Below are 70,999 nucleotides of genomic sequence, written 5' to 3'. Positions count from 1 at the left end.
ATTAGAACCCAGGTCCTCTGACTCCCATGCCTGGGCTCTTTCCACTAGCCGACGCTGCTTCTCTCCTCGCTCCCAGAGCTCATGTGTACCAGCCAGTAAAATCCCAGTTTACTGTGGCCCCTACTGTTCCTTTTGGTTATCTCAGTTTTGTGTTTGTCCTGCTCTCTTTGCCCCCCAAATGAGAAGAGAAACGGAATCCTAACTAGCTTCTAAGTATCGACTCTACGGTAGGGGCTCATCTGGTTCAATTGTCGTCACCGAAATGCAATTCGACTTTTCTGTTATGGATAATTATAATTATACTGCTCTTGCCAGCCTGGATACCACAGTTCCCTGAGCCCTATCACTGCTGGGTTTGAACAGCTCCAAGAAGGAAGGAGTTGACCTTTCCGGAGCTAGATATCCTGAATTCTTTGTGGCTGGCCTTTGTAGTGTCTGTGTGCGCCTAGTGTTGCCAGTATCCCTGGCAGTATGTATCTCCCACAGATTCCTCTCCTGGTCTTCGACCCCCGATGGGGACTCTCTGCACGGTCTGGATGAACAAATAAGTACCGAAAAACCCCGCACTTGATGGGTTGATGGTCTAGTTGGGCAAGACATAAAAATACTGATCAGTGACTGCATCCGAGAAAGTCAATCGCCAACCCCAGGGCCTCTCACATAGCACTTTATTTTATTGGCAAAATCCCCTTCCAAAAGCGGACCCTGTTGTTGGACTCTTGTGTCGTGACTTTTTTTTTTCCCCCTTGCTGAACTTGATATTTTAGCGTTGGACTCTGGGAAACCTTGTGTAACCTTTATTCTTACTACTCCCAGGGAGTTTCAGACTTCAGTTGCTGAAGTTTTCCAGAACTTGAATCTTGATTCTGATCTCCCAGACCCTCATAAACGGCAACAAGCATTTTTTTTACAACGACTGTCACACTACACTTGCTTCCCAACACATTGATTCTCCAAGGTCTTTTAGATGCCGGAACCTTGATCATTTGAACCAGTCTCCCTTCTGCTTGGTCTGCCCTGCCAACCAAATATCCCTTCCTGTCCACCCCCCGCAAGCAGTAACACAGACCTCACTGGAATTCTCCCTTGTGCCAAACACTGCACTAAGCGCTGGGACAGGTACAAGATAATTAGGTTGGACGCAGTCCCTGACCCATAAAGGGTTCACGGAATGAGATGTGGGCCAGATTCAAGGTTGTTTTTGAGAAGAACCTAATCTCCTGCTCCCTATTCTGACTGTTCTTCTTGCCTTTCCCACGCCACGACCACCTTGGAAAATCTCCCTCCCCCTGCATTATTTCCAGCTTGCCAAAGAATAAAGCACTTAAAAGTACGGTATTATTTTTTAATGGTATTCGTTAAGGGCTTACTTTGTGCCAGGCACTGTACTATAAGCTCTGGGGTAGATGCGAGCTAATCAGGTTGGGCACGGTCCAAGTCCCACATGGGGCTCTCAGGCTCAAGCCCCATTTTACGGATGAGGTAACCGAGGCCCAGAGAAGTTAAGTGACTTGCCCAAGGTCACACAGCAGACAAGTGGCGGAGCCGGGATTATTTGTATCTGTATCTGTTTGTCTATTTCGATTGGGTCATCTGGGCAGGGACCATGACCGACTACTGTGTTTTGGTGACGTTCAAATGTTTAATAAGAAAAGATTATTTATTAAAATTATTTTGTTCCTTGGATCATTTCAGAGTGTCCCATTTTCTTATTGTTGTCAGTTGATTCTCCCTCCCTCTTCCAGTTTACTTGGTCTTCTGTTTGTTTCAGAAACAGGACTGGCATTGCGTTGAAATAGGCGGAAACACATTAGCCAGCTTCCTGGTTCTTCACGGTCCCTTGAGTGGCTGACACACAAATGATGGTAGAATATGTGCTAGAAAGGTGGACCGGTGAGTTTACGGGGTGCTTGAGCAGTGAAAGGGGATGCACCTGGGGGTGGGGAGGAGTTAGATGACTGATGGTGCCTCTCCCTCCTCAAGGACCGCAATAGACGGGCCCGCTGACTTTATCACTGTGGTCAATAGGTCAGTGGTATGTATTGAGCACTTACTGTGCACGGAGCACTGTACTAAGCGCTTGGGAGAGTACGCTACAACAGAATTAGCAGACACGTTCCCTGCCCGTAATGAGCTCAAAGTCTAGGGGGGAGACAGGCATTCTTATGAATAAATAAGTAATTTATAACATATCGTTCAAAGATGTTTACATAAGCGCTGTGGGGTTGGGGGCGGGGTGAATATCGAATGTCCGAAGGTCACGGATCGAAGTGCATGGACAATGGAGGAGGGAGAACGAGCCGGGGAAAAGAGGGCTTAATCGGGGTAGGCTTCTTGGAGAAGATGTGACCTTAATGATGCTTTGAAGGTGGAGAGAGTGGTGGTCTGGTGTGTACGGAGCGGGAGGGAGTGCCAGGCTTGGGGGAAGACATGGGAAAGGGGTCAGAGGCAAGATTGACAAGATCGGGGCACAGTGAGTAAGCTGGCGCCAGAGGGCGGAGCGTGTGGGCTGGGCTGTAGTGGGAGATCAGTAGCGTGGCTTAGTGGGTAGAGCGTGGGCCTGGGAGTCAGAAGGACCTGGGTTCTAATCCTGGCTCTGCCACATGTCTCCCGCATGACCTTGGGCAAGTCATTTTACTTCTCTGTGCCTGTCACCTCATCTGTAAAATGGAGACTGAGAGTTTGAGCTCCATGTGGGACAGGGACCGTGTCCAAGCTGATTAACTTGTATCTACCTCAGCACTCAGTGCTTGGCATCGAGTAAGCTCTTGACGAGTACCATAATAATAAAAAAAAATAGGCCGATTGAGTGCTTTAAAGCAAATGGTATGGAATTTCTGTTTGATGCGAAGGTGGATGGGCAGTCACTGGAGGTTCCTGAAGGGGGGGAGACATGGACTGAATGTTTTTCTCGATAAACGGTACTTGCAGCACAGTGAAGGATGGACGGAGTGGGGAGAGACAGGAAGCCGGGAGATCAGCGAGGAGGCCAATGCAGTAGTCGAGGTGGGTAGGATAAGTGCTTGGATCAGCACGGTAGCAGTTTGGAGGGAGAGGAAAGGGCAGATTTTAGCAATGTTGTGAAGGTAGAACCGACAGGATTTGGTGACAGATTGAATCTGTAGGAGCTGGTGGCCTGGCCCGTGAATAAGAAAATTCCAGGTTGGGGGAAGTCGAGGGGGTGGAATGGGCAGGAAAATGGATCTGGAAAATTGCTGACGAGCTTCGACCGTAACCGCCCTTAAAATCAGTCAATTATATCCCTCAAGAGTATTTAAATAACAGAGGCCGAATCCTGGGTTCTGGTGGCTTAATTAACTTCTAGGTAAAAGTTGCCAGAATTGTGTCCGTTACACAGCCCTGTGTCTTCAAAGCACATAAGGAACCCAATAATCTGTGATCAGTCCCACCCAGTCACTCACAGACATGGTACATGCTGTGTACATGTTTGGATGGTTTGAGCTTTGGTAACATTAAGGGATGTCAAACCAAGTAGAGAGGGTTAGTTAAAAACGTGAAGATCCGCGAAAAACTGCCAAAACACAATCTCAAAGGGCTTTTTTTCTCCCTCCGGGTATTCTGGCTCATTTTTACCTCAGTTGCGTGTTTTCTCCAGAGTGACCTTCATCAAGGCATGAGTCCATTATGTCAATGCCCAGACTAATTCCTCAGCACCTAGAGGACCCAGGCCCAAACGCTGACTGACAGAAAGAGCCCCTTCCCAGCTTTTAAACCCTTCTGTGATGCTCTCAAATGTCAGCTTAGTCCGCTCAGCCTCTGTATTCTTCTGCTGGTCCAGATGCCAACAGATGGAACTTAGAGTCTAGAAAATGCTCCCAGACTGCCATTTCTGAGAAATGTATGGACATTTCAAACATTTTCCCTTATTGTCTCAGCCCCGGGGTCATCGGACTTCTATTGTGTAACCACGTGAATATATACTTCCTCCCGCCCTCCCCGTCCCAGTGCGTCTCTCTCATCCTTTTCGTTTCCTTTATGGCCTCCCAGGGACTTTCCTTGGTACTTGAGGAAATGATAGCATTCTTCATTTCCCTTCGTGGGGGTTTCTTCACCTATTGTTTCTGCAAGAGCATCCTTGCAAATTAGCTCTAGGTGGAGCTGATGACTGAGAAATATTCCTTTCACTTCGAGAGAGGGGCTGCCACCCTTGTTTTCTAACCGCTCTGCGGGTAAATTCCCTTCGGTTTCCATCAGGTGAGCAAGCACCGTATTCTCCAGGGTTTCCAATTTACCCACTGGTAGCTCAGCCCAGAACAAAGCTCACACTGGCAACTTCTGCCCTGGAGATCGCGTAGTAATGGTTGAATAAATCACCGTTCCTCCCAGGACATCGGTAGGGGGAAAAGATCGATCGACACTATTTAGTGAGTGCTTACTGGGTGCAGAGCACCGTATTTGGGAGCGTACAGTGCAACAGAGTCGGTAGACACGTTCCTTGCCCACGGGGAGCTTGCAGGTCGGGGGCGATAGGGAGCCAGGCGTTAAAATAAATTGTGGATATGAAGCTTTCCTATTTCCCGGTGGCTCTGCTCATTCATCTCCGTACCTCCTCCAGTTCCGTCGGGACTTTCCTAAGACGTGGCAGCTAGATCTCAACAAAGCTGTCTTCGTTTCCACCGCGGCTGCTTCCTCAGAAGCCAGGGAGAGGCATAAGCCCTGGTGGAAGTAGAAGTCCACTTTTGGGAAGGGTAAATCCAGATTCGAGAACCACTGTCAGGGGCCCTGGGAGAAGTGGAAGAAGGAGGAGGGGCATCAGTTAATGTGTACAGGCAAATGGATTCTGCGAACTCTCTGCAAGATGACTTTTCCACATACAACCCAAGTTATTATCAATAATAATAATAGTGTTTGTGGTATTAAGTGCTCACTATGTTCTAAGCACTGTAGCAAGCGTTGGGGTAGATACGAGATAATCAGGTGGTACACAGTTCCTGTCCCACATAGCACGTACAGTCTTAACCCCCATTTCACAGATGGGGTAACTGAGGCCCCAGAGCAGTGCAGTGACTCGTCCAAGGCCACACAGCAGACAAGCGGTGGAGCTGGGATTAGAACCCAGGTCCTTCTGACTTCCAGGCCCGTGCTCTTTCCAAGCTGGGGTTGGGAATCCCTCCCGTGCGTCAGGCTCTCGCTTTCAGCCCATGATATCCTGCAATTCAGGGGACAGCTTCTGAGGCAAGGCCATACGCCGGCAACGTCTTCCCCTGTGGCAGAAAGAAGGAGGGGAGAAGAGACGCCTGCCATTCGCACTCCTGCCGTTGGCCAGGCCAAACCTTTCTGGAAGGCTGCCTCTTCCAAGAGCCTGAAATGAATATCCCCAGTGGGCTCGGGTGCCCTTTTCAAGAAACACTGCCCGAGATAAATAATGTTGGTATTGGTTAAGCGCGGAGCACTGTTCTAAGCGCTGGGGTAGATACAGGGTAATCAGGTTGTCCCACGTGAGGCTCACAGTTAGTCCCCATTTTACAGATGAGGGAACTGAGGCACAGAGAAGTTAAGTGACTTTTCCACAGTCACACAGCTGACAAGTGGCAGAGCCGGGATTCGAACCCATGATGGAGTAGGGAAGAAAAAAGAGGCCCCAAGGAGAATCATCCCACCTGAAAACACCAGCGGCAACGAAGTTTCAACTGTGTCTTAAGAGCATGGACCCGGAGAACACTGTGGCTTCCCCGCTTTTCACTTCCCCCTTCCTATCTCAGTCATCTCCGTGGCAGGGATAGAGCGACCTTTTGTCCAGTCTGGTTTTCGGCTGGCCCGGCCCCTGACCGGGAATGCTTGATGCCCAGTATTTTAATTTTAAATCCCCATCTTCCACTGCCTTAGCTGCTGACGCTGAGTCCTGTGGCAGGAAAGTAATGTCTATGTGTACAGGGACCTGGAAGGGGAATTCAGTAGCTCTGGAATGAAGGTGGCGGTCAAAGGTACTCCAGGAGAAATGCCCCATGTTTTGTGGGTTTCCACAACGGGTTCCAGATGACATTATTAACGACACATTGAGCAATCAGCATGGCACATATTAACCTGTTGTGCTTTTTTTAAATTATTATTTTCAGGTCAGGAAAGAGGCAGCCTGGACGCAACATCCCTTTTTTTGAATTCTCTAAATAGGCAGACAAACGCCAGGAACAATTATAAAAGTGACTATTCACTGACAGTGCCGTGCGGAATATGGATGAATTGGTTGTAGTTTGGGATCGATGACCTTTACCTTTCCTTAATCATTTCTTTTTTTAAAAAAATACAGATTTCCCTGTATGTGGAAATTTGACTTTGTCCCAGAGCAAAAAAGATAAGCTTGGGGACCTGGGAGAAAACTTTAGGTCCTCAACTTAATAAAATTTAAGAGCCTCTGGAATAAGTGGAATTTTACCCCCCGGGAGAATTAGGCTCACTGAACCTATTGAGGACTTGTCTCGTCTTACGCCGTCGAGTCGTCTCCGACCCATAGCGACGCCATGGACGCATCTCTCCCAAAGCACCCCGCTCTCCATCTGCAGTCGTTCTGGTAGTGGATCCGTAGAGTTTTCTTGAGGACTAGTTGCCCCTTAAGAGGGTAGTGGTTAGGTTAGTTATCACAGAATGGAGTGCCAACCCCCCCAAACCCTTGTTCCACCTGTCAAAACTTTGGTTCTCTACATGGACATCTGTCAGTTTGCCTAAAAGTCAAGCTGTCCAGATTCTGACCAAACAAAACAACTACGGGAAAGATCAATAAATATCCCTTATGTTTTGAATAAGGGATTTCCCCTTTGAAAGTAGAAAGGATTCCTCTATCTTAGGTCTCTTGCTTAGAGGTCACCGTTATTTGCATAATAGAATCTGAAAACTTTTCTCTTACATAAAAAAAAAAAAACACAACAAGTCAGGTTAACTGCGATGGGAGGGGACAGTGGTAGAATTAAAGGGTGAGCTACCAGAAGCTGTAGCTAGAGAAAAGAGAAGCATTGTCTAGTCAGACCCCCACCTTTCTTGGAAACAAATGGCTTTGCAAGACTCAGGTAAACACTGAGCTGGAATACCAGAGTACCATATCACACTGACAAACTTAATCGCTGTTGCTATCCCTCCCAGAGCAAGGCACTGTCGGCTATTGTCGGGTAAGCGGTTTTTTTATTTTATTTTTTTATCCTCCTTCCCATGACCCCATCCCTGCCCCTGTGGTGTGGGGGAGAATCATGGCATGAGTTCTTGTCATTCACTTCCCCCAAACTCTGAAACCTTAATCTGTCTTGCCTGACATTTTATTAACTTGCACCCTTCCACTGACCCGCCCCCCACCCCTTCTATTTTTCCCTCTGCTCCTGCACCACCCATTCCCATCTCCCCACCCCTTTCCTTACAAAACTGGTCTCATTCCCTCTGCTTTCTCCCCTGCAACTGCTTTGTGATAGAGAAGCCCTGGAATAGGAAAATAGACGGTCTTTCCCTGCTGGAGAAATCTTACGTTTTAATAATATTGTTGTTATTATTATTATTCTGGTGAGAGGCATTGTGTCTTAGTGGATAGAGCACGGATCTGGGCGTCAGAAGGACCTGGGTTCTAATCCCGGCTCAGGCCACTCGTCAGCTGTGTGACTTTGGTTAAGTCACTTCACTTCTCTGGGCCTCAGTTTTCTCATCTGTAAAATGGGGATGAAGACTGTGAGCCCCACGTGGGGCAATCTGATTACCTTGCACCTTCCCCCGCGCTTAGAACAGTGCTTGGCACATAGGAAGCGCTTAACAAATACCATCATCATCATCATCATCATCATCATTATTATTATTATTATTATTGTTCTCTGGGCCACAGTTACCTCATCTGTAAAATAGGGATTAAAAGTGTGAGCCCCATGGGGGACCCGGACTGCGTCCAACCTGATTCACTTTTATCTACCCCAGCCTTAGAAGAGTTCTTGGCTCATAGTAAGTGCTTAACAGGTACTATAATTATTAAGTCTTATGTTTTACTTTCTCATTGGTTTCAGCCCTGTGTGTGCATATGTGGGTGAAAGAAAGACACTGAATGGAGTGGTGAACAATGCTTGCTTAAATTGAGATTTGAAACTGGGTGGCAAAATTGCTGACACCCCACCCCGCCCCCGAAAGCCACCCCCCCCCACCCCCGGCCCTCATCCTTCCCCACCGAGTAGCATGACTTCAGGGGTCAAATTCTGGAACTTGTGGTTCCCCAGGAAAATACCTTGAACTCTCAGTAGGCTTGACGGTCAAGGAAGTATTCTGGGACAACGAGCTCCGGGAATACTGAGCTTGACGGAACTGGCTGAGCATCGGAGCCTGCTCGTAGTCTGGGCTACATCCTGGGGGACTGATGGACGGCAGCATAGAAAACATCTCGCGCACCTACTCTGCTCGGGTACGCAACAGAGGGGTGAACTGCTTAGACCATGACTCGACTGGATTACCGCCATCCCTGGGCACCCCTATCTGATCTTCCTTCACTCAGTTGAAGGGGTTAATTCACAATACGCTTGGTTCCCGCCGACGGGATCTGAAACTATACGAACCCCCGCCCCCTGGGGTAATACAAGCTAATCAGATCGGTCACGGACACTGTCCGTGGCCCACATGGGGCTCACGGTCTTCATCCCCATTTTACGGATGAGGCAACTGAGGCTCAGAGACGTTAAGTGACTTGCCCAAGGTCACACAGCAGGCGAGTGGCAGAGCCGGGAGTAGAACCCAGTCCTCCTGACTTCCAGTCCCATGATCTATCCACCGGGCCACACCGCTTCCTCCCCGCCAGTCATCTTGCCTTGATGTGATGCCGGGCACAGGAGGGCCAGGAGAGAGAGTGTGGACGGTTCTGTGCAGATCATCCCCACTCCTGCAAAATCAACCCAAGGGCATGGTCCACTGGCAGTGGGATAGATCTTTTTCCTCTTAACCATCGGTAGCGGAGTGTGGCTCCTTACGAGCGGTAATCGCAGTATTTGTTAGGCACTTATTACGGGTCAAACGCGGAACCGAGCGCTGGGATAGACGGAGGACAGTCGGGCCCGATCACTGTACTGACAAGTGCTCGGCGTGGGAGCGCACAAGGGCTCTTCAGCGTAACTCTCAAACTCTCGAATACAATCTCACCGCCAACTGCGCTGTCGAAAAACCGAAGGACGGCTCTCTCTCTCTCTCTCTCTCTCTCTCGCTCTCTCTCCCTCCGTCTCTGAAAGTGCATACGTACGTATACGTCTGACTGTTTTGCCCGGGCAAGGAGACCAAACTGGGCCTTTTTGCCGCCGCGCTGCCTTGCAACACATCACGGCTGCGAACCCCCTGGGGATCACACCGTAAGTGCTCAATAGACATCACTGGTCACGTGACTCATGGAGTTTCAAGTCTACTGTGGGAAAGAGGCATTAAAACTACCGACAGGCCCCCTTAAGAGGGTATAATGGAAGTAACAGGGTATAATAATAGGAGCAGACGTGTTACCAGGTGGGTGGGTGTGAATAGCCAAGCGCTGTGATGACCAGAAAGGCTGAAGTGGCAGTATGGGGAGAGAAGAGATTAATCAATGAATTCAGAAGGGCTCTGATGAGGTGGAGATGGGTGGTCTGTGGATACGAAGGGGGAGGGAGTTCCGGGCAGGGAGAACACGTGAGCAAGAGGTCAGCGGTGGGAGAGACGAGAATAAGACTCATCTCCAGTCACCTGGGTGGGATTTCTGACCCCCCCAAAATTTCCAAAAACTTTCCTACCCCAGTGAGCCCTCATGAGCCTCCGCCTCCCCGCTCTTTCCCCTTTACTGTGTTTCGGTATGAACAGGCAAGTGGCCGGGACTGATTCGTCGGCCCCTGCTGGTGGCCTGGTGAAGTATCGCCAGTTCGACCTGTTTCCCGTCGGCCTCCCCTACCTCGCGCCTCCACTTTTCCTTCCGCGCCTCCGGTCGCCGGGACCTCTCTTTCGGCCGAAGCATTCGGGGACGGCCAGAAGAAGAGGTGGAGGATCCCAAAGGGCTCCCGACGAGGTGGGGTAGTAGGGAAGTAGCGTGGCTTGGGAGTCAGCTGTGCGACTGTGGCCAAGTCACTTCATTTCTCTGGGCCTCAGTGACCTCATCTGGAAAAGGGGGATGAAGACTGGGAGCCTCACGTGGGACGACCCGATGACCCTGTATCTCCCCCCGCGCTTAGAACGGTGCTCTGCACATAGTAAGCGCTTAACAAATGCCAACATTATTATTATTATTATTATTATTAAGTAGGGGCAGCAAAATGGCCTAGCGTGTGGGCCTGGGAGTCAGAAGGACCTGGGCTCTAATCCCAGTGTCACCGCCTGTCTGCCGTGTGACTTTGGGCAAGTCACTTCACTTCTCTGGGCCTCAGTTACCTCGTCTGGAAAAGAGGGATTCAGGCTGTGAGCCCCATGGGGGACGTGGACCGTGTCCAATCCGATTAGCTTGTGTCCACCCCAGCGCTTAGTACAGAGCTTCACACGTGGTAAGCGCTTGGCAGCTAGCATTATTATTATTGATTGAGTGCTTCCTCTGTGCAGAGCACTGGGCTGAGCCCGGGCTTGGGAGTCAGAGGTCATGGGTTCGAATCCTGGCTCTGCCACGTGTCAGCTGTGTGACTGTGGCCAAGTCACTTCACTTCTCTGGGCCTCAGTGACCTCATATGGAAAAGGGGCATGAAGACTGGGAGCCTCACGTGGGACGACCCGATGACCCTGTATCTACCCCCGCGCTTAGAACGGTGCTCTGCACATAGTAAGCGCTTGACAGATACCACCTAAGCACTTGGGAGCGTACACTGTAACAGAGTTAGTAGACACCTTCCTTGCCCACAGTGAGCTCACGGTCTAGAGGGGGAGACAGACGTTAATATAAATAGATTACGGATATGGACGGGAGTGATGTGGGGCTGAGGGAGGGGCGCGGATCCAAACGCAAGGGCCGCGCAGAAGGGAGTGGGAGAAGAGGAAATGAGTAACTAGTTGGGGAAGGCCCCTTGGAGGAGACGTGCCTGCAATAAGACGGTGAAGGTGGGAAGAGCGATCGCCCGTCGGGTGTGAAGAGGGAGGGCGTCCCAGGCCAGAGGCAGGAAGTGGCAAAAGGTTGGTGGCGAGATAGACGAGGTTGAGGTGCAGTGAGTAGGGTTGGCATTAGAGCAGCGGAGTCTGCGGCCCGGGTTGTAGTAGGAAGGCAGCGAGGTAAGGGGGAGGCAAGGTGATTGAGTGCTTTGAAGCCGATGGTAAGGAGTTACTCTTCGATGAGGAGGTGAATGGGCAACCACTGGAGGTTCTTGAGGGGTGGGGAAAGGTGGACTGAACGTTTCTGTAGAAAAATGATCCAGGCAGCAGAGTAAAGTGTAGATTAGAATGGGGAGAGACAGGAGGCAGGGAGGTCAGCAAGGAGGCCGAGGCAGTAATCAAGGCGGGATGGGATTAGTGCTTGGATTAATGAGGTAGCCGTTTGGATGGAGCGGAAAGTGCAGACTTGAACAGATTGGTACACACGAAACCTTAAGCAAGTGACTTTCTGAAACCAAACCTTCCAAGCTGAAAAGCTGCTTGACCTAGTGCATGGAGCACGGGCTGGGAGTCAAAAGGGCCTGGGTTCTAATCCCAGCTCCGCCAGTCGTCTGCCGTGGCACCTCGATCAAGTAAGTCACCTCACTTCTCTGGGCCTCAGTCTCCTCGTCCGTACCGAGGGGATTAAGACCGTGAGCCCCAGCTGGGACATGGACCGTGTCCAACCTGATCGGCTTGCCTCTACCCCAGCGCTTAGTACGGTGCCAGGCAAGTAGTAAGTGCTTAACAAATACCATTTAAAAAAATCACGAGGGATTCTTAAGGAAAGTAAAACTGAAACTATAATTTGGCCATCAGTCATCAGCTCTTCAGGAAGCTGTTGTCAGGGTTTTCTACATTTTGGATTCCAGTGAAGCTTGACCGAGATGGGCCGTCTGTGGAGGAAACAATCTTTCCCCCCACATGTCTGAGAGGGTTCGATCCTGGAACGTGGGACTCAGAGGTCCGTAGCTGCTCATCCCACATCACAGTTAGGCACACACAAGTGAAGTGAAGTAAAACTGCTGTGGAGGCATAAACCTAATGCACTTAGGACTTGGATGATACCTTATACTTTCAAGACTTGCTGGGGTATGAGGTGAGTAACAAGGGGTTTTGATTCTACCGTACTGCGATGAGATTATGTAAGAGGCCGGGGGAGTGAGGGTCTGAGGGGGCTTGTGGGGATGTCTTCTCAGGGATTCTTTGTAAAACAGGAGAGATCCTGAACTCTCCGGAATGTTCCATTTGGCTCTGTCAAGATGGACTATACGATCTCTGTGATTCTGGGATTTCTGTCATGAAACTTAAAAATGTTCTTTGCCTTTAAGATTATTAATTTTCTCAGTCATGAGACATCCGAGTTTGTGACAGGATGATTAGGAATTTTTTTGACACTGCCTGCTTAGTATTCTCAAAAATGTAACAGCAAGAAGCCTTTTTTTTTTTTTTGGTTTCAGTAACGTGGAATCTGTTTTTAATATCGTTTTCTTTGGTATGGTGCAGTGAAGTTCCATGCGTTTTTTTTTTAATGTATTTTACTGACCGGAAGTTCCATGGCCTAGAGGAAAGAGCATGGGATTGGGAAGCAGGAGATTTGGATTCTGATTTCAGCTCCTCCAGTTGCCCACTGTGCAACTGTAGGCAAGTCACTTAGCTTCTCTGTGCCTCCGTTTCCTCTTCTGTAAAATAGGGATGAAATACCTGTTCTCCCTCCTCCTTAGACTGTAAACCCCAGGGTTTAGTGCTATGCTTGGCACATAGTAAGTACTTATTATCCTTTTGAATTTGCCACTAGATTAAGAGAATCTTCAAAGAATATGTATGACTAGCCTCGAAAACACTTTGACAAATGGACTCACATCTACAACATAGTCCTTTGTTGTTAAAAAGGGAAAAGAGAGACATTTGAATGAAAATAATTGGAGAGAGTTGACCCGGTGGTGACGCGGTGATGTTTGTGGCATTAGAATGTCTCGTTGAAGTATACTCTAGGTATTTTTGATGGGAATAGATTTGTTAGTTGTCCTCGTGATGTCACGCATTTCGGTTTCCTAGCTTTCACAGTTCTCTGAGTGGTCTCTCTTTTCCACTCGCAGCCAACTCCGGGACCATCTTCCTGGGTACAGAAAAAACTTTGTACTCTCCCTCCCCCAACCAGATGACTGCCTGAGAAAATGCCCTAACTACCATTTTCAGGTTCCAGCTACTTTTCTGCACCCACATCCTGTATCGGTGTCTAAAAGAACCTAGAGTCCTCCCTCTGCTGCTTTTGTCAGGGGACATGTATGTACATGACAGCGCGTTTGGGGACAGTCGCACCTGCAGGCTACCGATTCCCTCTAAATAGACATTCTTCCTTAATTTTTTAGCAAAATGCCCACGTCCCTCTTCCTCACCCCTACCAAACCCCCTTTTCATTCTAAAAGTAGTTGTGATCCAAGTGTTCACAAAAAACAAGGTGTCTCTGGCCTGTTTTTGTTGACTCTCTTCAATTTCCAAGTTATGCTTCAAGTAGAAGAAATGAACGTGGATTGGGAATCAAATTCTCTTCCGGGTTTTTGCTTTCTCTCCCCAATTTTCCTATTTATAGTTTCCAAATATTCAGAGAGTGAAGAGGATGCCTCTGCTGATGGTGAGATTGAATTCGTGTTCCTGAGATCAATCAATCCATCGTTTTTATTGAGTGATTTCCATGTGCAGAGCACTGTACTGAGCGCTTGGGAGAGTACGATATAACTTGGGAGAGTTGGTAGACACGTTCCCTGCCCACAGCGAGCTTATAGTCTAGAAGGGGAATCTCTTGCAAATACTGCTGTGCCTCTTTCCTGGATCCTTGCCATTGGCCGAGCACTGATCAGACACCAGTGGTCGAGAGGGGTTGGATCCGGTTGCTTTTTCCAGAGTGGTGATGGTTTGTGCTGAGCTACTCTCTAGCCCAGTCCCCGCTGTATCCACATCAGTATATATTGCCGGAACAGATGCAGTCTGAGGTCACAGAAGAGATGATCTCTTCCATCTTAACAGCAGCAGACACCACTGTGCCCTCCCCTCCCCACCCCCCTACCCACCCACTTGATAAGCCATCATTCAGCAGGATCCTCAGGCTGGCTCGTAAGGGTCGATCGCTCTGTCAGTCAATCGTATTTACTGTGTGCAGAGCACTGTACTTAGCGCTCTGGAGAGGCCGATATAACAATAAACGGACACATTCCCTGACCACAATGGGCTTACTGTCTAGAGGACTGCTCCATTTTTTTCTGTCAATAAGGGGAAAGTAAAGATTATTCAAAGAACAGCAGTAATGGGCAAGAAAAATATCTATTTACAATTGTCCCGGGCCAGAAAAACAGTAGGGCAAGGGCAATCGGTTCAAGGAGTAGCACGGAGTCACCAGTGAGTCATTCTACCTCTGGGCAGATTTAGAAGGCCCGAGCCCAGCAATCGTCTGTCTGGGAAACCACCCACGCAGCAGCCACTGTACCGATCGATCCAAAACAGGGGGCAAGCAAAACCCATTCCTATGAGTCAAATTTAATCAGGCTTGCTAGTGTTGTTTTGGGGTGTGTGTCTGGGGGCGGCGGGGGGGGGGGAGGGTGTGCGCGTGCATTTGCACATTCAGGATGTTAACATCATTTGAGGGGTAAGGGTAAAGGTGGAGTGTAGAGGGGTGGATGGGCAAGCTGAGGAAGGAAAAGAAGGGGGAGACGCGGGGGTGAAGATAGGGTAAAGAAGGGGGAAGGGGATGGGGCAAAACTGTGGGAGAATGGGAGTTAAAGAAGAGAAGGAGGAAGTGGAGGAGAGAAAAAAAGAGAAGAGAGTTCTTACTCTCTGCTGTCTTCTCTTCCTCTGCCATCCGTGGTTTAGTGGAAAGAGCACGGGCTTGGGAGTCTAATCCCGGCTCCGCCACTTATCAGCTTTGGGCAAGTCACTTCACTTCTCTGTGCCTCAGTTTCCTCATCTGTAAAATGGGGATTATGACTGTGCGCCCCACGTGGGACCCCCTGATTACCTTGTACCTACCCCAGCGCTTAGAACAGTGCTTGACACTTAGTAAGCGCTTAACAAATACCACTATTATTATTATTATTGTTACCTGAGCCTCTGGCACTGGCTGGGGATGAACCAGCTGAGTCAGAGGCACTGCCTGTTGGACAGAAGTGAATATGATTGGTGACTTCATGTTGGAAACCCCATGGGGCTGGGATGGGGTTCGTGCATCTAAGGGGCAGTGGCTCCATGGGATTACACAGCTACTTCAGAGCCCTGACTCCCACCTTGCTTCTGAAGCACCCCGCAGGTCTGAGAGGCAGATGGCAGAGCCAGAGAAGTGGGTTTATGGGTTGTTCACAGTGGACTCTGGGAGCAACCCTGGAACTCAGTCAGGGTACTAATAATAATAATAATATTAAAAATCAAATTAGGGTATATGGTAAGGAAACTCCACAGGTGCTGGGGCTGGGCTAGGAGTCACAACCCTACAGCAGGGAACGAATAATGGAGTCAATCTCTTGGTTCGCTTTCCAACCCCTTTCCAGGTCTGCCCACCCTGCCCCAAAGGCTCTGGGGCAAAGTGTCTTCAGTGCCAACCCTATGGGAGTTGATGGCCCCTCTTTGCCTCCATGGAATTAGGCTTCCTGATGACATTTGTCATCTCTAATCAGTGTACAGTCTCTCAACCTCACCACCTTTGAAACCTCACTCGGGAAATCTGAAATCCCACTCTCCAACCACAACCTTCTCATCTACCTTCTCTCCCGCACACACCCCTTCCCCAGAAACGGATCCGGTCAAGAGACCTCCGATCTCTTGAGCCCCTCCATTTATCCCAGGCCAGCATGCCCCATTTCATCTCTCCGCCCACCCTCCCCTCTCTTGATGCATAAATCCATGCCCTTGAGTCATCCCTCTTCACTGAATTCAACTCCCTTCCTCTTCTAAGAAGCTTAGTGCAGTGGTCTGTGCAGAGTAAGCCCTCAATAAATACCATCGCTTAACAGATCAGTTGATTAAAGGACCTCCGTGCAATGTGGCCTAGTGGAAAGAGCGTGGGGCTGGGAGTCAGGAGACCTGGGTTCTAAGCCGGACTCTGCTACTGGCCTGCTATGTGATCTTGGGCAAATACTTTAACCTTACTGGCCCTTAGTTTCCTCATCTGCAAAGTGAGAATGATACCTGCTGTCCCTCTCTCTTAGACCGTGAGCCTCTCACAGTGGGGCAAGGACTCTGTCTGATCTGATTGTTTTGCATCTATGCCGGTGATTAGCACAAAGTACTGCTTATTACATATCGTTATTATTGTTATCATTCAGGGGGATAAGGAGAATTAATACTTTCTTAGAAAATGCTAAGGGATTCCGACTCTACTGCAATATTTGCAAACTCATTAGAAAGCCTCCCTATCAAATTTTCTGAGAAATTAGAGATCCACATCCTACGTGATCCTAGATCTGGGTAGGACCATTGAGAATGAGAAACAGCAGGCAGAGGCCTTCTGAATGAAAGGGCGATAGGTGAGTCTTGTAAGTGAGATGTTTTCTAAGATATCGTGTGGGACTCCCTAGAGGAACACCCCTGAAGATCTTTGGATGATCCATACATCCACGCATTCAGAAACTCAAATTATTGTCGTGTCAGTCTGGTACATGGTTTGTAGGTTTTCTGGTACTTGTTGAGCGCCTACTACGTTTCAAACACCATTCTAAGCGCTGGGGTAGGTACAAGTCAATCACGTCGGACAAAGTCCCTGTCCTGCCCGGGGCTCACAGTCTAAAATATAAGGGAGAACAGGTGTTGAATCATCCCTATTTTACAGTTGAGGAAACTGAGACACAGAGAAGTTAAGTGATGCATGCCCAAGGTCACACAGCAAGCAATTGGCAGAGCTGGGATTAGAACCCATATCCTCTTCCTCCCAAGCCTGTGCTCTTTCCACTAGGCCACGTTGTTTCTCGTGTATCCCTCCTGCATAAGTAGATCCAGGCATCTATAAGGGTCAGTGTTCGTAAGAGGTCAGAGAAATATAGCATTTAATAGGACTTTTGTATGCCATTCTTCAGATCACAAACATGCCAAAATGTGGCAATAGGACTCGGGGTCATTTATCGTTTAAAATTAAGGAAGTCACATTTCTAAGAAAAGCAGCTTTGACTTCTGTCAAAGTAAGCTTCTGAGAGATTCTAAATTTAGATAGTTAATTTCCCTTCATGTTTGTTTCCACTTCTAAGGCTTCAGGAATTCCCCTTCCCCACCTCCCACCATGTTATCAAGTTTTTCCTCAGGCATGCACCTTTTTTGTTGTCGTTGAAATGAACCCACCTATAGTTTGACCTACAATTTTGAGAGTATCTTTTTTTTTCTTTCCATTTGTCCCCTTTAGGAGAGGTGGCTCCTTTTCTGGTCTGTGGGCCCTGTATACCTCAGAGTGGTGGTGTTCTGGGAATGGAGAGGAAGGTCAAATCGAGTAGGGCTGGTCTACACAGTCAGCTTGTCGGTGGTGCTGACTGTGGTTATGTTGATTGTCAAAAGAACGGTAAATCTTGGAACTGGGTAGTACCTTCCTTCCAAAGTGAAATTATGGCAAAAGGAGGCTGCTTTGGAAAGGAAACCTCAGATGCCCTGGTGAAATTTTAATAAGCTAACTACACAGTCAAAGGCTTGGGAGAGCAACATTTCAGGAGTTTTCACTGCCCTCTGTAAAATAGGGAGATGTCTGCTTTTTTTAAAAAAAAAAAGAAAGAAAAATCCCACTCCAGGAGGAGAACGCTGGAGGGGAAAGGAGATAAGGAAGGAAAGGTCAAGGAGCAGTCTTTGAGGGTCTGGGGCGAAGAGTGGTTTAGAATTCCAAGTTGGGAAGGGGCGGGGGGGACAGGGGACGGCACCCAGAGTGAGCCCTAATAGAATTCAGCAGTTCACAACCTGGTTACAAGTTTGGGGAGGAAATTTGACTGTTGATCCATTTCCCCATCACTGATTTTGGGGGTGGGAAGACAGACCACTTTTGCGTTTTGATTTATTTCACTGCTCATCGAGGCATGCTGGACTGTTGGCTCCTGATGGTGTCATTTCCTTTCGATTAATTTTTTTGCCCCTGAGCATTTAGCGTTTCACTTCGCACTAATCGTAGCTGTCAACTTGTCGACTTTTAGCCGAACTAATCACTTCAACAGCCAACACGGAAGCTACGCAGTCGCTCCGCCAGTAGCGCAAGCAGTGCCGACCAGAAGAATTCCGAGGAGAGAAGCAGAACGCTTAGCAACAAAACAAAAATATAAGATAACATCATATAAAACCCCTGTTGAAGGAGAGTAGGAAAGTAGAAGGAGTGTGACTTTGAAAAAGTTCATAACAGAAGGTGGAGAAGTGGAGAAGCGGATCTGCCGGTAAAAGCAACAGAGCCCTTTCTTTGGGAAATGAAATGTCAGTCAGTCGGTCGTATTTTTGAGTGCTTACTCTATGTAGCGCATTGTACTAAGTGCTTTGGAGAGTATAATACAATGTATTTGGTAGACACAATTCCTGCGACGGAGGGGCTTACAGTCCAGTGGTGGGGGATGCTATTAAAATGCATTACAGATAAGGAAAATAGAGTAGAAGGTATGAAATTACACAGAGAAGCAGCACAGTGGAAAGACCGTGGGCCTGGAGTCAGAGGACCTGGGTTCAACTTCCAGCTCTACCAATTACCTGCTGTGTGATCTTGGGCAAGTTACTCAACTTCTCTGTGCCTCAATTTTCTCATCTGTAAAATGATGACTCAATATCTGTTCTCCCTCCTCCTTAGATTGTGAGCCGCATGTGGGACAGGGACTGTGTCCGACCTGATGAACTTGTCTCTGCCCCAGTGTTTAGAACAGAGTAACAACTAAACAAATATCATCATTATTATACATACAAAAGTGCTGAGGGGCTGGGATGGGGTGACAATCGAAGTCCTTAAGGGGTACAGAGCAAGTGTTTAGTCTACATAGAGGGGAGGACAAAGAGGTGGTGGGGAGATGAGGGGGTTAGTCAGGAAGGGCAATAGTGTCAACAATATAATCCTTTTTCCTAGTGAATCGCAGGAGGTCAGGGTTCCGAAGTATTCATGACGGAAGGAGGAATCTTAGAATGCTGACTAGGAAAACAAAGCTTCTGGTTCAATGCTCATGAGATATTTGCTTACTATAACCTGACACGTGTTCTCCTGAGGATTCTAGAGAACCTTAGTTCTCTTAATTTTCTCTAGAATCCTCCCTTAGAATTACAGAAGAATTTATCTAGCTCAAAAGTGATTTATACAGTTGTCCGTATTTAATAATAATAATGATGATATTTGTTAAATAATAATGTCGGTATTTGTTAAGCGCTCACTATGGGCCAAGCGCTGTTCTAAGCACTGCGGGAGATATAAGGTGATCAGGTTGTCCCACGTGGGGCTCACAGTCTTCATCCCCATTTGACAGATGAAGTAACTGAGGCACAGAGAAGTGAAGTGACCTGCCCTAAATCACGCAGCGGACAAGTGGCAGATCCGGGATTAGAACTCACGACCTCTGACTCCCCAACCCGGGCTCTTTCCACTAAGCCACGCTGCTCGCTTACAAGCACCGTTCTAAGTGCTGGGGTAGATACAAGTTAATCAGGTTCGACAGAGTCCCTATCCCACATGGGGCTCACACTCTTAATCCCCACTTTACAGATGAGGTAACTGAGACCCAGAGAAGTTAAGTGATTTGCCCAGGGTCACACAGCAGACGTGTAGCGGAGTCAGGATTAGAACTCAGGTCCTTCTGACTCCCAGGCCCACGCTCTATCCACTCAGCCACACTCGGTCTGTTATTTGTAGAAGATACCACTCACTGCGAAGTTCATGTCTGAGTTTGTGGCTGAAAAGGCTAAGGTGGGATCCACTGTCCCAGCCCCATTGGACATACGGAAAGGTTGTTCCCGGTCATGTTGTTGTGCTTAACGTTTGTAGCACCCGGGGCTATTTCTCTAAGCTTTTTCTTTGGTATTTGTCAAGTGCTCACTATGTGCCAGGCACTGTACTAAGCACTGGAGCAGCTAATTAGGTTGGACACAGTCCCTGTCCCGCATGGGACTCACAGTCTTAATTCCCATTTTACGGATGTGGTAACCGAGGTACAAGGGAGTTAAGCGACTTGCCCAAGGTCACGCCGCAGGGAAGAGGCAGAGCCGGGAGTAGAACCCCTGTTCTTCTGACTCCCAAGCCCATGCTCTATTCCACTAGGCCACGCTGCTTCTCAGTTTCGCTCAATAGTAATGTACCGTGTCGGTCTCTCCTCAGCAGTTGACTTAGCAATTTCAGGTGGGATGCAGCATTATCTGAGGCTTTGTTTTATCGTGTCCTTAAAACATTTCCTCTGCCCTCCTCGCTTTTGCTTTTCCAATTTCAGCTCTTCATACAGCAGCTGTGTGGGTGTCCTGCCGTTGCTCATTCTCCTCACCCGTCCCAGTCAATCAATCAATCAGTGGTATCTATAGAGTGCTTTACAGACCGTAGGGCCCTGTAGTAAGTGCCTGGGAGAGGGCGGTACGGAAGGTGACTAAGGTGTCCACGAGGGGCTTACGGTCTAGAAGAGGAGACAGACATTAATATAAATAAATTTTGGGTATGTGCTTAAGGGCTGTGAAGGTGGAGGGAATATCAAGTGCTTAAAAGGTACATAGAGATGAAGAAGGGAGTAGGGGAAATGAGGACGTATTTGGGGAAGGGCTCTTGGAGGAGATGTGATCTTAATAGGGCTTTGAGAGTGAGGAGAATGCTGTTCTGTCCTATATGAAAGGGGAGGGAGTTCCAGAACAAAGGGAGGATGAGGGCAGGGGGTTGGCAACGAGATAGATGAGATCAAGCTACAATGAGTCAGTCGGTGAAATTCGAAGAGCGTAGACCGTGGGCTGGGTTGTGGTAGGAAATCAGTGAGGTAAGGTAGGAGGGGGCAAGGTGATAACTTTGAAGCTGCTGGTAAAGAGTTTCTGTGGAGGTGGATGGGCAACCACTAGCGGCTCTTGAGAAGAGGATAAACGTGGACTGAATGGGCCGTTAGAAAATGATCCAGGCAGCAGGATGAAATATGGACTGAAGTCGGGAAAGACAGGAGGCAGGGAGGTCAGTGAGGAGGCTGATGTGGTTTCTCCTCCCTCTGTGCAGCGTAGCTATGTTCAGGTGAGCAAAATCAATGTTACTCTAATGACTAATGTTATCTCTAGACTGTAAGCTCCTCTTTAAACTATAAGCTCGTTGTGGGCAGGGGCTACATCTGTTTATTTTTATATTCTCCCCATTGCTCAGTACAGTGTTCTGCACATCATAAGTGCTCAACTAATACAACCGAATGAATATCTTTCAGACTTAGTAGTAATATTAGGATGTAGTAAAGCACTGTACTAAGCGTTAGGAAAGAGCACACAGGTGAGCATTAGACAGGGTCCCTAGCCCTGAGGGGATACCCAATCCCCTGAATAAGGCGGGACGGGGCTGGAGGCAGACACGTAAGGAGAAAATAGTAAAAATACAAAACGGACATAAGATGAGGACAGGGATAAATACAAGTAGGATGCAAGCTGTAGGGTCCTGTGGCTAGAAGTTTCAGGCTTCTCGCGACTCAGAGTCCAACAGCGTTTGTCACAGTGTGACCGCCACAGCTGTGGCCTCCTCAACGTTCTCTCGTCTGCGCAGGCAGTCTGCTGCCTCCGCCAGCGCTCCTTTTGTCCCTCCCGCCAAGACGGAGCAGGGCAGGTGGGGAAGAAGGCCCCAAGGTGAGGTGAAGATGGGGCAGCATGGGTTCTATCTGGTGGATTGGAGGCCTCGCTCATCATCATCATCAATCCTCAATGGTATTTATTTAGCGCTTCCTACGCACAGAGCACCGTACTAAGCGCTTGGGAGAGTAAAATACAACAGAGTTGGTAACCATGTGCCCTGCCCACAATGAGCTTCAAGTTTAGAGGGGGAGACGGACATTAATATAAATAATTTATAGATATGCACAACCGTGCTGTGGGATTGAGGGTGGGGTGAATGTCAAAGATACAAGTGCATAGATTGTGCAGAAGAGAGAGGGAACTGGCAAAAAGAGGGCTTTATTGGAGAAGGCCTCCTGGAGGAGATGTGACCTTAATGAGGCTTTGAAGATGGGGAGAGTAGTGGCCCGGAGTATACGGAGGGGGCCGGAGTTCCAGGCTTGAGGGAGGACCTAGGGAAGGGGTTGGCGGCGAGATAGGTGAGAGAGGAGCACGGTGAGTAAGCGGGCGTTGGAGGAGCGAAGCGTGTGGGCTGAGCTGTAGTAGGAAATCAGTGACTAAAGTAGAGAGGGGACTGTTGCATTTTTGAGGTTACTTTTTTCCATTGGCAGTCGCAGATCCTTCGCCTTTGCGGACCAGTTAAAGGGGAAAAACAGAAAGATAAAAAGGCTTGGACCTTTCCTACAAGTCTAAAGTCCAGGCCAGATTCCAGAGGCTTGGTCAGGCCTGCGGTTCATATTTTAATTTCTTCCCACAAAATCCTACTGCTGTAACAAACCCACGGCGTGAATCTTAGGAGTTTGCAAGACCCCTCTTCTAGCCAGACTTTTACCATTTCATTTTATTTTCATCTAAGTGTTTAATTCTCTCCTTTAAAATTGTTATTTTTCTTTTTTCAACTTAATTCTTTTCTAATTATTGACATGGCCTCATTTCAGTTTTTAATAATGCCGGGATCTGTAGCGCCTACTCTGTGCCAAGCACTAGGTGCTGGGGCAGATAGAAAATGATCCGGTTAGAGACCGTCCCTGTCCCCCATGGAGCTCAGCATTTTTAGAACTGATCCCGATAATCTTTTGTCTTTGGCAGTGATTCTCAAACTAGGAGTCGTGGTGGAGGTCAGAACAGGGTTGGGCTACCTCTACCCGGAAGGTTAAGCGGAGTGTCAGTACGTTAAGGCCGCTGGGCAGAGCTTCCAGGCGTGGGGAGTGTAATGGGCCAGCCAGTGGTGGGGATGGAAGGACAGTGACCGCAAATTCACTTTTCTCTTCCTGCCACTCCTGCTGCTTCACTCTGCCTCGGACTAGGTGATTTAACACAAAGATCCACATGGACATCTTGCTGGGATTTCGGGCCAGTCAGTAATACCGATGACGGCAACGGCTCCAGTCCTGGTTTCATCATCTCTTGCTAACACTGCTGTTTCGGGTCTGCTCCGTGGAGAGGACAAATATATCAGACTCTAGGAGAGAGAGGGAGGGTGGGGTTGGGGTGGGGTTGTACGTGTGAGTTGTGGGGAAAGAGGGGGCGTTTATCCACTCCCTGGTAAGGGATGGGGAGAAAGGCCTCATTCAGTTAACTAGACAAGTTCACAGTTGAAAATCCAGAACTTGAGAAGTAAAGAAAATTCCGCAACCTCAATATTAATAATTCTGAATAATTTGTACCTGGAGTTTCTGATCCTCTTGCACATGTTGGCTTAAAGGAGTTTTCCTTTTTTTTTTTCCTCACAAGCCTTTCCACATTTCCAGAACCTTCTTACTTTCTTCAGAAAGACCCCACTCCCTACAGTCTGTTTTACCAATGTGACCTGAATTGACGTGAAAGATGTAATGCTTCAGACTCTTGGATTGCCTTACAAGCTTCATCCCTAGATCCTAGCTAGACTGCAATGCAGTCCCAGAGATTTTGGGAAAATCCCAAAAGTTATGCATTTTTCTGATTTTATTTTAATTTGGGTGAGCCAAAATCAGTCAATGTGAGGTAATGTGAGGGAGAGAAGAAAATCTCGATCTAAATAGCCTCTGATATTTGAGGCAAAAGCATTCATTTTTGTCAGTTTGATTTTTGAGAAGCCTACGCACCTGGCAGCTACCCCCGCCCCTCCCCCCTCCCCCCCCCCGGCACAGATGATGTAATTCCTGGTTGCTCCATAATAATAATAATGATAATGATGATAATAATGATGGTATTTGTTAAGTGCTTACTATGTGCCAAGCACTATTCTAAGCGTTGGGGTAGATACAAGGTAATCAGGTTGTCCCCCATGGGGCTCAGGCAGTCTTAATCTCCATTTTACAGATGAGGTAACTGAGGCACAGAGAAGTTAAGTGACTTGCCCCAAGTCACACAGCTGACAAATGACAGAGCTGGGATTAGTACCCACAACTTCTGACTCCCTAGCCCGGGCTCTTTCCACTAAGCCACGCTGCTTCTCTATGTTTTCAGTCCCCAGTGTTCCCACCCAAGCTAAACCTAATCAGATCCAAAGAGAGTTCTGCTGTTGCTAGATTCATTTTTCTTTTCTTCTAAGAAGCTTCGGAATGGTGTGACATTGCGTTCCATTTTAATTGGACCATGTGTACAGCATGGTACCAGATACAAAGAAAAGAGCCACAAAATCTTACTAGGGCTTTAATATATATATATATTTTTAATAATGCATGATCCTCCTCACCCCTGTGTTCACTGGGGAAATTCTTCTTGATACACCCCCAAGCTCTAAGATCTGGTGAGATGCTGCCCGATTTCATCCCTGAACCAAACTTAGCGTCTGGCCTCAGTGTGTAGGATATTTATTGGTAAGAGATTATCAAATAATACAGATGTGGTACCGAAATTGTTTCTGTCCTCTAAATTGGCTGATGTGGGGCTGGGGCTCTCTCATCACACACAGTTTAATCTTCTGGATAGCATACACTGATTGTTCTGTTTGTTCCGAGTGTTCTTGGTCTGAATGATCTAAGCCGAAAGAATACCAGGCCGACTCTCATTTAAATCTGCTGCCGAATGTTGCGGGTTGGTGCAGGCAAAAAGGAGGCTGATTGGTTTTTGGTTTTTGGAAGTCTTTCTGCTTTTTGGCCCTGAGGATAGAGAATAGATTTAGGCCTCCTCAAAAGACTTTGCGATCTGGGAAAGGGTGGAGGCAGGAACAGCGGCAAGCCTCATGGAAAGTCCCTGTTGGACAGCTGAGGGAAGAAGAAGAAGAAGAAGAGGAAGCCACCCCAGAGTGGTGAGATAAAGAGGCCTAGCCCTGCTGACGCCCAGGGCAGTGCATGCACTGAGGCGGAACGCAAAACTCAAGCAAGCTCAAACTCTGTCACTCCGAAATCCAGTTTGGGTCCTATTGCTCTGTGTGTGTGTACGTGCACGCGCGTGCATGCAATGTGCACGCTTAGGCCTGTACATGTCCTGCCTGGGTTGGACTGGCTCTGAAAGCATCACTGGGAATTCCCAGCATGACCAGGCTGGGAGAGCAGACAAAGAAGGGAGTGAAGAGGAGCAGAAGGACCTCTCTTTCTGTTCTCCACTCTGCTAATCTGACGATGAAACTGATCCTGCATTGCTTCAAGCTAGCAAGGCAACAATCAGAGTCGCTGGGATCCCCTTCCTCTCCATCCAAGCTGCTACCATGCTGGTCCAAGCACTTGTCACATCCCTTCTCAACTACTGCATCAGCCTCCTGCTGAGCTCCGGGCCTCCTGCCTCTCCCCTCCCCAGTTCATGCTTCAACTTGCTGGCCAGAAGATCTTTCTAAAAAACAAATGATCTGCACACCCCTCCCCATTCCTCCAAAACCTCCTGCGGTTGCCCATCCACTTCCAGGAAACAGAGTATTCCCACTGGCTTTGAGGCACTCGATCAGCTCTCCCCTCCTACCTGACCTCCAACGATATCCTACTACGACCGAGCCCGCAAGCTCTGCTCCTTCAACACCAACCTACTCGCTATACCTTGATCTTGCCTCTCTCGTCACTGACCCCTTGCTCCCTCCCCTGGCCTGGAACTCCCTCCCCGTTCTTATCCGACAGATCACTCCCCATTTTCAGAGCCCTACTAACATCATATCTCCTCCAAGAAGCTTTCCCTGACTAACCAGTCATCTCTCGGATCGATCGATCAGTAATATTTATTGAGAACTTACTATGAGCAGATACTACATTAAGTGCTAGGGAGAGTAAAATCCCAGAGTTGGTAGACACGATCCCTGTCCACAAGGAGCTTCCTGTTTTCCCTCCCTTCTGCATTCACCTATGCACTTGGGTCTGTAGTCGCACCCACAACCCTCGTGCACGTATCTTTATACTCTGCCTCCTCCCCTAGCTGTAATTTATATTAATGTCTGCCGGCCCCTCTAGTCTGGAAGCTTAGTACAGAGCTCTTGCATAGAGTAAGCACTCAATCGATATTAGTGATTGATTGCTCGATCCTGCCCTGTGCCCTTCATGCGATGTAATGCTGTGGGGGGGACCTTGCCTGGCCTAGATTTAATGTATTTGAAATTTCTCTCTCAAATTAAGGGGAAGTGGGCAACCCAAGAAGGGAGGAAAATATAGTGTTCTTGTGAAAGTAAAAAACAGATGTTCTCTTCCTCTCATCTCATTTTCATTCTGTGTCTCTTTTACTTTCTCTTTCTCTTTATCTTTTTCTCGCTCTCCTTTCAGTACGGCCTTGCCAGCTATAAAAAAAAAGGCATAAGAAGTGGGAAACCATAATTGATGTATAGCTCCAAAAGACTGCAAAGAACATCACCTTTTCGGGGCTTGGCAATCCTAAACTGACTGGCTCCTGTGAAGTCAATGATAGCCACATGTCCTAACTTGTAGAGTCGAGTTGAATCGCTCTATGCAGAGTCTCGCTGTCTTTTCAAGCTGATGACTGAGAAGGAAGGAAGCATCGATGAATGCCTAATAGTGTTAGACTATTTTGGGTGGGGAATGTTCTAACTCCTATAGGTGTTCTAACACCTATTTTGGGTGGGGAACTAACTCTGTTCTACTCTCCCTAGTGCTTAGGGCAATGCTCTGCACACACTAAGCAGTCAATAAATTCCAATGATTGTTTGACTGATTGTTTCTAGGGCACCTTTATCCTGGCCAATTTTTGTGGATCTCAGTGGTGTTATACATTACACTTGGAAAATGACCTGGTGCCAAGATAAAGACAACAGAACGCTCCATTCCTCAAAACAATAGCTTTGCCTACAGATGGATTTTGAACTCTGTGGCAACTCTAAGTGCGACTGGCAAAAATAGGGCATTCTATTCTAATTAGTGATGGAATTTCTTTGTTTCATTATCCTGGGTATGTAGCGGCCATAGATGTGGACTGGATTTCTCAACAGTGTGGAATAATATAGTTCAAAGGAACGTGTGTGTGAATTCCCTGAATTTGTCCTTGGGATTTTCTTTGACTTCCTAGGGGGCATTTCTTGCTCATCAGCAATGGTGTCTACAAGCATAAATTACTTTTTATAGCATCCGTTGAGGGTTTACTGTGTGCAGGGCTCCGGAGAAAATCACCAGATCCCTGGCCAACAGGGGAGGGAGGCGGTAGCGATAGACACTCCAGGGAATAAATAACATAAATAAAGCAAAAGCAATAAATGAACAATGACAACCATAACAGTGAGGGTTGCATACACTGCTGTTACAGGAGCAGTTTTCAGGTTCCTTCACGCGCCCGACAGCATCATCTCTAGTCCAGCAATAGCACCCTTTTCCCAGTTGGAGCAGTTCCCTCCAGCAATGGTGGACGGGGTGAGCGGGAGTGCACACCAAAACCCAGAAGAGGAGGGGACCCGGGCTGCCTGGTTGCCATTCCATCTTCTGCCCATCCCACTCCACAGTGACAGGACTGGGCCTATCTGGATAACTATATATATAGTAAATATAGTATTTATTGAGACACTGTACTAAATACTGGGATAGATAAAAGTTACTCGGGTTGGACACAGTCCGTGTTCCATCTGGGGCTCAGTCTTAATCCCCATTTTACTGATGAGGTAAATGAGGCACAGAGAAATGAAGTAAGTTGCCCAAGGTCACACAGCAGACAAGCGGCGGAGCCGGGATTAGAACCCAGGTCCTTCTGACTTTCAGGCCTGTGCTCTATCCACTAGGCAACACTGCTTCTTCTGTACATAGGCAAGTTTCTCTACCACTCCCCATCCCAGATACTTTAAGACTGGGAAAATCGATGGGTTTTTTTCATAACTTTATAATTTTTGTAATTTCATCACCTCCTTTCCTGCCGATCTGGGACACAACCATCGGCGAGGGTAGGCTCCCTTCTTCAGCCTTGTGTGGGGGAATTGATATTGAAATTCTGCTGAAATGTAGTGAATGATCTTCCCATTAGTAAGCGGTGACCAGAATTGATGTTGATATTTCTCTTTCAGTTTCATTAGTTTGGCTACGGGATGGGGGTCTTCTGGTTAAGAGGTTCAGGCGCTCTCTCTTGGTTCCGGGCTAGGATTGGGAGTTCGCCACCTCTTGTGACTTCCCGGATGATCTTGAGCAAGTTTCTTTATCTTCTCTCTGTCTCAGTTTTCCCAGCTTGACCATGAAGATGTAAAATACCATATGCAGTTACTGGTTTTAGGATCTGAGGACAGCATGGCTATTTCCTGGACTTCCAGCCATTAACTGTTTCGGCAGCCGGACCCTTCCCCTCCCACCTCCCACCCCCGACCCCAGCTAGGACCAGTGTTTCTGATGCTGCGGTAGCCAGACCCCTTCCTCCCCTCACCCCCACTCCCCTACAGGAGCGGTGGGACAATAATCTGGGACACACTCAGCTTTCGGTGTCACCAGCCACCGGGACCAGCCTCCCTGATGCTGCAGCAGCCAGACCCATCCATCCTCTCAGGAGCGGAGGGAGACGGAGCCAAAGCGCACGTGGCCCGCTGCCCCTCCCGCTGGGCTCCGGCTCAGAGTGTCCTCAGCCTCCAGGACCAGCATCCCCCATGCCACAGCAGCCAGACTCCTGTCCCCCAGAGAAGTGGAGGGTGAAGAAGTTCCCGTGACAACATATAGAACTTTGGGAAGGTGGCAGCCGTTTGGGTCTGGACTGTTTACTTGAGAGGTAAGTGATGATTCAGGGTGTCCTCTCAGTTCCACGACAGCGTGGTGAATTTCCACTTCTGGGCAAAAAAAAGTTTGACGAGGTATCCCACCCTGGTGTATGCGCCTCCCCTCCCTTTCTGTCAGTCGGGTAAGTACTGCTGCCGGCCCCAATCTCCAACTGCTCTCCGCTCCCCAACCACTCAGTGGCTCTTGGAAACTTCTATTCCGAGGTGTCTCCGGTTCCCAGACCCCCCGTGCCCGTCTCCATGGTCTCCTCCTCCTCTACCTCTGACTCCAAGTCAGTGCCACGGCCATAATTAAACCCACCCCACGTGGCTTTTTTATATTTAAACTTGCCCGCCGCCTGCCCCTTCCCAGTACCACCGAAGCCTCGGGGATGGGGACGGATTAGGACAGGGGTGGGATGGTGGAAGGGCCACAGTAGTCCCTTCCCAGACCTCCCCTCCTCCTCCCGCCCCGTCCCATCCCATCCTCCGTGCTCGGAGAAGGGCCGGGTGGTAGTACCCTGGCGAGGTTCGGCTGTCGGCCCCGCGCCAGCCCGGCTGGGGACCGAGGGGAGAACGGAGTGGGACGGTGGAGAAGGGGAGGGGGGCCAGGATCGGGGAGGCAGAAGGGGGAAACGTGTCTGGGAGCTGCAGGGAATAAGAAGTTTCTAAGAGTGGCAGAGGAGGTGGCTTTTAATAACAATTATAGTGTCTATCAAGCGCTTAACTACGTGCCAGGCACTGTACTAAGCGCTGGGGTGGATACAAGGAGATCGGGGTGGACACAGTTCCCTGTCCCACGTGGGGCTCCTGGTCCCAATCCCCATTTTGCAGATGAGGTAACTGAGGCACAGAGAAGTGAAGTGACTTGCCCAAGGTCACACAGCAGACGAGTGGCGGAGCCGGGATTAGGACCCACGTCTTTCTGACTCCCAGGCCCGTGCTCTTATCCACTAGGCCACGCTGCTCCTCACTACGCCACGCTGCTTCTCAACCAGGCCTTTACCTAGTCGACGAGAGGGTTGGGAATGTGTAAAACAGGATGGGACCCCCCCGAGTCAAACTTGCTTTGCCCAGAAATTAAATTTACCACCCTGTTGCACTGTTAGACCCTCCTCGTCCTTCCTCTAGGCGCCTCCTGCTGAAGTTATCCCCTTCTTACCCCTCCTCCGGCGGGTGCGGGTGACCTCATCCGCCCGGTTACGTCTCTCGGCCCTGGGGAGACATGATGTCCCACCACATGGCCCACTCTCCCTTAGCCGCCCCTCTCGGGGGTTGAGTGCGTGCATCGCGTCCTGCCACATCCACTTCCGCCCTACCCTCCACTCGTCGCATCCCTGACTTCTAGGTCGGAAGCTCATTGTGCGCAGGGAACGTGGCGACCGACTCTGTTGTATCGTACTCTCCCTAGCGCCTAGCACGGTGCTCTGCACGTGGTGAACTCTTAAGAAATACTATTGATTGCGTCTCCTAGCTCCCCGGTCCCCCATTAACATCTGGCCATGCTGCCGCTCTGTCTACTGCATTCATTCGTACCTCCGGCACTCCCCTCCCACTCTACAACTCCATTTCGCTGCGGCCTCTGGAACTCACTCTCCACCGTGGGCAAACTCCCCTTTTTGGGGGGGTCCCGTTCCGGTTCCGCTCCCTCCCGTCTCCTTGCCAACACCGAGATCTGGCTCTCTGCTGATGACGCTGTAACCCCTGCCTTTCTTTTCCAAGGTCGCTTCGCCATCTCCACTTCGCCGTGCCCTTTGAGCATCTGATATTCACCCCGGCCCCAACTCCGCAGCATTTCCGTACGCATCTTTAAGTTATATATTACAAATTTTTCATTTATATTAATGTCTGGCTCCCGCTCTAAACCGTCAGCTTGTCATGGGCGGGAAAAGTGTCTGCTAATTCTGTTGTGTTGTACTCGCTCAAGCGCTTACTACAGTGCCCTACACATAGTAAGTGCTCAGTAAATACTGCTGATTGATTGCTTCTGCCACTTACTACAGTGACTAACTGCTAACATCTACACCCGTCCTGTAGATGCCTTTCTGGGTGAATTTGATAACTTTCTCTCCTATCTGCTCATCTTCCCATCTCCTCTATTGATTCTCGGGGATTTCAACATCCATGTTGATGATCACTGAGGCAGAGTCAGGGTGACATCCTACATAACGGGAGGGACACCAAACTTTTCCTTGCCTAAAGATGGTCAAATTTCTGAAGCCAACCTTCCTTCTTACTGTACTTTGCTCTTGGCTCTCCCGTCTTCGACCAGCTACTTATGTGTTTTCCCCCTGCCTGGAACTCCTTCCTGTCTGACCTCATCCCTCCCCATCTTCAACAGCCACCCTTAGCACATGTGTGCGGACAACACGTACACACACAAACACACATTTATGCAACGCTTTTATTCAGTTATTTAGTGTTTACAGAATCATACACCATGGCCAGATGTAACTATTACGTTTCCTCCTGCTCCCAATTTGCACGTACATGCAATTCTCTCAGCTTGCCCCCATCGGAATGTAAGCCCCTCGGGGGCAGGGACCATATCTTTTACCTCTCTTGTACCATCCACACACAAGACCCTGGGCTTAAGAGGAAAGGGAAAGAACGCACCGGGGAGAGATGAGGCATTCCACTTCTGCTTCATCTATGCCGGTGCTTCACCTCTTGCGGAGACTTGCTGTTATGTTATACTAATGAAGAAATGTCCCTATAAGAGATAGATCAGAGACCCTGGTCTCCTGCTTCCCATCTCCCAATTTTATTTCCTTCTTTTACGGGTATTCGTTGAGCGCTTCCTATGTGTCGAGCACTGTTCTCCATGCTGGGATAGATGCACGTTAAATCAGGTCAGACATAGTCCCTCATATAGTCTCATAGTCCCACATGGGCCTCACAGTCTAAATAGGAGAACAGGTATTTCATCCCCATGTTACAGTTGAGGAAACTGAGGCCCAGAGAAGTGAAGTGACTTGCCCAGGGTCACACAGCAGGCAAGCGGTAGGGTCCGGATTAGAACCCAGGTCTTCTGACTCCCGGACCTGTGCTCTGTCCACAAGGCCAAGCTGCCGGTAGTCGAACGCCTCCCAGAAGACAGACCAGAACTGAGAGCTGTAGTGTTGAGGTTCTCCGCGGCGATATGTTCTCCGCTCCTGAGATGGGGAGCCCGGAGCTGCAGTTCTAACAGCAGTTAGGAGGCCGACCCACCGGGAAGCGTGGAGCTGTCGGATGGCGCACCCCCGAGCGAGTCTCAGATCCTGAAGTCGGGGCTGTGGGGGAAGGCACATCCTCTGCGTGGCGGGGGCGGGGGAGGGGCGTCACCTGGCTCCAACTCTGGTTCTGAGGCTGTTCTGTTGGGCTCACGAGCCTTTCTGGAAAAGACAGTGCCCCGCAGCAAGCTGGCTCCCATGAAATTCAAACCTGGGCTCTCAAACCCTCCATGGGCCAAAATTCCAAAGTCTAGCCCAGACCAACCCTAGCCAGGCTGAGCCAGGCTTTATGAAGGCGGGGAAAACTGTAGCCTGCAATCGGACACTGTGGGGTAAGGCCCGGCCAGGCCTAACCAAAATTCCAGGAAGAGAATGGGATTCCATCCCGACCCCTTGTTCGTCTAAGCACTTGGTATTCACCCCACCCTCAATCCCACAGCACTAATGTACATAGCGACCATTTATTTTCATATCTGTCTCCCCGCCTCTAGACTGGGAGCTCCCTGTGAGCATGGGAACATGTCTACCGACTCTGTTGTATTCTCTCAAGCGCTTAGTATGGCGTTCTGCACGCAGTAAGCGCTCAATAAATAGCTCTGACGGATTGATCGGTTGTGGGCCGCTGACAACGCCACATCCAGGGCGCTTTCCAAGAGCCTGCGTGAGGTCCTTCCTTCCCGGTCTGGCCCCAGCAGTCGTGAGAGTAGAGGCGTGAGTCATGGCTCAGCCCAAACCAAAGGCTAGTCCCAGATTACGCAGAGCTTCACTGTGCTGCACCTCCAGTTTTCCTCTGGCACCTGAAAAGAACAGCCTAATCTGCAGGGTATGTTACTCGGAAGGGAAGATTTTTTTCAAAGGCAGAGTCAGAAAGCCTGACTGCCCGAAAGCCAATTCTGGTTCTAATTTGGAGAGAGGAAAAAAAAAAATGATTTAAATCTGACTTTCCAGGCCCCTGTCTTCCTTTCCTTGCCAAAGCCAAACAATGTGTGGACAAGTCATTGCCGTGTTCTAATGCTGTGAATGGCACTGCAACAAAAGGATCTATTATCACTGTGGTTTTTGTTTTCTCTCAGATCCATGAGGGAAAATGTGCCTCTTCCTGCTAGTTCTGATCCTGGAAATGCAGCTCCACCTTATGCCAGGTAAGATATGGAGTGGAGAGGGACCTCTGCTTTCGTAACCCATCGCGGCGGTGATACCCCTGGATTCGGATTGGTGCTCTCCAGTTGTGGGAACTTAGCGCTTGGAAGGAAGGAGCCCCAGATATGGGTGATGACAGCAATCGGGAAGAAACTTCACTCCCAACCCAGTTCAGTGTTTCCTGAATCATTCTGAGAAGGCAAACCCTGACTTTCCAACCCAAATAATCCTGCTAGGCTCCATAAATGATTACGGTATTTGTTAAGCTCTTACTATGTGCCAAGCACTGTTCTAAGCCCCGGGTTAGGGATAAGCTAATCAGATTGTCCCACGTGGGGCTCGCAGTCTCATTTTACAGATGAGGTAACTGAGGCACAGAGAAACTAAGTGACTTGCCCAGGGTCACCCAGCAGACAAGTGGCGGACGTTTGTCTTTTAGTTGAAAGTTCATCGTCCACTTTCTCTTTCCTTGTGGCCCAAATTTTCATCCAGCCTAGGGAAAAGAAGCAGAACTAACCTGATTTGCAGGGTTTACATAGCTCCGCCTCCCTGCCGCCTGGCTCTCTTGCTGCTGCTGCTGCTGCTGCTGCCTGGGACCTCCAGGGACAAGAAGGGACGGGACTGGATGAAGGAGGAAATCTGGAAGGGGACTAACACTACCTAGACCCCCTCCCTGGTCCCATTCCGGTCTGATAGCTTTGTCCGTCCCAGGGAGTACAGGCTGTGTGGGATCCACGTGGCAGGGGAGAGGGGCAACTGCGATGGGGCAAGGTTAAAATAAAATGGTGTGTTGGGAGGGTTTGGTAGCTGGCATGGAGCCAGCTGGCAGGGGAAGGAGGGGACAAATGTGAAGAGATCATGAGGATGGGAGGGAGTGGGTTTGGATTTTGGAGGAATACAGGATTGCTCATGGATGGAGGATTAAAAGCAGGGAAGGCAGGGCAAGTAGAAACAGGAAGGTGGGAAGGTGTAGGGGGAAAGGCGGGGAAGACAGAGGGAGTGAAGAAAAGTAAATTAAAGATTGATCTGGCCAGCAGGAAGGACTTTTTAGAAAAAATACTCTCTTCTAATTTTCCAAAAATAATGATTTTCAAGTTTAAAAGCCCTCTTCATTTTCGAACAGTCATTTTTGGAAGGATCTGCTTCTGAAAATAAGCAAGCACAGGCCATCCTAGGCTCTCTTGCCCAAGGGGAGAGGATTGCAGAGAATTGATTTTCAATGAGTGTGTGACTCTGCGTTAGGAGGACTTTTTTCCTTCCAGAGCAAAGTGGGCCAGAAAATTAAAGTAGGCAGAGATCTCCTAGGCATATCAGTACCTCTTTCCATGCCTGTTGTCTCTACCAGTTTTTATTTTTTTTATTATTACAATTGAAACCTTGCTCTGTAGGGAACACGAGGGAATGCGGTACTCCTCCCTTTGGCCATGGGAGGAAAGTGAAAACACTGACAATCATCCAAGCTGCGCTAAGAAGAAGGATCGGCCTTTTAAAGAACCACCCTTTCCGCTACTACCAGCGTTCAGGGTGTCTCTGACTCCAGTCCCCGGAAACGACGTTATTAAGAATCTCCCTCCCCAGCCCACCCACATCCCTGCCCATCCATTAAATCTCTTTGCCGGGCTCAAATCTGGAAATCTATGGTTTCAGGATCCTTTCTGAAGAGTGGCGATTTACTCTATAAAGTGGAAATAATAGTTGCCATCTGCTTGCACTCCCGCAAGGGTTGAGATGAATTAGTGGGGGGCAAAATCCTCTGAATGGAGTCTCCTCTAAATGTGACCTACTTCTTTTCATTTAAACACTTAGCATTTTACTCTAGTGGGTGTCAGAACGGACACGCTGTTGCTATTATTTGAAAGCAATCTGTAGAGAGGATGTCTAAAGAGGAAGATAGTTGCAGTAAAATGCAAATGGTGTTTCTTGTTTCCTGGAGTTACTCCAGTGCAAAAACAAAGCTTTAGAACACCTTTCATAGTCAGCAGCATCTCGGAAGCCAGCTTCTCTGTCAGGCTGCCGAGAGGTCCACTTCTTTCAAACGCTGTCCTTGGCAGAAAGTAAAAGTCTAAAATGAATGAAGAACCCATATATTCCCGGATTGGGTACAGTGTAGGTCATCATTCAGATTATTTCTTTTTGACTGACAGTTTGGAAACCTAAAGAAAAGAACCAAAATCATTTGTGTCAGTGGTCGGGTGGATGGGAGCCCGGGCCTGGAAGCCAGAGGGCCTGGTTCTAATCCCGGTTCTGTCGCTCGTCTGCTGGGTGATCTTGGGCAAGTCACTTCACTTCTCTGTGCCTCAGTTCCCTCATCTGCAAATGAGGATTCAATCAGTCGTATATACTGAGTGCTTACTGTATGCAGAGCACTGTACTGAGCACTTACCTGTTCTCCCTCCGACTTAGACTGTGAGCCCCCATGGGACTTGATGATCTTGTATCTACCCCGGCACTTAGTAAAACCTCACCAAAACCCACTATTATTATCATTATTATTATTATTATCATTATTAGGAGTAGTATATGGCATGCCCATAGTCACACGGCAGGTCAGTGGCAGAGCTGGAACTTCGACTCGCATCCTCCAACTCAGTCAATTAATCAGTGAGTTGTATTTACTGAGGGCTTAATATGTGTGGAGCACTGTCCTAAACACTTGGGAGCATTCAGTATAACAGAGACGATAGACACGTTCCCCACCCGCAGTGAAGCAGCATAGCCCAGTGGATAGAGCGCAGACCTGGGAGTCGGAAGGACCCGGGTTCTAATCCCGACTCTGCCACATGTCTGCTGTGCGACCTTGGACAAGTCAGTTAACTGCTCTGTGCCTCTGTTACCTCAGCTGTAAAATGGGAATTAAGACTCTACATAGACTGTGTCCAACTCGATTAACTTAGTGCCTGGTGCAAGGTGAGCGCTTAACCAATACCATAAAAAACGAACAAACCAAGCTGTAAGAAATTTTGGCAGTGGTGGGATTTGAATCCCCCTCCCCCATCTCCAGGGGGACTGGAGCCTAACTCCAGTGGGTTAGACCGCTTAGTCATGCTACCAAACCACTTCAACACAGTGCCTTCGACTACCTTCCAGCTGCAACTCCGATTCTGCCAGTCTCGATTAATGTCTTCGGGCAAGTCATTTCTCCTTTCTGGGTTTCAGTTTTACCATCTGCAAAAACAATCATTACTCAGCTGGATTCTCCCCTCCTGCAAAGAAGGGGGTAGTCGCCAGAAGTCTACCACTTCCATTCTCTGCACAAACTGAAATGAGAGCACAGCCTAGGTCCAGAAAAAAGGCAGGGAGTTCAGGGAAGGTGACCGGTACAGGCTGCGTCTGCTTTATTCTCCAGAGAGGGACGTGTTGACCAGTTCCATGTGTTCCCCCAGAGTTATCTGCTGAACTCTTTAAAAGAGTGTAGTCAGTCAGTCAGTCAGTCGTATTTATTGAGAGCTTACTGCGTGCAGAGCGCTGTACTAAGTGCTTGGAAGAGTACCATATAGTAGACGTATTCCCTGCCTACCAAGAGTTCCCCAGACAGCAGCCAGCTGAATCGCTTCTTCATCCCTGCTTGACCTTTCCCCACTCTGCATCTAGGAAATCCCAGCTCCCTAATGTAAAGGGGGGGAAAAAAAATCAAGCTCGCTTGGGAATAATACTGATGATAAGATTTCTACTGGGCCAGGCTCAGTGCTTATTTTCTCATTTATGTCAGTCTCTCCCTGGAGAAGGAACGAGTTATTCATCTTTTATGGGAGCTGAGGCAATATTTCCACGAGAAGGCTTCTGTGGGACAAAGGAGATAATAAGTGCAGAATCGTGAGATCTTTAGAAAAATGGCAAATAAAATGGTGGAAACAGAAGAAGAATAATTATGGCGCTTTCTCTGCGCTAAGCAATGGGGTGGACACAAGATGATCAGCTTAGACACAATTCCTGCCCCATATGAGGGAGGGCAAGTATCTTATCCCCATTTCACAAATGAAGAAATTGAGGCACAGGGAAATTAAGTGACTTAAAACTTTATCTGGCATATTAAGGAAATTGAGGTTCAAGCTAGTGAAAAATGTAATATTAAAATCAGGGCTGCCCAGCTGGGGACTTAGAATATTTACATAGAGGGCGTAATTAAATTCCCTCTAGCAGCCCCAAGAAGGTCCCTGTGGCTGGAAGAAAAATTTTTCCTAATTACTTTCTAAGTGACCTTGGGCAAGTCATGGAATTTCTCAGTGCCCCCATTACTTCACCTGTAAAATGAGGATAAAACACCTGTTTTCCCTCCCTCTTAGACTGGGGGCCCTTTATGGGCCAGGGACCGTGTCGAATCCGCTTCTATCGTATTGTCCCCAAGGATCCCTCCAATTATCAGCCCATTTCCCTCTTGCCATTCCTCTCCAAACTCCTTGAGCAACTTGTATACACCCACTGCCTCCGTTTCCTCTCCTCCAGTTCTTCCCTTGAACGCCTCCACTCTGGCTTCCGCTCCTTTCACTCCACCAAAACTGCCCTCTCAACGGTCACCAGTGATCTCCTTCTTGACAAATCTAATGGCCCCTACTCCATCCTAAACCTCCTCGATCTCCCAGCTGCCTTTGACACTGTTGACCGCCCTCTTCTTCGGGAAACGTTATTCATCCTTGGCTTCGCTGACACTGTGCTCTCCTGGCTCTCCTCCTGTCTGTCTGGCTGCTCATTCCCAATCTCTTTCGCTGGCTCCTCCTCTGCCTCCCACTCCCTAACCGTGGGAGCCCCTCCGGGCTCAGTTCTGGGTCCCCTTCTATTCTCCAACTACACCCACTCCCTCGGAAACTCATTTGCTCCCATGGCTTCGACTACCATCTCCACGTGGATGATTCCCAAATCTACGTCTCCAGCCCAACCTCCTTCTATGCAGTCTTGCATTTCTTCCTGCCTTTAGGACATCTCTCCTAGGATGTCTCGCTGACACCTCAAACTTAACGTGTCCAAAACAGGACGCCTTGTCCTCCCACCTAAGCCCTATCCCCCTCCTGAACTTCCCATCTCTGCAGACACCACCACCACCCCTCCTGTCTCGCAAGCCAGTAACCTCGGAGTTATCCTCGCGCAGCTCTCTCATTCAACCCCTATATTCAATCTGTCAACAAAGCCCCTCAGCTCTACCTCCACAACTTCGCTAAAATCCGCCCTTTCCTCTCCGTCCAGACTGCTACCGTGTTAGTCCAAGCAACTCATCCTATCAATCAATCAATCCAAGGTACTTGTTGAGGATTTACTGTGTGCAGAGCATTGTACTAAGCTCTTGGGAGAGTACAACAGAGTTGGTAGACACGTTCCCTGCCTACAAGGTGCTTACAGACCGGAGGGGAAGACAGACCCGCCTTGATTACTGCATTAGCCTCCTTGTTATCCTCCCTGCCTCCTGTCTCTCCTCGCTGCAGTCCATTCTTCACTCTGCTGCCCAGATCATTTTTCTACAGAAATGTTCAGTCCATGTTTCCCCGCTCCTCAGGAGCCTCCAGGCATTGCCCTCTCCTCTCCATCCAGACGGCTACTTTGTTAATCCAAGCATTTATCCTATCAGTCGATCGATCAATCAATCAGTGTTATTTATTGAGCATTTACTGTGTGCAGAGCACTGTACTCAGCACTTGGAAGAGAACAGTGCAACAGAGTTAGCAGACACATTCCCTGTCCACAAGAAGCTTACGGTCCGGAGGGAGAGAAAGACGTAGTATGAATCGTGGTGATGATCCATATAATCTGGAGGAAGGAGCAGCAGGCTCTAGTGACGGTCAGGATGTGCGGGGTAAAATGAGGAAGGGGGTCAAAAATGACTTCAAAGCTACGCCTGCAGCCTCGAGAGAATTCTGCGTCCGGCGACGGGGATGAAACTGACCTGTTGTGAACCAGGTAGAACTATAATTGGAATATGTGGATGATTGGGTCATTATTTTGTTTTCTTCTAGCTTTATTCACTGTCCAGATTCCCAAAGACTTTTATACAGTGGATTACGGCAGCAATGTGACAATGGAGTGCAACTTCAATGTTGAAAACCAGATGGACTTCAACATTTTATTAGTCTTCTGGGATAAAGATGAAAAGAACATTGTGAAGTTCGCTAAAGGCCAGGAAGACCTTAAAACCCAGGATGAACACTACAGAGGAAGAGCAACCTTATTAAGAGAAGAACTGTCCTCGGGAAAAGCCTTGCTTCGGATCAGTGATGTCAAAATAACCGATGCCGGGCAGTACCGCTGCCTAATTAGCTACGGGGGAGCCGACTACAAATACATCACTCTGAAAGTTAAAGGTGAGTGGCCTCATGGGATGCTGATGCCATCATCATGAACTTCCTGGCCAGACTAAGTAGAGAAGCAGCGTGGCATAGTGGATAGACCAGAGGCCTGGGAGTCAGAAGGTCATGGGTTCTAATTCCAGCTCCACTGCTTGTCTGCTGTGTGACCTCGGGCAAGTCTCTTCACTTCTCTGTGCCTCAGTTACCTCATCTGTAAAACGGGGACTGAGACAGTGAGCCTCATGCGGGACAGGGGCTGTGTCCATTCCGATTTGCCTGCATCCAACCCAGCGCTTAGTACTGCATAGAAAGAGCTTAACAAATACCATCATCATTATTGTTATTATTATTATTATTAATATCACAGACTAAGTATGGCAGAGAGAAGCCTTAGGGAATCAGGGTGACCTAGGGGAAAGAGCACGGGTCTGGGAGTCAGAGGACGTGGGTTCTAATCCCCTGCTCTGCCGCTTAGCCGCTGTGTGACCTTGTGAAAGTCACCTCACTGCTCCGTGCCTCAGTTCCCTCATCTGCAAAATGGGGATTCAATACTTGTGCTCCCTCCTATTTATAATGTGGGCCTGACGGGGGACCCGATTATCTTGTATCTTACCCAGCCCTTAGTGCAGCGCTTGGCACACAGTGAGGGTTTAACAGAAACCACAGTTTTTAGTAATTAAGTAAATTCCTCAAACCCTTTTCAAAAAGGCCCGAGGCTTCAGCAGGAGGTTTTGCCTAGAACTGATGCAGTACTTCTACGTTTTCATTTTACAAAATCAGTTATAAAGGCAACGACTCGGCTTTTAAGATCATGTTTAGGAGTCCCATTAATGATGAGGCAACCTAAAGTTAGTTGCATTATTTGACCATAATGGCACCTTTAATTTAGCTAGCGATGCTTAAGAGTGGAAAAAGAGAGGGGGAGAAGAGATGGCTAAGAAGCGAAAAAACACCTCCATTCTTTTCCCTTCTTTTATTTTTCCAGCATCCTACAAGCCAGTAAACACCCAAATCCTTGCAGCCCCTGGAGGGGATGAAGAGGATCTTATCTGTCAGGCTAAAGGCTTCCCTCTAGCAGAAGTGTCCTGGCAAAATGTCAGTGCACCCGCCAACACAAGTTACACTAGAACTCCGGACGGCCTGTACCACATAACCAGTGTGCTGAGGCTCCCAGCAAACTCCAACAAAAATGTCAGCTGCATATTCTGGAACAAAGATGTGAATGAAAGAACAACTGCTAATCTGGACACTCCGGGTAAGAGTCGACTCCTTCCTTATCTGCTCTCACTGAATTCTTCCCCTGGAGACGTAATCAGAGTAGGATGGCACTGCACAACTCCTCATCACTATCGGCCTAAACCTCTCGGCACACTTCCCAAGTATTGATTTTGCCAAGACCGTAGCCTGGCGATGATTGATTTGTCCTATGGAATGCTAGCCTCTTAACAGAGATCTTCTGGGTGGAGATCGTTTGTTTGCCTGGGATGGTGGAGTTCCCAACAAAATTACGTCCCCACCCAATTTCCCCCAAATTGTTTGCATTTTCATACTTTGAGGAAAAATACCTAACTTCGATACAACCGTTGCTGACCCCAGAGCGATGACATCTGTAAGCATCCCCGAAGCCCCTAACCTAAAACAGATCTATTTTTTGCTTTCCTCATTAATATGATGAGATGCTGAGTAAGGCCGGAGAGGTAATGAGTGAAAGTAACGCAGAGTGAATTCTGCGGTTACACCTCTGGAAAGAAGGTTATCTTTTAACAAGTCGATTCCAAGCTCTTTGAAAGTAAGGGATGGGCAACCTCCCTTATCCCCACATCAAACAGAAACCCTTTACCGTCAGCTTTAATGCCTACTCAATCAGCTCTTCCCCCTCTTACCTTACCACGCTGATCTCCTACTACACTTGAGTCCCCTGACGCCAACCTACACGTTCTACCTCAGTCGTGTCCGTCTCACCAACGACCCCCTTTCGCCTGGCCTGGAATTCCCTCTCCCTTCGCATCTGGCAGCTCACCACTCTCCCCGTCTTCAAAACCTTACTAAAATCACACTTCCTCTAAGAAGCTTTACCTGACTAACCCCAACTTTCCCCAACTATTCCCTTTTCCTTCTGCATCGCCTATACACTTGGGTCTGAATCACTTGAGCGCTTTGATTCTCACCCCACCCCCAGCCCCACAGAGCTTCTGTCTATATCAGTGTCCTCTGCCATTTCCACTCTCTGTAATTCATTTTAATGGCCCCCTCCCACCCCCTAGACTGCAAGCTCCTTGTGGGCAGGGATCGTCTACCAACTGGTGTACTTTCCCAAGTGCGTAGTACAGTGCTGTGCATATAGTAAGCACTCGATAAATATCATCGACTGATTGACTGATTGACTGAAGGGATAGATGTGTTCTTCCTTCCTCTCTTTGCCCCAGATTATTTGTTCCTGGTATTGAACCCAGTAAAACATGACTTCTAAAACCTCAGACTTCACTGCTTACAGCTAACCCTCATCCCACCCAATTTCTATTTTTTAAATTGAGACTTTTAATAATAATAATAATAATAATAATAATGTTGGTATTTGTTAAGCGCTTACTATGTGCCGAGCACTGTTCTAAGCGCTGGGGTAGACACAGGGGAATCAGGTTGTCCCACGTGGGGCTCACAGTCTTAATCCCCATTTTACAGATGAGGTAACTGAGGCACCGAGAAGTTAAGTGACTTGCCCAAAGTCACACAGCTGACAAGTGGTAGAGCCGGGGTTCGAACCCATGACCTCTGACTCCAAAGCCCCTGCTCTTTCCAGTGAGCCACGCTGTAGTGGATAAATAGGGTAATAAATAATATATACAAATGAGCACAGTGCTCTGGGGTGGGGAAGGGGAAGGGGGAGGAGCAGAGGGTGGGAGGGAGGGAAGGGGGAGCAGAAGGAAAGGGGGGCTCAGTCTGGGAAGGCCTCTTGGAGGAGGTGAGCTCTCAGTAGGGCTTTGAAGAGGGGAAGAGAGTCAGTTTGGCGGAGGTGAGGAGGGAGGTCATTCCGGGACAGCGGGAGGACGCGGGCCAGGGGTCGATGGCGGGACAGGCGCGAACGAGGGACGGTGAGGAGGTGAGCGGCAGAGGAGCGGAGCGTAGGGGGTGGGCAGTAGAAAGAGAGAAGGGAGGTGAGGTGGGAGGGGGCAAGGGGATGGAGAGCTTCGAAGCCGAGAGTGAGGAGTTTCGGTTTAGTGCGGAGGTCGATAGGCAACCACTGGAGGCTTGTGAGGAGGGGAGTGCCGTGCCCAGAACGTTTCTTGTAGGAAGGTGATCCGGGCAGCGGAATGAAGAATAGACTGGAGAGGGGAGAGACAGGAGGAAGGGAGATCAGAGAGAAGGCTGACACAGTAATCCAGCCGGGATATCACGAGAGCTTGTACCAGCACGATAGCCGTTTGGACGGAGAGGAAAGGGCGGATCTTGGAGATATCGTAAAGATGAGACCGGCAGGTGTTGGTGATGGATCGGATGTGTGAGGTGAATGAGAGAGCTGAGTCTACGTGCAGAGCACTGTACTAAGCGCTTGGAATATACAATTGGGCAACAGCCTGGATATCCATTCTGCTCTTGTGTCCGGCCCGACGATGTCGGGCCAGAGTAAACATTGCCACCATGCTGGTGAGCGAGACCTCATTCTTAGAAAACCTGACCTGCTCCTTGATGCTGAGTATTGCTTTTAGGTGAAAATACCTCCAGTTTCTCTCTTCCTGACGGAGACGAATTCATACCGCTTCGTAGCAACTTAGATCGTAACTTCCAAGGAGCTCACAGGATTTTCCCGTTGGGATAGTTTTCCATGCTGAAAACAAATTGTAATAAAAGTTTAAAGAGTTTTCTTTGTAGCCCATCTAAATCCTCACCGGTTGCTAGAGCTTTCTAATTTAGTGCTTTTTCTGCTTTTTGTATATTCATTGTAATTCATCAAAAGACATTCCACAATATTCATTCATTCAGTTGTAATTACGTGTTGCCGAACTGTACTTTCCAAGAGCTTAGTACAGCGCTCCGCACAGAGTAAGCGCTCACTAAATACGACCGAATGAACGAATGAATGCTTAACTGCGTGTAAGGCGCTGTACTAAGCTCTCGGGAGAGTATAATATAGTAATAAACAGGCACATTCCCTGCCCACAACGAGCTTACAATCTAGACGGGGAGAATTGGCCCCACACATGCAAATTGCCTCTGGGGGTAGACTTATTAAGTGGGTAATCTACTGGGCTGAAGGCGATGGCTCTGGCCCACAGGATCTCGCAGTCAGTCAACAAGAGCAACAAAATCTGTGTTGCAGATTTCGGGGCAGATCCGTGTTGCCGATGGTTGCAGATCTTACCGTCTAGACTTGGCAGTAAAAGCATCACCCAGTGACTTCCCTGAAGCCATTCCTCCTACTCTGTTTCCTAAAATGCCCTTTTGGTTGTCTTATGACCTGGCACTCCATCACATCTCCCGCCCCCCTCTAACACTCCCTTGCCCGTTACCGTCAGTCGCTCCTAATACTTCTCTAATTCTGAACTTGAGATCTGGACATCTCTTCTGAAGAAATCGTGAAGATACGAAAATGGAAATGAATGATTAGGAGCTAATGTGACTTGTGCGTTACAGTTGTGAAAGAGCTCTGGTTTGGGGGTTTCTTCGGGCTCCAGCTGATTGTTCTGAAATTGGTTTAGCACTTCTGTTCCTTTCACTCTTCACCCTGGGTGTTTTCACAGCCAGTTGTCGATAGCAGAACTACTTTACAGTGAAGCAGCATGGCGCAGTGGGTAGGGCACGGGCCTGGAAGTCAGAAGGTCATGGTTTCTAATCCCAGCTCCGACACTTGTCTGCTGTGTGACCTTGGGCGAGTCGCTTCACTCCTCTGGGCCTCAGTTACCTCATCAGGAAAATGGGGATTGAGAATGTGAGCCGCACGTGGGACAGGGACTGCGTCCAGCCCGATTCGCTTGTGTCCACCCCGGAGCTTAGTACGGTGCCTGGAACATAGTAAGCGCTTAACAGGTGCCCTTATTATTATCTTTACTTTGTCCTTCACTGGCTCACTTGTCCTGGTCGTCTCAAAGACTCTGATAGACCTGGACTCGTCTAATGTGCCGTCGACCCATTTACAAGAAAGATCCAAGATGCTTGACTCAAATACTAGAGATGCTCGTTTTTTATGGTATTTAAGCGCCTCATTTTTTTTATGGTATTTGTTAAGCGCTTACTGTGTGCCAGGCACTGTTCTAAGCACTGGGGTAGATGCAAGCTAATCAGGTTGGAAACAGTCCCCGTCCCACATGGGGCTTGCAGTTTTAATCTCCATTTCGCAGATGAGGAAGCACAGAGAAGTTAAGTGCCTTGCTCAGGGTCACACAGCAGACAAGTGGCGGATCCGGGATTAGAGCCCAGGCTCTTCTGACTCCCAGGCCTGTGCCCTATCCACTAGGCTACTCTGCTTCTCGTTTGTGTGGTAGAGGCAAATCTTGCTTGTTAACTAAGGTGTGGGTGGCCAGATCCCTTGGTAGTGCCCTGATGGCACTCTTCGCTCCTCTCAGAGTCACCTTCTAACTGTACTTCTCTCTCAACTCTCCCGTCCCGATGCCCTCACTCACATTTTCTCCCAGAATGGAATGTCTTCCCCTCCCCAAATCCACCAACCCACAGCTCTCCCCATCTTCAAAGCCCTCCTAAAATTCAATTCCCTCCAGAAAGCTTTTCCCAATTGATTCGTGTCACCCCAGTCGCACTAGCCCACTGAGGACCGATGTGGTCTAGTGGAAAAAACACGGGCTTGGGGGTCAATCAGTGGTATTTATTGAGCTCTCACTGTGTGTAGAGCACTGTACTAGGCACTTGGGAGAGTACAATATAACAAAGTTAGTAGGCAAGTTCCCTGCTCAAAACGAGTTTACAGTCTAGAGGGTCAGGGGACCCGGGTTCTAATCCCACTTCTGCCATCTGCCTGCTGTGTGACCTTGGGCAAAGTCACTTCACTACCCTGTGCCTCAGTTTCCTCACCTGTAAAACGGGGATTAATTACTCGTTCTCCTTCCCCCTTAGGCTGTGATCCCTGTGTGGAATGGGGTCTGTGTCTGACTTGATTACTGTGTATATATCCAAGTGCTCAGTACAGTGTTTGGTGCATAGTAAGTGCTGAATAAATATCACTATTATTATTATAAAACAATATCACCCACTTCAGCTCCTATGTGTATTTTTATCTATCATTTAGCAATTTCATCCTGTGTCCTCCTCCTCCTAATTTATAAATCATTTTTGTCCATCTGTCCCCCCCGGCCCTTGGATTGTCAACTCTTTAAGGGAATGTTTATCTTCTTTCTGTTGCATTCCCCCATGGGCTTAAATTGATCGATTAGTCTTTCTCCATTAATAACTAGAATAGTTTCAGGAGGAAGGAGAAAGATTTCGTTTCCTCTCTTCGCAAATGAGAGAAGCTGAAGCACAGAAAAGCGACGTGATTTTCCCGGGGCTCACGTACACGAAACCCGGGCTGAGCTGGGCAAATAATGGGGTTGGCCATTATTATGGGGTTGGCCAAAATTATTATTATTATTATTATGGTACCAGGGTCATGACCAGGGTCAGGAGCAGAATGCAGGTCAATTCCCTTCTTACCCATGTCTGTTACATCACTCCGCTTCCTCCCTCCCAATCTCCGATAGGAGGATACCCATGCTTAGGTTGACTTTTCTTTTATTGCTGTGGTGACCCGATTGTTCTGAGCTTCATTCCTGTGAGATTGAGAGAAGCCTTCGACTTTTCAACAGTAAGCACTGCCTTGACCGAAGTATCCCCCCAAACCCCAACTCTAGTCCTGATGATATAATATGTTCATTTTTGCAGCTCCCACAGAGGTACCTCTGGCTGAAAAGACATCCCTGTTTTATCTGTTCATTCCCACTTGCATTATTGCCTTTATTTTTATATCTGCTTTGATATTTCTGAGGAGACCCCTCTGCAGAGAACTTTCCAACAGGAAAGGTAAGTCCTGTGCTTCTGTTTTCTTTCACGTCCCATTTGACGCTGGGGTAGCCTTTATTCTCTCCTCTCCGCCTCCCTTCTTTTCCCACCACCTCTCGTCTCCCACCTCACCTCCTCCACTGCCGCTCCGAACTATCTAGCTCCACTCTCCAGGAAGCTGATGCTTCGAGCATTACTTTTTGAAGCGATGACCCCGTCCCTAGCCAGCCAGAGCGATGCAATTTGGCTCGTTCTGTTTAGCTCCCAAGTCAGGCGGCATTGCCTAGTGGATAGAGCACCGGCCTACCAGCAGGAAGGACCTGGGCTCTCATCCCGGCTCCTCCGCGTGTCTGCCGTGTGACCTCGGGCAAGTCGCTTCACTTCTCTGTGCCTCAGTTACCTCATCTGTAAAAGGGGGATTAAGACTACGCGCCCTATGTGGGACAGGGACTGTGTCCAACCTGATTGCGTTCTAATCCCGGCTCCGCCACTTGTCAGCTGTGTGACCTTGGGCAGGTCACTTCACTTCTCTGTGCCTCAGTTGCCTCATCTGCAAAATGGGGATTAAAAGCGTGAACCCCACGTGGGACAACCTTGTATCTACCCCAGCGCTTAGAACAGCGCTCGGCACGTAGTAAGCGCTTAACGAATACAACATTATCAACAGTGTCCGCAGATAGTAAGCGCTTAACAAAAACCATAAAAGAAACAACCCGGCTAGATTGTTCCTAGAGCTAAAAGGCCTGCAGGGAGTTGGGGCCTAGGGCCTGCGGGGAGTTGGGGGATTGAAGGGGAGGGGAGATGTCGAGGGGAGCATCTTGGACCAATCGGTTGGGGGCTCCACATGGAGCTGCCCCCTCCCATCACCCCCATGGCCAGCCCTGAGCTGGGTTTAGGCACCTTGACTGGGAAAAAGATGGGGGAGAAGGGGAGAGGGCCTTCCTCGGACCCTCCCTCATCCTGCACACGTGCAGCTTCATTTGAGAAAGATAGAGAGAGGCTTTCTGCCACTCCTATTACTAAAAATGATCTAGCTCCCCGCGGCAAGTTCTTAAAGAGCAAGTTCTCTCTCTCTCACTCTCTCTCTCTCTCACACACACCGTCTCCTGCTCTCTTTTTCGTGTTCTCTTGCACTCACTTGCAGGTGCTCCCTCCCTTGCTCACGATCTTTCTCGCTCTCTTGCTCTTTCTCTTCCTCTATCTCCCTTTGCCTTTCACAGCCTAGTATGGTGATCTCTTACCCCTTGAACTGAACACCCCCTGTATATACCTCCCAGGCTTGATGACCAGCCAGGTTGGAGGTGGGAGATAGCTAAACCCACCCTTGCGATCAGTCAATCATTAGTATTTACTGTGGGCGGAGCACTGTACTAAGCGCTTGGGAGAGTACTTTCCTGTAGGACCTTTTCAGGTGTCCTTAAAACTTCTCCCAAGCTGCACCAAGTGAGCCCAATTAAAGACATTCTAACTCCACTTCTGCATCCCAAAATCGCAGGGAGGGGAGAGAAAGGAGGAAAGGGAGAGAAAATCATGAATGTCGTTGCACAGCATCTGATTTGAGAAGCAGCGTGGCCTGGTGGATAGAGCACGGCCCTGGGAGTCAGAAAGACCCGAGCTCTAATCCCGGTTCCGCCACTTGTCTGCAGCGTGACCTTGGGCAAGCCACTTAACTTCTCTGGCCTCAGTTACCTCATCTGTAAAATGGGGGTTAAGACTCCGAGTCCTATGGGGGACAGGGACTGTGTCCAACCTGATCAACTCATACCTACCCCAGTGCTCAGTACAGTGCCTGGCACGTAGTAAGTGATACTTATTGAATGCTTACTGTGTGCAGAGCACTGTACTACGCACTTGGGTGAGCATAAAATAACAGAGTTAGTAGACGCGATCCCATTAGAAATTTTTCTCTATTTGAGTTTGGATTTTTTCCTTACATATTCATTACTTTATGTGCCTGTTTATCATGAAATACAATCCTGCTGCATGTATTTATGCATTTACTTATTCATACGCATCTTTATTTAATTATTTATACGATTTGCCTAGGGAGAGTCAAGTCCACTCGATTGAGCTAGTACCCAGGGAGTCATTTTCCTTGGAAATTCCCCAGAACTTTAGTAATGAAAGCAAAAGATAGAGAGTCTGGCACACAAAGGCAACACAGACCTTTCCCGTCAGTCAGTCAGTCAGTCAGTCAGTCCTGTTCGTTTTGGTCAATTTAATCAGGTTTCAAAATTCACAGATGTTTCTTAATTCACCAAGTAATTAATCTCTTTCAAGATTTACTATTACCGGAACAAATGCGTCTTAAAATATCATGTCCCGTTTCGGCCAAAACACTTGAAAAGAGGATGCAGAAAAGCTTAAAGAAAAGATGAAAAGGGATGGATAGAGGGGATTGAAAACGGGTTCAACGGCGAAAGTTTGAAAGAAGCAGAGTTCTTTAACCTGGGGAAGAAAAGGAACCTAAGGAGTGACTTACTAATTGCACTCAAGTATACATATAGGGGCTTTTTTTGAAAGAGGATGTTGACCCTGTTTTTCTCCATTCCTACAGAGAACCGAACACGAGGAAATGGGCTCAAACTGCAGCAAGAGAAAGTCCGACATAAGGAAGACAGAGGGAAGAATTTCTTTGAATGTAAGGATGATGAATTAACGGGGAACAGGCTACCCCTGGAGAGGTTTTTTTAAAGGAGCATTTATGGTGTCCAGATGATTCCCGGAGGTTCCTTCCAGTTCTCTGATTCCACAGTCTCTATGCTGTAGGGTGCACTTAAAGATTTTTCCACAAGGACCAATCTCCCCCTTCTGTTCTTCTCCCTTTGACTGGGGACCTTCCTTCAGAGTTTGGTTGTGCGATGGAGGTGTCGGCCTAGCTCACATCTTCAAACGCTGCTTTGCAATAGCTCGTGCGAGGGGTTCAGGCATCAGACTGTAAGATCCTAATTCGACTGTAGTTGCCTTGAGGACAGGATCCCTGTCTGTTACTCGGTTGAGTGTACCGACACACCTAGGCACCTAGTACAGTGTTCTGGACCCTCTGTACTAATAATCAACCTGAACGAGAGCAGCGGAGCAACTGTACTCTACACCTACCCTGTACTTACCTCCCAGGCCCGGGCGGAACACAAAAGACACATCAGCCCCGTAACCACAGAACCAACCGAAGTTTCCTTAATGTCACGCATCATCAAAAAACCCAAATCATCTTTCTGATCGTTTTCTTTTCCTCAGTTAAAGGTTGTTTTCCTATCGTCTGGCCCAGGGGGAAGAGCGAGGGATCTGGGAGTCAGGAGATCCGAGTTCTAGTCCCCGATCGGGCCCTTGCCTGCTGGGTGACCTTGAGCAAGTCATCCAACCTCCTTGTGCCTCAGGGTCCCCATCTGTAAAATGGGGATAAACTACCTACTCTCCTTACCTCTTCCATTATGGGCCCCCACGTGGGACGGGGACTGTGTCTGATTTGACTGCCTTGTTCGCTTACCCCAGGAAGAACCGTCTGCTCCCTCTTTTTAAGTAACTTGCTTTGAAAATGGGGTTTCTCCTAGAGGAGATTCAGTGTTGGCTAAATGGTCACAAGACCCATGTCAGTAGGGGAAGATATGATTCTCTTCCCCTGAAATTAGAATACTGCAGTTGCAGTGTGGGAAGAGAAGTCTGGTTTCTGAAGAAGGCAGTGTTTTTTTTTTTCCTTTAGCAGTCATTTTAATTTCAGTCATTCTGTATTATACGAGATTTCCTAATTTCATCAAAATTCGTCCCCCCAGAAGTGTAATTTCCACACAAATTCAGAGCCTCCGCTTGTTCTGAAAATTTCCCATTGTACAGTTTCACCTGCAGTTTAGCACGGGAAAACCAAGAGAATTACTAGAGCTTTTGTCTGCGGGAGTTTGTAAGCCGACATTTCATAAGAGAACGGTCGCTTGTGACACATGAGAAGCAGTGTAGCCTAGTGGAAAGAGCCCAGGCCTGGGAGTCAGAGTTCTGATCTGGGTTCTGGGTTCTGATCCCAGCTCCAACACTGGCCTGCTGTGTGACCTTAGGCAAGTCACTTAACTTCTCTGGGCTTTAGTTTTCTCATCTGTAAAATGGGAATTCAAGCAATACCCGTTCTCCCTCCTACTTAAACCGTGAGCGCTGTGTAGGACAGGGATTATGTCTGACCTGTCGATCTTGCATCTACCCCAGTAGTTAGTACAGCGTTTGGCACACGGTAAGCGCTTAACAAATAACACAGTTATTATTATTATCGCTCCATATGACAATATAATAACATCGGTTAGGCTTGAACCAGCCCATAGGCAATCCGAGTTCTTCAGGAACGTTGATGGGATTGCCACTCGTGGGTCCGAAGAAATGGGAAATCGGCAGGTCTGTTCCTTGCCTACCTTTCCTAAGGCCAGAATTAAATGGAAATCCTGCCTTCCTTCCAGCGAGAGGAGGGACCGCAGATTGCCTCTTAGTTGGGCAGTTCATTTTCAGGGAAAATTCAAAGGATGGGAAGGATCTAAGGAACCTGTAGTCTTCCTATAAGGAACTCTCCTAGTTACATACTCTGCTCCTGGCTAGAAGACGCCACGGCGATCTATCCAGCCCCCTTTTCCAAAATATCCCCCTCAAAATCAACTAACGTGATCTGAAAAGATCGGTTCCAAGCAGTACATGCCTGGGCATTAAGCTGCTAACCACGTGTTGACATCCAGGGTGACTGCTCTTGGGATTTTGATTTCTTCTGCCGAATTATTTTTCACATCATCGCCTCTCACCCCAGCTTCGTCCTTCAAGGTTCACGAGAAATGTAAAACACTGTAAAAGACTTAAAATTCCATAGCTGTATAGTGGAGCATCTGATCCTTGACTGATGGTAGATTTCAGTTTTACTTCTGCATTTTGTGATCGTAAACTGACTGACAACGAGCTGCAAAGTCATATGACGGCCAATTACCGTACATTTCTCAGAGCAATGAACTTTGAGCAATGCTGGAAAGACCCTTCACCCCAAATGACTAGATACGTGTAATTAGCAAACCAAAGGTATTTACCTTAATACTGATTATGGAAATGACCTTCTTAGAAGATTGAGGAACAAGAAGCATTTGGTGGGTTCCCAACCTCAAATTGCTTGTTGTTTTGCCTGCCACTTCCCAAGGAGGAGATGAAATGTCTTTCCCGGTAACCTTGACCTTAAAATTTTGATAGCTTGGGAAAGTCCAGTATTTGAATCATAGCCCCAGCGGTAATTTGGGGATCACGCCGTGGAGTCGATCATGTTCACCTGGTACTCCTGCCATCACTGGAAAGAAAAAAAAAAAGAGCATTTTAATGTACTCATATGTTGTGTTTGAGATTTTCATAAAATCGTGTTATTCATTTGGCCAGTCAGACCGTATCTCCAGTCTTCCCCATTTCTATGCTAAAATGCTGCTGGAGGGTTTAATCCAGGAAGGAGGGAGGTGGTTTTCAAGGCTGATTCTTGCCAGCCTATAAGGCTGGGAATCACTGTGCCTTATAGGTGAGACCCCGTTTTCCCCCGTTTGAGAAGGGAAATACCTGTGATCGTTCTCATAATTACTTTGCTGACCTGCTCTTCAAACGAGATCTGCTAATGGGGAGGGGCAGGATGGTTCAGCATGTTTAACCACAGATGAAACACACCGAAACCGTGAGTTACATCCACTCAGCTCCAGATTCCCAGTAAACGTGGAAGGTTTGGGTCAGGTTCCCATCGCAGATTTGCCTCTCAGAAGGTCGGAGCTTCAATTGAGTGTTTATAGATACGTTGATTTTTTTTAATGATTTATTTTAATGATTTTTTTTTCTTTTCTTTCGATTTTGGAGGGTGGGGATACATAATAATAATGATAATAATGATAATGTTGGTATTTGTTAAGCGCTTACAATGTGCAGAGCACTGTTCTAAGCGCTGGGGTAGATACAGGGTAATCAGGTTGTCCCACGTGAGGCTCACAGTTAATCCCCATTTTACAGATGAGGTAACTGAGGCACCGAGAAGTTAAGTGACTTGCCCACAGTCACACAGCTGACGAGTGGCCGAGCGGGGATTCGAACCCATGACCTCTGACTCCCAAGCCCGGGCTCTTTCCACTGAGCCACGCTGCTTCTGTAGCCACCTGACATCAGGCTGGGAAGCCGCATTTCCTTTCAAGTGAATCCTGAGATCCATTTCATGTAGGCCTAGGCGAGAGGCTTTGGGCAGACTCTTCCAGGCTATTGTTATATAGTGCTCTTCACACAGTAAGCACTCAATAAATCCGATCGAATGACTATTTCCTTGGGTAGCAGAAACCATCACGGCCTTGACTGACTCCTCCTCTCGGTTCAGCTCCCGGTGGGCTTCCTTTTAAGTTTCTCCAAATGGAACCCTAATTAGTTGCTATCTGCCTCCCTTCCTCCTGTCCAACTACAGAGCGTTAAGAATTTTTTTTTTAATGAGAAGAGTTATTTTCTTATACGTCTTTTTGTTGTTATTTTCAGGTTTGAACCTGTGACCCCCGCCCCCCCAAGAGCTGAAGACAGTTGGATCGTTCAGGCTCAAGAGACTGCAAAGCTCCTTGCAGGGTTGGCAATTTGCACTTTGAGAAAATCCAGTAACTCTGAGCTTCTTTTCCCGAAACAGTAAACGCAAACCACTGGGTGGGCCGTACCGAAGCCACGAAAGTCTTCTCGGCTACGGTCAGGCCGAAATGTGTTTCCAGGTCACGAGGCAGCCTCGAAAGTCACCGTGTTAAGTGTGCGAGCTGTTCCGCCAACAACCCTGCTTGAATTCCGGACATCACCTGTTTCCCTCTGAACGGACATGTCTATTTGGATTTTTTTTTTGCACTTTAGAAAGATGCTGTGGTGAGGACTCCTCTTGGATGTATTTCAGGAGTGGAATCATCCCCTACTGGCTTAAGGCCAGCTCCAGACTGGGTTTTCGCTCTACACCATTGCTGGAGGGTCGAAGACTTGAAGTGGAAACAGAGAGAACTGTTAAACCTCTTAGCTGGTGCAGAAAGGAGGAATTCTGAAGGGATGTCGAGAGGACCGAAGAAGAGCTGGATTTTGCCATTTACAGAACTAGATCAAAACTCAGATAGAATTTCTCCTAGTCATAATTCGGGCTACCTCTTCAGAAACACCCAACCCACCAAGCCACCTCTGGCTCAAGGCCCACACAAAACTTGGGCGCATCTGAAGCCGCCTGCTTTGTTAAGGTCGTGAGCCACAGGCGAAGACCACATCAAACACCGTATTCTGAGTAAAACTCAACAGACTGGAATTCTCGATGTTTATTCATAGGAGTAAAAAAAGTTTCCTGAGGGTGACCAGTTAAACATAACGCATAGACCCATCCACACTAGACCGTCTTGTTAACTTTTCTAGGCAAAATGAAGTATATTCCAGCAACCTACGTAAATACGAATCGCGAGCATAAAATTAATTGTAGCAGTTTAGTATCCCTATTAATTTTTACTAAAAACAACTGATCAGTTTTGATTAATAACATTGCCGTGCTGTTGTAATGAAATATATTGAATATTGTTTGAGGGCTTGAGGTGAGATGATTTTGAGGGGCAGAGCAATGCATTGAGCCTATTCCCAGTTCCATTACTTGCTGTGTGACTTCGAGCAAATCACTTAAAGTTTCTGGGCTTTGGGGTCCCCATCTGTTAGATGGGGATAATAATACTTTTTGCTTTGGAATCCTTCTGCTTAGAATCCTGCACGTGCTGACAATCACTGCTGTTACCAGGTGATGCTGAAAGTTCTCAGTAAGCTCGCGGCGGGCGGGGAATGCGACTCCCGACTCCGTTCTCTTGTTATATTGTACAGTGCTCTGTACACACTGTACAGTGTGTACAGTGCTCTGGACACAGTAAGCGCTCAATAAATACAATTGATTGATAGAAGTGCTTTGTTCATGATCCTGAGCTGCCTCAAGGACCTTGAGGTCACTGAGAATGGAGGGCAATGGGTAGAAATTCAGGCTAGGGAAGTGGGAAAAATATGGCAGCTGAAGGGAGAAGTGAAGGGAGAGTGGGGAGGGCAGAAGAAACCAACAGGGGAGATTTTAGCCTCGTGACAGGAGAGGCGGTGAGATGAGAGCAGGAAAGGAACGGTCTTTTTGGCTAGTCTCCACCCCAGTTGCTTCTCCTCCCAGCACAGCTGCACTGGAGAAATCTCTGACCGAACCGTTCAGATGCAGGAGGAAACGGGGAGGCCATCCGAAATCTCTCCCCCTGGCTCTGCATATAGTACCGAATGCTGCTTCTTATTGGAAAATATTCATCGCATGCTTAGGATCGTAGGAAGGAGACGGGGATGATTGCCCACACTGTTTTGTAAGCTGGAGTCGCAGCCTCACTCATCCCAGGTTTCTGATACAACTCAAGTTTCCTATCAGAGCTGGAAAGGCCCAAAATGGTGGCTCTCTGGACTTTCAGTTACTTGAAGCCTGTCCGCTCCCAGATCCTGCACCTATTAAAAAACCCCAAAAAACCCCGCCTCGTTTTTGCCCCCACATTCACAGTGAAAATCTGGCACTTTGGCTTAGAATCCATATATATAGGTGGGTATGTTCTCAAATTCTTTTTGTTAAAGCTGCTTTTCTATGAGCACAGCCTTTCCAAGCTCCTCGTTACTTCATGCATCAAATTCGGGTGACTTCTCCTGTCTTTCAAGGTTCTACACTCTTTTTCCTCCCCACATCTCTTTTCTCACTTTTTGTCACTCACTTCTCTTCCTTTCTTCACTCCATGCACTTAGTTCATCCATTCCAATGTTCCACTTGAGTCTCTCGAGTCGGAGGAGCTACCTCCACGGAACAGTTCACAAAGGGAATGGTATCCAATGGAAAAAGCATTGAACACAAAGGCTCTAATCTGTGCTCGCCGACCGTGTGACCTTAGAGCCTCCGCTTTCCCCGTTTGTAAATTTTGCCTGAAGCATAGATTCGTTGATTTATTTTCAGTGTGCCCTTTGTTCTCTGGTTTCTATATTGAGTACCCCACTGATTCCTCTGTAATTCGTGTGTATTAAATCTCGTATTTATTTGACCGGTTGACTTTCGTCTTTTCAGGGTGTTCATTCTGGGATCTTTGAGGCACTGATCCAAATCTGTCATAGGGCTTTGGAGACATTTCTCTGGGCCCTGGTGTCTGGGTCAGAATGTGAATAATAATAACAATGATTTGTGGCATTAAGCACTTACTACGTGCCAAGCACTCTACTAAGCGCTGGGGTAGATGCAGGATAATCAGGTCAGACACGGTTCCTGTCCAACCCGGGGCTCACAGTCGAAATAGGAGGGAGAACGGGTACTGAACCCCCAACCTTATGAGCTCTAACCTGTGAGCTCGTCATGGGCAGGGAATGTCACCGTTTACTGTTGCAATGTACTTTCCCAAGCGCTTAGTACAGTGCTCTGCACACGGTAAGCAGTCAATAACTATGATCGAATGAATGCATACGTGAAGAAACCGAGGCGTGGAGAAGTTATTAAGTGACTTGCCCATAGCCACGGAGCGGAAGAGTGGCAGAGCTGGGATTCGAACCCAGGTCCTCTGACTCCCAGCTCTGTGCTCTCTTTCCACTAGGCCACAATGAACTGAGGAGGCTGTCCTCGTCAGCAGGATGAGCCAATTTGCTCCCTCAAAAACTGGAGATAAAGGGAAGCAGCAGCCTTATTATCATGGTATTTGTGAAGCACTTATGATGTGTCAAGCACTGTTCTAAGTGCTGGGGAAGATTCATTCATTCAGTCGTATTTCTTGAGCGCTTACTGTGTGCAGAGCACTGTACCAAGCGCTTGATGGTAATCGGATTGGACAGTCCCTGTCCCACTTGAGGCTCACAGTCAAAGCAGGAGGGAGAACAGGTATTTAATCCCCATTTTACAGCTGAGGGAACTGAGACACAGAGAAGTTAAGTGACCTGCCTAAGGTCACACAGCTAGCAAGCGACAGAGCCAAAATTAGAACCCGAGTCGTCTGACTCCCAGGCCCACGCTCCTTCCATTAGGCCATGCTGCTTCTGGGAAAACACTTCTTGAAAAGTACAGGTGTACATTTCCTATTCACCTTATAATGATACTGAAGCCTATAACTTCTTCGAAGCTTTTTCCCCACTTATAATGCAAAAGGAAAATATATATTCAAAGAAAACTGTTCAATTTTAAAGGAGAATAGAGAAATGGAGAATAGCAAAGCCAAACGAACTCATTTTTAAAAGTATGACCGCTAGAAATACATAAATCAAAAAGGGCAGGAATTCTACATATTTATTGAACTTTTGATGACTACTAACTTCTTGCCTTGTGCAAAGACAATGCTTAGTAGGCAAATATATCATGGAGTTCCGCAGGAGCGGGGTGAATATTCTGGAGATTGCACAATCCAGCGTTTCCATTTCTAGAAGAGTCTATTAAGAGAAACTAGCCTGAATGGAGAACCCAGATGGCTTGTCGGGTCCCCACCTCTGGCCCGACGTGATTTCTGTTTGTTGAAGATCCTGTTTCACCTGTGACCTGCATGATATATAGATATAGATATGTCCATATAATTGTGGTATTCGTTAAGCACCTGTTATGTGCTGAGCACTGTTCTAAGTGCTGGGGTAGTTACGAGGTAATCACGTTGTCCCACGTGGGGCTCACGGTCTTAATCCCCATTTTACAGATGAGGTAAATGAGGCACAGAGAAGTTAAGCGGCTCGCCCAAGGTCTCACAGCAGGCAAGTGGCAGAGTCGGGATTAGAACCCACGTCCTCTGACTCCCAAGCCCGCGCTCTTTCCGCTAAGCCACGCTGCATCTCTAGATAGAGATATCTATGTACACGAAATAGGATGCTTTATCTTTCCACCCAAACCCTCTCCTCTCACCGTCTTTCCCAACACCGTAGACAACATCGCCATCGTTCATTCATTCAGTCCTATTCATCGAGCGCTTACTGTGTGCAGAGCGCTGTACTAAGTGCTTGGAAAGTACATCCCTGTCTCACAAGCCTCGGCATCATCTTCAGCTGATCTCTCTCATTCAACCCACGTGTTTAATCTGTCCCGAAATCCTGTCAGTTCTACCTTCACAACACTGCTAAAATCCGCCCTTTCCTCTCCATCCGAACAGCGACCCCACTGATCCGAGCACTTATCTTATCCCGCCTTCACTACCGCATCGGCCTCCGTGCTGAACATCCTGCCTCCTGTGCCTTCTCCGATCCGGCCCATACTTCACTCATCTGTTCAGATCATTTTTTTAAAAAAACACCAAGTCCACTCTTTGATTTGGCTCCGTGAGAAGCGGAGTGGTCTGCTGGAAAGAGCGTAGGCCTGGGAGTCGGGGAACCTGGGTTCCAATCCCACTTCTGCTATTCGTCTGCTGTGTGACCTCAGGCAAGTCAGTTCACTTCTCTATGCCTCGGTTACCTCATCTGTAAAATGGGTACTCGGTCGGTCAGCAAATCCCATCAGTTCTCCCTTCACAGCATCTCTAGAATGTGCCCCTTCTCTCTATCCACATTGCTCCCATGCTGGTCCAAGCTCTTATCATGCACTATAATAATAATAATAATAATTAACAGTACTTGTTAAGCACTTAGTATGCGTCAAGCACTGTTCTAAGCACTGGGGTAGATACAAGTTAATCGGGTTGGACACAGTCCCTGTCCCACATGAGGCTCAAACTCTTCTTAATCCCCATTTTACGGATGAGGTAACTGAGGCCCAGAGAAGTTAAGTGACTTGCCTTAAGTCACACAGCAAACAACCGCCTTGTCTACTACATCAGTCTCCTTGCTGACCTCTCTGCCTTCAGCCTCTCCCTTCACCAGTCCATACTTCACTCTGCTGCCCAGATCATTTTCCTACAGAAAGCATTCTGCACACATCGCCCGCTCCTCAAAAACCTCTAATGGCCTCCCATCCCCCTCCGCCTCAGACAGGATATTTTTACCATCGGCTTTAAGGAGCTCAGTCGACTCTCCCCGCCTACCTATCCTCCCTAATCTCCTACTACAGTCTACCCTGCACACTTCGCTCCTCTAGCACCACCGTACTAACCGTGCCTCGTCCTCCCCCCTGACCGGACCCCTCTCCCCCTTCAATCCAACGGTCCACCGTTCTCCCCATCCTTAATCCCCTTCTAAAATCATAGCTTCTCCAAGAAGCCTTCCCTGACTAACCTCTCTTTTCCCCACCCTTTCGCCCTCATTTTCCATCACTCTTTGCACTTGGATCTGGACCCTCTAAGCACATCCAGCCCCACAGCACTTACGTACAAAGCCTCATACTCTGCTTGCTTCCCCTATCTGTAATTCCTTTTAATGCCTGTCTCCTCCACTAGATTGCAAGTTCCTTGAGGGCAGGGATCATGTCTACCCACTCTGTTATATTGTCCAGCGCTCTGCCCGCAGAACAGTACGCACTCAATAAATACCATTGATTGCTTGATTGACCGATTGACCCGTCCAGGTCTCACAGCCATAGTGAAGGTTGCACAGCCCTACAAGCTCTGTGGCATTTCAGTCGGGTCTGGAGCCTGACCCTCTCTCGAAGGACGTCTTGGACTTCTTCATTCGGTTTTCCACCTCATTCTATCGTTTGGCATTGGTAAATGAGCTCCCTAGCGTTCTGACCCATGACCGGCATGACACTGCCACCTGTTCGATGAGGTCGCTTCACTTGCTGTTTCTTTGTTTATTTATGGTATTTGTGAAGCGCTTCCTATGTGCCACATACCGTTCTAAGCGCTGGGGTAGATACAGGTTAATCAGGTTGGACACAGTCCCTGTCCCGCATGGGGCTCACAGTCTTAATCCCCATTTTACAGATGGGGTAAACGAGGCCCAGAGAAGTGAAGTGACTTGCCCCAGGTCACACAGCAGACAAGTGGTGGAGCCCGGATTAGAACCCAGCTCCTTCTGACTTCCAAACCCGTTCCCTATCCACCAGGCCGTGCTGTCATCTGTTGTCTGCTCAGGCTTTGGCCCTCTTGCTTCGTCAGTCTGCTTTTCTCCCCGGTTTCTATCCGGGGTGGACCTACTCCTCCAGTTCAGCTAAAGGGCTCCATCATACTGCCCTACCCTGCCCTTAACTTCTGATGCATATTGACTTCATCACCTCAGGAAGTAATGCAGACGGAAAACATTAGCAGGTTCAAGAGGAAATTGGATACATTTATGTATCGTGTCCAAAAGAGAATCATCTTCCCAACTAAACCCTGTCCTCCCCATGAATTTCCCACCACTGTAGACGGCACCACCATCCTCCCTGTCTCACAAGCCCGTAACCTCGGCGTTACTCTCAGCTCATCTCTCTCATTCAACCCACGTATTCAACCTGTCACCAATCCTGTCGGCTCGACCTTCACAACAAACGTCTCTAAAATCTGCCCTTTTCTCTCCGTCCAAAATGCTACCGTGTGATCCACGCACTTATCCTATCCTGCCTTGACTACTGTATGAACCTACTCCTCGATCTCCCTGCTTCCTGTCTCTCCTCACTCCACTCCGTACTTCACTCTGCTGCCCAGATCCTTTTTCTAAAAAAACCGTTCACGGCACATTTCCCCACTCCTCCAGAACCTCGAGTGGTTGCCCACGCTATTTTAACTTTTTACTGTTACTGTTGGACTGCTCCCGACGTGCCGATGTGTCTGTCTCCATTCTTCTCCCCTACCCATATTCGGTAGATAGTGAGCCCCTCAAGAACAGGGTCCGGGTCTAAATCCCAACTGGATACTCTTCCCCAGCACCGAGTACAGTGCTCTGGGCACAGTAAGCATTTAATAAGTACAATCACAACAACAACTACTATTATTACATGGAAATGAATGCACGTGATTTTAGTTTCATATAGTTAATTTACAATTTAACCATGGAGATACAGGAATTAGCCTTACGGAGTAAAATGAACTATGAATTTCCAGATTTTGGTTTCAAGAACGTCCAGTATTAAATTTTCTTTTTCAGTTTCGGTAAAACATCATTAATAATAATAATAATAATGTTGGTATTTGTTAAGCGCTTACTATGTGCCAAGCACTGTTCTAAGCGCTGGGGTAGACATAGGGGAATCAGGTTGTCCCACGTGGGGCTCACAGTCTTAATCCCCATTTTACAGATGAGGGAACTGAGGCACAGAGAAGTTAAGTGACTTGCCCACAGTCACACAGCCGACAAGTGGCAGAGCTGGGATTCGAACTCATGAGCCCTGACTCCAAAGCCCATGCTCTTTCCACTGAGCCACATTATGCTATTATTCATAGCTTTCGAAGTAGTCCATCTGTGGTCCAAATGAATATTAAAAGGTGATGTCATAAGAGGCTTTAGTTTTGTATTTCCAAACATATCAAGAGAAAAAGAGAAAGAGAAATAGTTGTGAGGCGATGCATTTCTCTTTAGGTATAGTCTTGGTCTTCTTCATTTTTTTTAATTTTTAAAAATGCCCTCAATGACTAAAATTCTCTGGGTATTCGTATGAAGTGTTAAGAGCAAATGCCACCAAACCCCCCCCCCCCCCCCCCCCCCCCCCCCAGAACTTAAATGTTACACAGCTATAGAGGGAAATGGCCTAGTGGAAAGAACCTGGGTCTGGGAGCCAGAGGACTTGGGTTCTAATTCCGCCTCCACCGTTTGTCTGCTGTGTGACCTTGGGCAAGCCACTTAGCTTCTCTGTGTTTCAGTTTCCTTATCTGCAAGATGGGGTTAAATCCTACTCCCTCCTACTTAAACTGTGAAACTCAAGTAGGACAGTGACTTTGTCCAACCTGATTATCTTGTCTCTACCCCAGTGCTTGCCATGTAGTAAGGGCTTAACGAGCAACATGAGAAATTTTATTTCTCCATATAAATGGAGGGGGGAGAGAGAGAGAAAGCGAGAGAGAGAGTCTTTACATGCCGCATCACAGATTTTCTTTGATGGGGAAAATGGTAATAATAATAATAATAATGATAATAATAATGTCGGTACCTGTTAAGCGCTTACGGTGTGCAGAGCACTGTTCTAAGCGCTGGGGTAGATACAGGGTAATCAGGTTGTCCCACGTGAGGCTCACAGTCTTAATCCCCATTTTACAGATGAGGGAACTGAGGCACAGAGAAGTTAAGTGACTTGCCCACAGTCACACAGCTGACAAGTGGCAGAGCAGGGATTCGAACCCATGACCTCTGACTCCCAAGCCCGTGCTCTTTCCACTGAGAATGGCGAAGATTGAAATTCACTTTCTGTAAATTCTTTCACATGTAGCAATCTTAAGAATTGTATTAGAACAGGAATCGGCAATCTTTCTGTGCAGAAGAGCCAGAGCGAAACCTTTGAGTGGTTGGTGCCCGGAGATCTGACCGTACAATTTAAACACTAATCGATGTAGCTTACTTGATCGTGAATCGAACGGCTTTTAAAGATGTCGTTCCCCCATCCCTAGGGGCGGTTCTAAATGCCCCATCCCCGACCTCAACCCTCTGCAGTGTCGCTTAGCCTCTTCCATCCCGTGATCCAGGGCTACTTGGTCTCACGGGATCCCCGGGTGACCCACGACATCGTTGCGTCACGTTGCACGGGGTGCTAGGGGATGATGCCACTCAGCTGCACAGCTGCTTGGGAGCAACAGCTGGTGCTACCAGTGGGGAAGGGAAGGGGCCGGTAGGAAGGAAGGATAGGGAAGGGAGGAGAGGGCTAGGGAAAGGTGGTGTGATGGGCTGGCACTGCCCTCTTCCCCTACTTTCCTCCTCTTCCCTTCTCTCCCCTCCCCTTCTGTCCACTCACCCAGGGATGTGAGAGAGCACAGGGTCTATGCGGCTGTGCGGGGGAAACGGTCGGGCGGCTCTTCCCTCACCACCCAGACCCACCAACGGAGGACAGCAGACCCACCCCCTCCCCAGCAGGAGCTGCACTCGGCTCCTCCGCCGCCCACCTCCTCACCGTCCCTCGGTCTCGCCCAGCCCGCCGTCGACCCCCGGGCCACGTCCTCCGGCGGTCCCGGAACGCCCTCCCTCCTCACCTCCGTCAATCTAATTCTCTTCCCCTCTTCAAATCCCTACTTAAAGCTCACCTCCTCCGAGAGGCCTTCCCAGACTGAGCTCCCCCCTTTTTCCCTCTGCTCCCTCTACCCCCCCTTCACCTCTCCGCAGCTAAACCCTCTTCTCCCCCCTTTCCCTCTCCCGTCCCACCCCCTCAGCACCGTACTGGTCCGCTCGACTGCATATATCTTTATCACCCTATTAGTTTGTTTATTTTGTTTAATGAGATGTACATCACCCTGATTCTATTTAGTTGCCATTGTTTTTATGAGATGTTCTTCCCCTCGACTCTATTTATCGCCATCGTTCTCGTCTGCCCGTCTCCCCCGATTAGACCGTAAGCCCGTCAAAGGGCAGGGACTGTCTCTATCTGTTGCCGACTTGTACATTCCAAGCGCTTAGTACAGTGCTCCGCACATAGTAAGCGCTCAATAAATACTATTGAATGAATGAGTCTCTTGGGATGTCTGGGTCCCTCTCCGCCCAGATCCAAGCAGGACCCAGCCCTGTGGCAACAACGTGTTTGGACTGTGCTACTTGGGGGCGGGTTCGGCGGAAGGGCTTCCCAGGACAATGCGGTGGTTGTCTGAGCCTTGCTCCTGGCCCCCCTCCTGCTTCTTCGCCTCTGAAGAACTACTGAGCCCCCATGGGGGGTTGGGGGGGACGACCCTCTCCCCCGGTGGAACTGGGCAAGGATATCTCAGTCTGAACAGTTACAGTGTGGGTAGTGTGAGCGGTGTGGATCCGGCCCCCCCAGGAGCTCCTTGGGAGACGGCTTCCCAGGCCTTCCGGGGGTCCGTCCTTCCTCTGCCTCACCCGGAGAAGGATCCCAGGTGGGTTTCCTGTTACTGACCGGCCCCAATCCCTGCCGGCCACGGGCCAGGCGGAGCCCAGCGGCCCCGTGTGGTCTGCCGTGACTTTGAGGTAGGTTCGGTGGCCCCGGTACCACCCCGAGAGGTGGTTTTTAAACCATCTCCTCACCGGCGGCTTTAGAGCACTCAATCAGCTCCTGCTTTACCTCGCCGGTCTCCCGCTACGACCCTACGCGCACACTTGGCTCCTCCAATGGCAACTCACTCACCGCACCTCGATCTCTTCTATCTCGACGCCGACCACTCGCCCACGTCCTCCCTGTGGCCTGGAGCTCCTTCCCATTTCATATCCGACAGACCACCCCCCCGTTGCCAAAGCCCCGTTAAAATCACACTTTCTCCAAGAGACCTTTCCTGACGAGGTTCTCATTTCTCCTATTCGTCCTCCCTTCTGCGTTGCCTGCGCGCTTGGATCGCTAATCCTCTGAGCACTTGATATTCACCCACCCCCAGCCCCACGACACTTATATACATATCCTCATACCCTGCCATTTTCCCTACCTGTAATCTATTTTAATGTCTCTCTCCCCCTCTAGACCGTGAGCTCCTTACGGGCAAGGAACGTGTCTGTCGACTTTCCGGTATTGTTCTCTCCCAACCACCTAGAGCAGGACTTGACATAGATTAAGGGCTCAATAAATCCCGCTCCTTGACCGATTCACTGACTTGCAAGCCATTGGTTGCAGAGCCCTGCCTTCGAAGGGCAGAATATTTGAAATATGTAGCGTGCCCCAGTGGAAAGAGCACAGGCTGGGACCCGGGGGACTTGGGTTCTAATCTCTACTCTGCCACTCATCTGCTGTGTGACCTTGGGCAAGTGACTTAACTTCTCTGTGCCTCTGTTTCATCATCTATACAATGGTGCTGCAGTACCCGTTCTCTCTCCTACTGAGACTTTGAGCCCCATTGGGACAGAGACTCTGTCCACCCTGATTATCTTCTATCTAACCCCAGTTCTCGGCACATGTTTGGTGCTTAACAAATACTGTTATTATGGGTAGCCGTGAGAATCTGTCCTCATTTAAAATGACATTCTTATCTCCAAGGTGTCTCGCAAATGAATTGCTAAACTTTGTGGAGAACAGCTACACTTTGAGTACCGTACTTGCAACTGAGGTTATGGGAAAGTTTTCGTTACGTAGGAGTTCTTCAAAAAGACTTCTCACAGTAGCAACCCTTGCCCCTAGGAGATACAGAAAATAAATCAAGTGAAAGTTAAACGCAACCGTATCCTTCACAAATTCCTTTTTATTCATAGTCTCTATTCCCCTCGATTTCAGATTGCGGCTCTCTCCGATGTTTTGAAGGGTGCCAGAAGAGAAGCCCAAATAAATGTCTCTGAAATTTCTGTAAGTGAAAGCGTTTAAAGGAACAAAACCCGACACACCGGTCGTTTAACCAAATTCTGTATTTGCCTATGTGTGCTCATGCTTAGCTCAGTACATGTGACGTGCATGTGATCGGGTGGAATTGCTGTTCTTTCTAATCCGGCTACTGTTCTAGTGAGTGACTCCCATGAGCTTTCTTGTGATGTAACAGCTCTAACCAAAATATTACCCTTCAATTCCCCTACTAAATGTCCTTATACACACACAGTACCACAGACTGAGATCAAATTTTTGGTTTCCTTTCCCAAGGGGATCAAATTCAGCGTCTCCTAGCTTTTGCGTTAAATTCTGAGTGAGTAAAGTGGTTGTGCAGATTAGTTTCTCTTTGTCTGTTCCAAAACTTTCTCCCTTTTTCATTTTCAGAATAGCTCTAAGACTTTCGCTGGATGTGTGAAACGCCCCTTAGAATTCTCTGCCCTACTCATTTGGCCAAATGAAAATGCCCACCCTACTTTTCCTCATAAATCGGGGATTGGGCAGCCCCTCTCTCGGGGGCTTTGGGGGGGCCACACGTCTCCCACGTGCCAGGAAGAGGATTAGGATGGTTTCTCTCTCCTTCCACGTTCTATGGTTATTGTTTAACATATATTGATTTTCCCCCATACTCTAGACAGAAATCGTTTTATAAAATTCTAACTGAAAACTAGAGCACCCCCACGATCCCCCGGTCCCCTGGAGGTGGCAAATGGACCTTTAGGGTGGTGGGGTGGGAGCAGCAATAATGACCACGGCGGCCAGAAAGCGGGCTCTTTGCCGGGTAGGGCGAGACGGAAAGTAGCGACGAAGGCAGACCGAGGTGGTGCGGCCCCTCCCCAGACACAGGCCCGATGTCCCCTCTGCCTCCCCTCATTCCGTCGCCCAGTTCTGTCTGACTGGATCAGAACCCAGCTGCTCTGACTCCCAGCCTTGTGCTCTTTCCACTAGGCTGTGCTGCTTCTCATAGAATCACGGCATCGTAGGATTTTCAGGTTGGGATGCACCTGGAGAATTTAACTCACCTTGCCCCTTGCCTCTTAGCAAGATCTCACTTAGTAAACGCCAGACGGGTGGTAGCTATCCCATTTTTGAACACCTCGACCGCTCCCAAACCCCCAAGAGTTTAAGCGCTAGGACAGCGCACCGCACAGCCAGTATCAAACCTCTGGACATACATCTCACCCCTGCAAGTAGTGCACTTAACTAAACCCACACTGTTGCCATAGGAATAACAGACACGTTCTACGTTCATTTCATTTAGGTAGGTCACGAGAAGATATAATCAATCAGCCACTTTCTACCAAGGCGTAAAGAAGTCGAGGGTTAGGGTCACTCGGTGAGTCAGCCAGTGAAGCACATGAAACCTAGCCCTCCAGTCTCTCAAGTCACCCCCTCGGTTCTCTCACCTCCGGAGCTGTGTTATTCTTTTCCCCCAGCGCCATGGCTAAGCTCTTCCCTCTTTATTGGCTTTTTTCAGAGACCAATGAGCCTGCTTGAGCTGGCTATGGGAGAGGTCTCGCTGAGGATAACAATAATAATAATAATAATAAATGATTATGGTATTTGTTAAGCGCTCACTAGGTGCAGGCACTGTACCAAACGCTGGGGCGGATACAGACAAATCGGGTTGCACACGATCCTTGTCCCACGTGGGGCTCGCGGTCTTCATCCCCATTTCAGGGATTAAGTGACCGAGGCCCAGAGAGGTTAAGTGACCTGCCCAAGGACACACAGCAGACAAGTGGCGGGTGCAGAATTAGAACCCATGACCTTCTGATTCCCAGGCCCCCTGCTCTAGCCACTACGCCATGCTGCTTCTCCTGACTCAGTGGTGAGCGAGGCTGGAGAGGTTCGATGGGGCTTCTGCGCTACGTCTTGTACCTGCTGGTGAGACGATGAAAGACGGAGCTGGGAACCGACTCTTAGTAAGAAGGAGGGCGATCCAAAGCCGGTGCCGCAGCAGGGCTCTTGGCCACAGCATTCTCCTGGCCCCCGCCTCGGCAGGGAGCGGGAGCTCGTTGAAGGGAGGGAACGCGTCCGTTTATTGTTATATCGTACTCTCCCAGGCGCTTAGTAGGGTTCTCCGCACACGGTAAGCGCTCGATAAATACCGTCAAATGAATGAATGCCCCCTTGTCACGTGTGTCCCTTTAGCCCTGTGGGAGTCTGTTTTTTTCCCCTTTTCACCCGGCGTGTGTTTCCGTGTGTCCACTTCCCCGACCCAGAGCGTGCACGTGTCTCTACCCGTCCACCCTCCCCGTGTCCGCATGTGAGTGCCTGCATGTCCGCCTCCCCGGATCTGTCTTGGCCTCTCATTTCTTTCCCAGCCCTGTCCACTGGGAACCCCAGCTCCCGATAAGCCTCCCCCTATGCCCGTTCACTCCTGCCCTCAAAATGAAAAGCTGCCCGGGAAGTCTCTTTGAACTAATCGTCAGACAACGGCTAGGACCCTGGAACTTTTGAGAACTCAGCTGGGAGGGAATAACAGAGCCTCTGCTCAGCTGAGCTGCAAACTCGAGACGGTCATGAGGTTTGGGGTTTTGATTTATTTTGGGGCTCATAACCGATTAAGTAAGACGGGTCCTGGATGCTGCTGGGAAGTTTTAGGGAGTTTTCTGATATAAATTCCTAGAATCCCCCATACATTGAGCTTGAACTGATTTGCGAGGTGGAACTTCTGAAAGTGTCTGAGCAAAAAGCTCTCAGGCACAGGAATGAACACGCAGCATTAAGTATTCTGAGTCCATGGAACGTTTAAGTTGCTTGTAATTTTCTTTCCGTTGACTGGAAGAAAGGCAGCGAGGTCAGGTAGAAAGAGCCCTCGAGTCTAGCCCTGAACTGATCACTGACTCATAAACTCGTAACGATCAGAAAGACTCACCATCTCCAGTTGTCCCTTAGATCCTGCGGTTGCTTTGCTGACCGCTCGTTAGTAATAGTGTTTATCGAGCACCCACTGGGTATAATGCTACCCTAAGTGCCTGAGAAGAAGGAAGCGGAGGAGTGACACGGTCCTGGAGGATTTTTCACGCTAATGAGCAGACGGATATAAAAATATTCACAGATGGAGTATTGAGTGACAACTGAATAACTTTTACGTGAAAGGGCTGAAGATGGATATGAAGTACATCCTTTCATTCATTCAATCATATTTATTGAGCGCTTACCGCGTGCAGAGCGCTGTACTAAGCGCTTAGGAGAATACAATACGGACACGTTCCCTGGCCACGCCGAGTTTACGGTCTAGACGGGAGCTTATGCTGACCCTGGCTGGTAGATTTGCACGACTCGGGGTGCTGGGAGAAGGTCTGTTGGAGGAGGTGAGATTTTAGGACCGCTTTGATCGTGGGGAGCCCTATGGTCCGTTGGATTTGGGGGAGGAGGCAGTTCCAGGCCGAGGGGGCAGCGTTGGGCGTGCCCGGAGGCGGGAGGGGAGAGCGCGAGGTACGGTTAGAAGGTTGGCCCGAGAGGAAAGAAGAGAGAAAGGCGGGAAGTAGCGGGGAGTAGCTGGTGAGGAGAGACATTCCGTATAAGTGGGTGGAGAGCTTGGAAGTTGAGTGTGAGGAGCTTTGTTTTGTTGTAAAGACACAAGGAAACCGGTGAGGAGGGGAGAGCTGTATGCCGAGTGACACTCCAAGTATCAATCAGCCAATCAATTGTGTTTATTGAGTGCTTACTGTGTGCAGAGCACTGTACTAAGCGCTCGGGGAAGTACAACACCACAGTAGAACAGACACATTCCCTGCCCACGACGAGTTTACAGTCTAGAGGGGATGATGATCTACGCGGTACTATGAAGTATAGATTGAAGGGCGGAGAGCCCGGAGCCAGGGATACAGGTGAGGAGGCTGATAATAATAATAATAATGTTGGTATTTGTTAAGCACTTACTATGTGCAGAGCACTGTACTAAGCGCTGGGGTAGATACAGGGTAATCAGGTTGTCCCACGTGAGGCTCACGGTCTTAATCCCCATTTTCCAGATGAGGGAACTGAGGCACCGAGAAGTGAAGTGACTTGCCCAAAGTCACACAGCTGACAAGTGGCCGAGCGGGGATTCGAACCCAAGACCTCCGACTCCCAAGCCCGGGCTCTTTCCACTGAGCCACGCTGGCTGATGCAGCTCGGCCTAGTGGAAAGAGCACGAGCCTGGGAGCCAGAGGACCTGGGTTGATGCTACTATGCGCCAGGCACCGGGGTGGCTACAAGTCAGTCAAGTTGGACTCAGTCCTTGTCCCGTGTGGGGCTCACAACAGTCTCACTCCCCATTTTACAGATGAAGTAACTGAGGCACAAAGAACTGAAGTGACTTGCCCAGGGTCACGCAGCGGACAAGTGGCGGAGCCAGGATTAGAACGCACGACCCTCTGACTCCCAGGCCCGTGCGCTCTCCACGACGCAGTCCCGGGTGGGACAGAGACCGTATCCAGACTAACTTACTTGCATCTACCCCGGAACAGTGCCTGGCACCTAGTGAGCGCTTAACGAACACCGTAAAGAAAAGAAAGTCTAGCGGCGCTCTAACCAGTTTCAACCCCACTGACAGCTACAGTCGGTGCTCAGACACCTTTTAACCACCTCCCTCCTACCCAGTTCTCTACCACAATTCATCCCCAGTCACAAGAACATAACCTAGGGCCATCGAGCTTCCCCAAACCTCTGGTTGAGTGATTTACCTCATTTCCACCTCCTGCCTGTTCGGCCCCAACAAACTCTCCGACAGACTAGAGTATTGGCTACTCCTTCCGCTGTTAAATCCCCTGGCTTTCTTTCCTGCCTTCATTAAGAGGGAAAACATGTAGCCCTGAGACATAACTGTGACCTTGACATTTTGGGCCCAAAGCTTTCCCACAACTTTCCACGGGGCTTAAATAATTCCTGAGTTCATTTTCTCACCCAGGGAACGGACCCAAATAAATCCTTGGTGTAATAAGGTGAGTCAAACTTGTTCTTTCCTGGAAGCAAAGTAGTAGTTGTCGTCCAGTAGTAATGATAATTATTGAGCCCCCGGTAAATGCGATTCATTCATTCAATCGTATTTACTGAGCGCTTACTCTGGGCAGAGCACTGTACTAAGCGCTTGGAAAGGACAATTCGGCGACAGCTAGAGACGATCCCTATTCATTCATTCATTCAATAGTATTTATTGAGCGCTTACTATGCGCAGAGCACCGTCCTAAGCGCTTGGAATGTACAAATCGGCAACAGATAGAGACAGTCCCTGCCCACTGACGGGCTCACAGTCTAATCGGGGGAGACGGACAAAAACAATAGCAGTAAATAGAATCAAGGGGATGTACATCTCATTAAAACAATAGCAATAAATAGAATCAAGGGGATGTACATCTCATTAACAAAATAAATAGGGTAATAGAAATATATACAAATGAGCGGACGAGCACAGTGCTGAGGGGAGGGGAAGGGGGGGGGAGCAGAGGGAAAGGGGGGGAAGGGGGACTTAGCTGAGGGGAGGTGAAGGGGGGGTAGAGAGGCAGCAGAGGGAGCAGAGGGAAAAGGGGAAGCTCAGTGTGGGAAGGCCTCTTGGAGGAGGTGAGCTCTCAACAGCGGGCTCACGATGCACTGCCCATTTGAGCTGAGATCTTACCGACAAGTTTCCGGGTAAGAAGTAGCTATTAAATGAGTAGACGCTTTATTCTGGAGGGGGAAGTACTTACTTTCCATGGACAGTTAAACGGAAGAAAAAAGGTTGAACAGTGTCAAATAGTGGCTCTCCGCCTCCAGACCGTAAACTCATTAAAGGCAGGGAACGTGCCTGCTAATTCTGTTGTGTTGTACTCGCCCGAGCTCTTAGTACGGTGTTCTGCACAGAGGAAGCGCGCAATAAATACCACCGATTGATTGATAGTAGGTTACTAATAGTAGGGTTGTCCCCTGGTTCAATAATCAGAGAAGCAGCGTGGCTCTGTGGAAAGAGCCCGGGCTTGGGAGTCAGAGGTCATGGGTTCGAATCCCGGCTCTGCCACTTGTCAGCTGTGTGCCTGTGGGCAAGTCACTTAACTTCTCTGTGCCTCAGTTACCTCATCTGTAAAATGGGGATTAACTGTGAGCCTCACGTGGGGCAACCTGATTACGTATCTACCCCAGCATATCTGCTGTATCTACCCCAGCGCTTAGAACAGTGCTCTGCACATAGTAAGCGCTTAACAAATACCAACACTATTATTATTATTACGACGCTGCTGATGTTGAGATTGTCATGAGTCCAAGAGCCTCTCTTCTTTAGGAAGGAAGAGGAATTTGGTAGTTTTGAAATCCCTCAGGT

At 48.6% G+C, this 70,999-nt stretch overlaps 1 protein-coding gene across 4 annotated transcripts; it reads left to right on the top strand.

The window, feature by feature from the left end:
• The first annotated feature begins 11,776 nt into the window (after nucleotides 1-11,776).
• On the top strand, nucleotides 11,777-55,522 carry LOC100074521 (programmed cell death 1 ligand 2). 4 transcript variants are annotated; one of them, XM_029056325.2, is made up of 9 exons: nucleotides 11,780-12,130; nucleotides 28,326-28,863; nucleotides 30,572-30,648; nucleotides 33,135-33,203; nucleotides 39,144-39,488; nucleotides 40,459-40,728; nucleotides 46,344-46,481; nucleotides 49,018-49,101; nucleotides 52,959-55,522. In XM_029056325.2, the coding sequence occupies exons 4-9, from the start codon at nucleotides 33,149-33,151 to the stop codon at nucleotides 52,970-52,972; spliced, it is 906 nt and encodes a 301-aa protein (XP_028912158.1). In that variant the 5' UTR covers nucleotides 11,780-12,130; nucleotides 28,326-28,863; nucleotides 30,572-30,648; nucleotides 33,135-33,148; the 3' UTR covers nucleotides 52,973-55,522. The 4 variants fall into 4 exon arrangements, with proteins under 4 accessions (XP_028912167.1, XP_028912158.1, XP_028912162.1 ...); XM_029056334.2 differs by lacking the exon at nucleotides 46,344-46,481 and having other exon boundaries at nucleotides 11,777-12,130; XM_029056326.2 differs by lacking the exon at nucleotides 30,572-30,648 and having other exon boundaries at nucleotides 11,781-12,130.
• The last annotated feature ends 15,477 nt before the right edge of the window (nucleotides 55,523-70,999 follow it).

This window comes from Ornithorhynchus anatinus, chromosome X5 (assembly GCF_004115215.2).
Source record: "Ornithorhynchus anatinus isolate Pmale09 chromosome X5, mOrnAna1.pri.v4, whole genome shotgun sequence".
Lineage (NCBI taxonomy): Eukaryota > Metazoa > Chordata > Mammalia > Monotremata > Ornithorhynchidae > Ornithorhynchus > Ornithorhynchus anatinus.
The sequence above is the reverse complement of the archived record's forward strand: the minus strand, read 5'-3'. Positions and strand labels throughout refer to the sequence as shown.

Coding starts and splice junctions, on each gene's coding strand:
- LOC100074521 (XM_029056329.2), top strand. CDS start 33,149: ATGTGCCTCTTCCTGCTAGTTCTGATCCTGGAAATGCAGCTCCACCTT. Junction 39,489..40,458: donor CATCACTCTGAAAGTTAAAG/GTGAGTGGCCTC, acceptor TTATTTTTCCAG/CATCCTACAAGCCAGTAAAC. Junction 46,482..49,017: donor AGAACTTTCCAACAGGAAAG/GTAAGTCCTGTG, acceptor CCATTCCTACAG/AGAACCGAACACGAGGAAAT.